This window comes from Beta vulgaris, chromosome 6 (genome assembly GCF_026745355.1).
Source record: "Beta vulgaris subsp. vulgaris cultivar EL10 chromosome 6, EL10.2, whole genome shotgun sequence".
NCBI lineage: Eukaryota > Viridiplantae > Streptophyta > Magnoliopsida > Caryophyllales > Amaranthaceae > Beta > Beta vulgaris.
Window position 1 is genome coordinate 41,903,555 of NC_079207.1, and position 72,089 is coordinate 41,975,643.

The 72,089-nt window shown below is 39.5% G+C and overlaps 2 protein-coding genes and 2 long non-coding RNA genes across 5 annotated transcripts; 1 reads left to right on the forward strand and 3 right to left on the reverse strand.

The window, feature by feature from the left end:
- Nucleotides 1-10,889: 10,889 nt before the first annotated feature.
- On the reverse strand, nt 10,890-21,007 carry LOC130591832 (uncharacterized). Its single transcript, XM_057395767.1, has 3 exons — nt 20,594-21,007; nt 11,304-11,651; nt 10,890-10,901 (listed from the first exon to the last, which is right to left on the reverse strand). The coding sequence occupies exons 1-3, from the start codon at nt 21,005-21,007 to the stop codon at nt 10,890-10,892; spliced, it is 774 nt and encodes a 257-aa protein (XP_057251750.1).
- Nucleotides 21,008-21,235: 228 nt separating this feature from the next.
- On the reverse strand, nt 21,236-23,130 carry LOC130591994 (uncharacterized). The gene is made up of 2 exons (XR_008969983.1): nt 22,759-23,130; nt 21,236-21,729 (listed from the first exon to the last, which is right to left on the reverse strand). It is a non-coding gene; the product is annotated as an uncharacterized LOC130591994 (long non-coding RNA).
- A 2,195-nt stretch (nt 23,131-25,325) lies between these two features.
- On the reverse strand, nt 25,326-29,808 carry LOC125498647 (uncharacterized). The gene is made up of 5 exons (XM_048646893.1): nt 28,523-29,808; nt 28,362-28,425; nt 28,089-28,262; nt 27,856-27,969; nt 25,326-25,772 (listed from the first exon to the last, which is right to left on the reverse strand). Exons 1-5 carry the CDS (start codon nt 29,806-29,808, stop codon nt 25,326-25,328), a joined length of 2,085 nt encoding a protein of 694 aa, XP_048502850.1.
- Nucleotides 29,809-41,959: 12,151 nt separating this feature from the next.
- LOC104896826 (uncharacterized) lies at nt 41,960-44,608 on the forward strand. 2 transcript variants are annotated; one of them, XR_790525.4, is made up of 3 exons: nt 41,960-43,229; nt 44,127-44,318; nt 44,413-44,608. It is a non-coding gene; the product is annotated as an uncharacterized LOC104896826 (long non-coding RNA). The 2 variants fall into 2 exon arrangements; XR_790526.4 differs by having other exon boundaries at nt 41,960-43,224.
- Nucleotides 44,609-72,089: the final 27,481 nt, after the last annotated feature.

The following is a 72,089-nucleotide window of genomic DNA, read 5'->3' on the forward strand; positions in this document are numbered from 1 at the left end:
TATACCTTGCCGCCTTAACACATGTTCTATGTGTGAGGTCACCGGGGGGGTTCACGCTTTGTCCTTCCAAATGCTTTATGAGAGATAGTGTTGAATCTTAGTCATAAGCAAACCTATCCAACCATCGGATTGTTCTCTTGTTCCTGACTTCAGAACTGGATTGGGTCTTACACATCACCTTCGACCCCACTAGATAAGATCGAAACTTCTCCATCGCATATACCACTGCTAACAATTCCTTCTCAGTTGTCGCATAGTTTATCTGGGCTTTAAGAGTCGTGCTTGTATAGTAGATGGCATGAAGCTTGCCATCCTGCCTCTGACCCAGGACTGCCCGCACTGCATAGTCATAAGCATCGCACATAATCTCAAAAGGGATATTCCTGTTAGGCGATTGAATTATAGGGGATGAGATGAGAGCTTCTTTTTCCCATATTGCAAATAAATTCCTAGTAATCCTACCTACTTATTCCTATAGACATATGCATACTCTTGATTTAATCAACAAATCCATCTAGATTCAAAATGACCTATCCCTAGTATGATTATGAAAGTAAGCACAATTCAATCAAGCAAGGAAATTAATCACATCTAATTGGGATTATGGGAGGGATTCATGCATTAATCATTGTTAGGGTTCAACTTAACCCTAGATTATAAAACTACTCACTCATAATGAAAATAACAAAGCAATTAATAAATAAATTAAAAGATATAATATTAATAAAGGAATAGAGGAAATTAGAAAAACTTAGTCTTTACTTGAATCGATCAAACTTGTAGAATTCAAGGTTCAATAATGGAGTTTACCCTCAAAATGTCTCTAAAAAGTAATACTCTATTTTCTAATAATACAAAACTCCTCAAAAGTACGTTTAATAAAACCTAATATCACTTACATAAACTAAAGAAAGGAAATAATTAAGTTGCAAAATTCTGACAAGTAGCAGCGTGCACGGGTAACCAGGAAACTGCACAGGCGTGCAGCATAGTGCACGGGCAAGCAGAATCCTGCTTGGGCGTGCACGCGAAACATAGTGTTTTTAGTGTTTTGGTTTACAATAGTGCACGGGCAAGCAGAATCTCCCTTGGGCGTGCGCCTTGGTGCATGGGCAAGCAAGATTCTGCTTGGGTGTGCACACGAGACAAAAGACTTTGTAGTTGTCGTTCACAAATCCGCGCGGGCAAGCGGCCATCCACTTGGGCGTGCGCCTTGGTGCATGGGAAAGTGGAATTTTGCTTGGTCTCACAAAGATAATATTCTTCAATATCATCCTTCCTTCAATTCCAAAGCACTCAAACTCATCTTCTTGCATCCGAAAACCGCCAACTAGACCATATTCAAACCATATTAGCTTGTCGTAGTCACAATCGGCCTCAATAACCTGAAAATCACATAATAGAGTAAAAAGTATCTCGAAATAACATAATGGTTCAAAAGAATGCTTACATCATGCAATTAGATCTACGATGCACTAAACACTTCATGAAAATGAGACTTAAATATATACGTACCTATATGCAACTAAAAACTGTGTTGTTTCACTATTTTGATGATGACAAATGATTATCTTTAATTTATTTAGTTTCTTTTATTTTGTGTGTTATTAGATTTATTTATTTTATTTCATGTTATTAGGTTTATTTATTTTTGTTTTATTTTACATTATAATTTAGATTTGTTATTTTCTCTTAGGTTTATTATTTTTATTATCACAAATATTATGTTTAATAACTTATAGAGAATTGATTAGGAGGTTAATCAAAATTAAGTTGTTAACTTTATTTGACTTTGTTACAAATGATTTATATTATGGACGTAAATATTGTGAAATTATATGATTCCATAATGCTCTTGGAAGTTAGTTTGTGTGCTGAAAATTAAATCTGTTATTTGATGAGAATCGTTTGAAGGCACTAACTTCCAACACCTAAAAAGGAGGGATGTTGAAGTAGTTCCTAGATTTTAGGAACTACAACAACCCACAACATCCCACCTACTAATAAGGCGTGTGATAATGGATGAAGTTTCGGAACAAACGCATAACTCTCAACTGATTCGACAACAGCTATAATGTGGAAGAAGTGTGGATGAAATTCAGCTCCCACTATGTTCGTGGAGAAGATCATGGGAAATGGAAAAAACTTTTGTTTAACATTTCCGGAAAGACCACCTATTTGTTCGTTTACCAGGTTCAGCACGAAATCATAAATAAGCTCTACCAAGGATTGCCAAACATTTGGTACTGAGTTTCCTCCTCCCTTTTTGATGTGTGTAATGAAATTTCTAGTTAAGCTTTCATAATTTTATTGTAATATTTTTAGTGAAAGTGCTTTCGGTTTATCTCTTCTTTCATTATTATACACTGTATTAGAGATTGGGTTGTGTGACAAAATCTGTAATCATTTCTAGAAAAAGAGAAAGAGAAAGAAAAAAGAGAGAAAAAAGACTTCTAGTGAAGTCAAGAGAGAAAGTCACTTGTTCAGGGGGAACAAGGTGATAGGAAACAAGTTCCTAGAGGAACAGAGAAGGTCCGAGTTTAGCTTGTACAAAAGAGAGTATTTTGGCCTAAAGTTTATTAAAGAGAATTGAGTCAAAATCCCTCTTGGTCAAGGTTTTTCTTCCTATTGGGCCTAGGAAGTTTTCCTTGTAAAAATTCTCATGTTCTTAATTCTTTCAAGTTTATGCATTTATCTATTTCTTAGATAAACATCCTTTTATTTCCACAAAAAGTTAGAAAATCTCCCCAACTACAATTCAACCCCCCTCTTGTAGTTGTTCAAGTGTTCCTACACGACTAACAAACTGACTTATCACTAACGTCACAAGCTATTGTTGGGACATCAACAACCGGATTATAATGTTTTAAAATGAATGTAAATGCAAAGGGAGTCAATGGGGAATGACACAGGGAGATGGTGATGCAGAAAAACCCCAACGAAGGTGGGTAAAAAATCGTGGGTGGATATAAGTCCACCAATCCAGTATATGCAATTGACGCTCGAAGTGAACGACAATCATTACACCCTAGGATGATAGATCTAAGTACAATGTTTAGAATGTAAATAACAATGATATTGTGGAATAATAGAAAGTGCTTAAGTAAATATTGTTGTGCTTTTAAATGCTTAAAGTATAGTGGCAGTGGTGATAACTTGTAACCCTTTCCAATTAATCTAATGAGTTTTATATAATACTCCATGCTTGACGCCATCCCTAGAATCTCATAAATAGTTAGCAACAATCGCACAATGATCTTCCTATTCTTATACCACGATGCTTGACTAGCCTTTTGATCGTTGCACTGATGAACTAAGTGACGAGTCGGTATTCCTTATTCTTCGCTGGTCTGTTAGTCCTTTGACTCAGTCCAAGAGTCATGTAAGTTGCTCATTGTGTTAGTGCCAATCTGTAAAATTCAGCAATAATAGTTTGTCCCGAATTGTTGAAACGGGGATATCATAAGAGTCATGAGACAATTGAAATGTTTGTAACAAAAACACTCTACTTAAAATATAACAATTAATAGAAACTGGATATTCTTTTTTAAAAGATAACTCAAGCGTCATACGTAAAAAATAAACACTTAAATGATGATAATCTAACTCAACAATTAATTTTTATCCGTTGCATGCCAATGATCACATCACTGGTTTAAAAAGTCGTGACGGCTCTAGTTTTCCACGCCAAATTCTCTTTCTCCAAAAATTCTTGAACACTCCATTTCTCTTGAATTCTCCGGAGAACTCGACTGTAAGCGGCTTAGCTCACCATATAAACTATGTTACTCTCAGCTTCAAAAGTCACGAATTTCTTTTATTTTTGAATCAATGCCTCCAAGCGTAGCATTAGAAACGTCATTAAGGCACATGAGAAAGAAAAAACCAAAGAAAAGTAACAGAAGTGAAAAACAAAATTGACGATGAACAATCAACTATGTCGAAGAGGATTTGATGAAATTTCTAGACTGGAAACTTACCCACCAACACGATATTGAGGAACGCTGACCCAGATGAATTCTTGGGGGACTATCCCCATGATTGGGTTCTTCTCTATGAATACCCCTTCAAAATAGGCTTTAGGCCGCCTTTTTGTTCTATAGTCATTGATCTCTTAGAGATCTACAAAGTTAGCTCGAGATAACTAATGCCCCAAGTCTGGAGAGTTCTTAGCGTCATTTATAGAGTGACCGTGTCGAGGGATGATCTCTTTACTCTCCAAGACCCTATGTGTTGTTATGAGATTAGGATCAAGTGGTACAATTAAACGATAGAGTCTAGAAGAATTGATATACCTTCGTCAAAAAATTATCTTTGGGAAATTTAGAGGTTTCTCTTGTTATTTCTTGTTATTTTTGGAATGTACAAGGTTTGCAAAATTTATTGTTATTTTTCTTAATGTCTTGTCATTAACATTGTTCTTACGTCGCTTTTTTCGCAGATCTAAATCTGAAACTGCTGGAGCGCCGAGATATTTCAGAAAAAAAGTGTGGGGAGTTTTAGAAGTGGGAGAAGAAGAACGGTCGATCAAGAAGGTCGTTGTCGCTGATCAGGGTAGTTGTTCTTTAGTGATATCAGGTACCTATCCTTTTTCGCAAACTATCAATCGTCGTTTCTAATTTCATCGTAATTTGACTTTGACATGTCAATTTTTCCTTGTGATAGTCTATTCAATCGAGATAGAGAGGGTCCATTCACCAACGATTATAACTGAAGTTTTAAGGAAGAGAAAAGGAGAAATGTCGTCTGCAACAGCGTCTGACAAACAGACGAGTCTTGATGTTGTCCATGTTGAGGATGATGAAGGGGATGCTCCTCATCCCAAGATCCGGAAACCTGAATTCACTGATCCTCCTGATAAAGAGGGCCCCTCATACACAGTGATGGTGTTATAGACACTAAAAATTATTAGTGTTTTACATTAAAGTAAATTGATTATCATTGAGTTAAAATAAATACGATTAGCCCAATTTAATTAATTTAGCCCACTTAAATATCATATCCAAATTAAATTAAACAATAATTTGGGTTCTAAAATATTTGGGCTAGTCCATATTACTAGTCCGAATAAGGTGGTCAAATGGCAAAGGTAAAAAAGACTTTCAAGTCATAAACGGGCTCTAACCCATAAACTACCAAGTCCATGAAGGGATCTTCATTCCCTATAAATAGATTATTCTCAAGAGCTCATAAATCCGTGCCGACTGTTCAGATACAATCAAACATATTCGACTGAGATGCAAGCTTTGTTAGCCCTCATTCGAATATACCCAAACAAAACTCAAACTCAGGTTGACGTCGACAAAACGTCATCCCACACTCAAACTCAGGTTGACGTTGACAACAGGTCAGTCTACATTCAATTCCACGTCGACACCAACACGTATCACTCTCAAGTTACGGAACAGAATCAGAGGACTTAATTTATTTTCATTATAAACTGTTTACAGAGATTGTACTCAATACATTTATTGAAATATAATTTCTTTGTTACTTTGTTTCTTGTCTTATATATTTTGACTTGAAATTTTGTGTATACAAATTTTGGCAGGCTCGGTGGGACTATCTCTGCCTCTCATCTCTGTTTCATCATCCACAACAAATCTGTGAAATGGCCTCAAGCAAGAACATCTTTCAATCTTATGAAAACTCTGCTAACATCCCACAAAAATCTGTAACGTTTGGTGATTTTATGGATGATATGACTCTTGGTTTTCACACCAGAGGAATGAAGAAGGCTGCTACTGCTGCCGCCGCTGCAAAATTCTGAACTGCAAACGTTCCTACTAGGCCAAGAAAGCTCTTTAAGCCTGCTGCTAATGAATCATCTGTCGTGCATGATTCATACAAGGAGCTGAAACCCCTGTGTTTGGCTCAACCGCTTTGGCTGAATGTGAGCCATCATTGATTGCTTCTCAAATATGGAAGCGACTCTTATCTGATAAGTCAGACAGGCTGACCGTCCACACTAGCCCTCTCTTTGACCCACTCAATGTGGGGAGTGACAATGAGACAAGTGATGACATTTTTGACTCATCACCTCTAAAGATTATCGAGTTAGAGGAACCTTTGCTCTTTTCTCAGTCAAACACTGCTGCTGTTATGGTGACCTCGGCTAAGACAGTTGAGGAACAACTTGTTGAAATGAATAGCCTACTCCAAAAATTAATGAAGGATGGAGAAGAAAAAGATGCTCAAATCCGACTCCAAAATGAGCAAATCGTTGCCCTCAATAAGAAACTTGAGGGAGACGACGCAGCATCAAGACTGGATGGGGGTGAAAGCGAAGGCGATAGTGGTGAAGACGCTCGTCGCCCACCTACAGCTCGACAACTTGAGTTATTGGTAGCTCACGCTATCAAAAATAAACTCGGGGAAAGTTCTCAAGGAAGTCATCGCTATGTAAAGCCTTATACCAAAAGAATCAACAAGCTGCAGATGCCACTTGGCTATCATCCTTCCAAGTTTAAGCATTTTGATGGGAAAGGAAATCCTAAGCAACACATTGCTCACTTTGTGAAAACATGCAATAATGCTGGTACCACAAATGATTTCCTGGTCAAACAATTCGTTCGTTCTCTTAAAGGCATGGCCTTTGACTGGTACACTGATTTACCCTCATAATCCATCGACAGTTGGGATCAAATGGAGGAGGAATTCCTGAATAGGTTTTATAGCACTCGACGTATTGTCAGTATGACTGAACTAACTAAGACTCACCAGTGGAAGGATGAGCCAGTCATCGATTACATCAATCGTTGGCGCGCATTGAGTCTTGAGTGTAAAGATCGCATGACTGAAGTCTCTGCTGTTGAGATGTGCATTCAAGGAATGTATTGGGACTTGCTTTATATTTTACAAGGTATAAAGCCTAGAACTTTTCAAGAGTTGGCTATGCGAGCTCATGACACGGAGCTTACCATTGCCAATAATAGAGGCAAAAGCAATACTTCTTCAGAATACAAGAAAGAGAAGAAGGATTTTAAGAAAACTGACAAGACTGTCAAAAGTTCGACTAAGGAGTCAATATCGATCACGACTACCTCCTCGCCTATCAAGATCTTTAGCAAGGCTGGTACTGAAAATAATAAGGGTTCAACGTTCCAAAGAACCTAGGAAAAATAGGCAAACCTTGAAAGAACTCCAAGCAAAGAAATATCCATTTTCAGACTCAGATTTATCAGGGATGTTAGACGATTTTCTTGAAAACAAAGTGATTGAATTGCCCAAAGCTAAGCGTCCTGCAGAGGTCGGTAGGACTTCTGATCCTAACTATTGTCGGTATCACAGGCTGATTAGTCATCCTATAGAAAAGTGTATAACACTCAAGGAGAGAATCATGCAACTTGCAAAGGATGGGAAGATTGTACTGGATTTTGATGAAGTTGTCGAAGCTAATCATGCCTCTGCGATGTTAGATTCTTATTGGGAGGCTCAAACTCTGCAGTTTGGGAGTCTGGAGCCAGTAATTGTACATGTGTTGCGACCAGTTCTTCAAGTTGATAAGGTGCCATTTATTGAGCACAATAGCCCAACTAACAACCAAGGGGATGATGAAGGGTGGACGTTGGTCACCAGAAGGAGGCCTAGATGACAGTCGAAGCCTCAACCAAAGGTTGCTTGTCGTAAGAAGAAGCACCAAAAAAGGAAAAGCTCAAGACGCTCGAAAGGAAAGAAAAAGTCAAAAAAGCATACTAAACAACAAGTATTGCCAACTGACTTACTTGAACAAGATCCACTTACTCCTGTAATCTTGGAAGAATTCTTTCCTAAAGATTACTTTACTACGGTTACTGTTAATGCTACCTCATTTGTTGAGGATAATGAATAAAAAGAAGAAGAGGGGGATCAAGAGAATGTTAGAGAAAATGAAATCTCTGTTAAAGTGACTGTTCAGCATTCCTGGTCATACAAAGATCCAAAGATATTATCTACCTTAGAAGCTCTTCCTACACGCATGGGATGGAGGCAGATCTTTCATTTGCCTCGAGAAATGTGTCGACAAGTGGCTCTTGCACTTTAGCATCCAAAACTATACCTTGACAAAGTGAAGGATGCTGGAGAGCCAATAGAAAGTTCAGCTAAATGCACGTCATGTAATTTTGCCTTGGCCTTCACTGATGAAGACTTATTGCTGGCTTCAAAACCTCACAACCGACCCTTGTTCGTTGCAGGTTATATTTTTGGCCAGAGAGTGAATCGTATCTTAGTGGATGGAGTTCAGCTGTCAACTCATGACAAAATCCACCATGACTGATTTGGGGATCACTATGGAAGATCTTTCTGATAGCCGTCTAATGATCCAGGGGTTCAATTTGAACAGTCAGCGTGCCATAGGCATAATACGTCTTAATCTTGTGATGGGAGGGTTAACATCATCTATTCTCTTCCATGTCATAGATACAAAGACGTCGTATAAAATGTTGCTGGGACGACCTTGGTTACACGAAAATGGGGTAGTAGCATCAACCCTCCATCAATGTCTGAAATTTTATTGAGGAGGAGAGAAGAAAATAAATGGAGATGTAAAGCCCTTTAGCATGACAAATTCTTACTTTGCTGAAGCTAAGGTTTTTGAAGACGACGAACCCTCGAGTGAAATGTTGCCATCTAAAATTCCTTCAACGGGGAAAAGGGGTACAAATAAAAATGGTGACATTCCATCGTCTTCAAGCTCTAGGGAGTCAACCACCACTGAGATGCAACGACAAAAATCCAAGGAAAAGGTAAAAGAAGAAGTTGTTGATCAACCCCTTAAAGCAATGAAGAATGTAGTAACGACTCCAGTTTTGTGATATATTCCTAAATCACGTCGTAAGGAAGGGGAGTCACCTTTTGCAGGGCTCAGGTCATGAAAGTAGAGCCAGAGGAAGAAAAAGGAGTTGATGAGAATACCCTTCAATGTCTAAAGCAGAAGTGGTTGTTCCTTTGCCTAGAGCCAACCACAATCAAATTGCTAAGCCTCCGACATCGGAATCTGTTGATCAATCTAGGAGAAAATGGCTTAACAAGGGTAAGTTTGACCCAAACGCTTATAAGCTCTTGGCGAACTCTGGTTATGACTTCGAAAATCCAGCGTCCATGGGAAATGTTATTGAGGTTGAGACTCATGGAATTAATGACACACAAAAGAAATTACAAGAGTATGGCATTGAGGTACGTCCGACTAAAGTTGGGTTGGGATTTGAAGCTCCAACACCCATCAAAATTTTCGCACGGCGTAGAGGGACAACGTCCTCTTCACAATACATTAATGCGGAGGAAGTCGAAGCAAATGAGAGTGAAGAAAGTGCGACCCAGCCCAAAATATCGGTCTTTGATCGAATACAATCGCCTATCGTAAAGAACCATATATCGGTTTTTGACAGACTTGGTGGAAACGAGCTAAATGAAGGTGTGAAACCAAACACCCTTACAAAATTCTCGATTCTCTAAGAATAAAGCATCTGTCTTTAAACGTCTTGGCGCATCGACCTCAATGGATAAACAACCAAGACAGTCGGCACTAAGTCGCATCACAAGAAGCACAGATAATGTTAAAGGCGAGGACGCACCTCAAAGTGTTATTCCATCTTACATGAAGCGTACACAGGTGGTAGACATCATTGAACATACACCTTTGAAAGCCAAAGGTCGTGTCATAGTTGTTTATGCTAAAATTTATCACTAACGATGAATTTGAAGTTTGTGGGATGTGTCAACCAGATAGTGTTAAAGTCGATGCGACGAAAGAATGCAAAGGGGAGTCAAAGGGGATGAACACACAAAAATGGTGACGCAGAAAACCCCAATGAAGATGGGTAAAAAACTGCGGGTGGTTGGAGATCCACCAAACTAATATTGTCTACTATCTTTCTTCGTGATTGAGTGTCGTTTACAAGAATGCTTAGTTCACCCTAGTGTCGTTCTCACAATGTTGCGTAAAAAACATGAAAATGACCTCTCCCCTGAAACCTACTAAAACACAAATGTTTTTTAGTAATATCTTTATCACACAGACCCATACCTTCGAGGGCGCTTTTGAATATGATGTTGGCTGAGCTGCCCCCATCGACCAACACTCGCTTCAACAGGCAGTTGCTGACAATCAGGGATATGACTAATCCGTCATGATGCTCCACGTCGCAGACGTCGTCGTCATCAAAGGTTATTGCCATTGCTTCGAGCTTGCGCTCCTTGGCTGACCTGCAAGATTTATATACGGCGGACGAGGGGGTACCCTCTCTTGCTAGCCTTTTGGCTGCGGAATATGTTCGTCCACATACATCAGATCCACCAGAGATGAAGTTAATTACCTTTACATGTGCGGGCGACGCGGGAGGGTCGGATTGCGCGGTATTTTTTCCAAAGGACGCTTTACCTTTGTCGCTCAGAAGGTCCTTAATATGCCCCTTATTGAGCATGAACGCAACTTCGCGTCGCAACGCAATGCACTCCTCCGTCTTATGACCATGATCATGATGGAACTGACACCATTTTGACTGATCTTTTTGCGCCTCCGGACGGTCGCTCTTCTTCGGCCAACGAACTGGCGCACCGATTCTAGCTAAGGCATTCACAATGCCTCCGACGTCAACGGAGAATCCGTCGGAATCTAAAGCAGGGAAGGTTGGCGACTCCGTCCTTGTGCTGTTACCTACACTTTCTACAATGTCAGTAACATTGTTTACCTGGTTTGAACGGCTGTAGGGGTGACTTCGCCAGTTGTTCTTCTTAGGGACAAAGGCCTTCCGATCAACGGGAGTATCCGGCGCACGTCGAGTGGATATGGTGTTGAGGATGGCGTCGTCTTCCTCCAAACCTTATCTGTGCTAATGCTCGCGACTTGACTTCCTCGAACGTTTGGCACGGGTACTTCGTCAGGCGATTGTATAGCTTCGACCGCAAGATTAGTCCTTTTCCTGAAACATTCAATAGCAGTCTTTGTATCAAGATTTTTAATGCTAATCATTTCTTTGTTAAAGCGATTATAATAATCACGAACGGATTCTTTGGGTCCCTGCACGACGCCTAAGGTCGCTCGTTTGCTTTTCCAGGCTGCGACTACCTTCAAACTTCTCATAGAACTTATTGACGAGGGTGGAGAAATTGCCAATGCTCCCTGGCTTGAGAGATCCCAACCACTTGAGAGCGGGACCGGTGAGCGTGGCTCCGAACGACTTGCACATGCATGCCTCTACCAAATGCTTGGGAATTGACGCTTGCCACATTCGTTGTTTGTATTGCGCGACGTGGTCGCCCGGATCGGTTGAACCATCGTAAGTAGCAGCAAAGGTAGGCAGGTTGAGCTTTTTGGGGAGCACGGCTCTTGAGATCCTATCAACGAACGGTGACTCTGCGTAGCCGTCGGGGTGCTCCACAATGCCTGGTGTTGGGGCTCCGGGGAGCTGGGACATGAGCTTCATCAAGCGCTTGTTCTGCTTTTCGATTTGAGTCAGACGCTTTTTCATAAGATTTGCTTCTCCTCCACCTTGGTCGTTTTCTTCATTGTTCAAGGGTTCTTCGTCCTCGGGCTCTTTGTCATTTTCAGGTTCTTCATCATCCGACTCAGAGAGATTCCCCATATAAGGGATGTCGTTCAGATTTTCTCGACGCCGGGCTTTCGAGGCCTTGGACGATGCTAACTCCTCTTGTAATTTCTGGATCCTCTCCTGCGATGTCATAAAGTCGATAGTTAGACGCTCGTTAGCTTCCCTCATTTCGAGCATCTCTGCTCTCATTTGCTGTACTGCCTTTGCATTTCCTCGAGGTTAGGTGTTTTCTCCCATTTGACAGATTTTGAATAGTAGATGGTTTGGTTATGCCCCACGGTGGGCGCCAAATTATTTATGCTAAAATTTATCACTAGCGATGAAATTGAAGTTTATGGGACGTGTCAACCAGATAGTGTTAAAGTCGATGCGACAAAAGAATACAAAGGGGAGTCAAAGGGGATGAACACACAAAAATGGTGACGCGGAAAACCCCAATGAAGATGGGTAAAAAACCGCGGGTGGTTGAGATCCACCAAACTAATATTTTCACTATCTTTCTTCGTGACTGAGTGTCGTTTACAAGAATGCTTAGTTCACCCTAGTGTCTTCTCACAATGTTGAGTAAAAAACATGAAAATGACCTCTCTCTCTCTTTTATATGCCTTCTCTTTTCTTTGGCTTTTCCCAACGAATACAATAATAAATCTACTCATTATTACATTGATTTCCATGCTTAAATCACGGCGATCTCCTTCACTTATGCGCCAACGTCTGGACTCACGCTCCTCAACGGCTGATTTTATGGCTTGTTAAACTCTTCCCTTATTTAGCTGGACCGTTACTTTTTAATGCTCTAGCTTCAAATTCCACGTTGCCTGCTACGTCTTCGGGTCTGAATTTCTTCGCCACTGTGCCATACGTCGTCATGTCATCGTGTCATCGCGTCCTTGCGTCAATGTCAACCTGTAAAAAATTCAGCCATAACAGTTTGCCCCCAATTGTTGAAATTGGGGTAATCACAAAGCCCATGAGACAATTGTAAAAAATTCCTTAAATTAACAAAGAAGCTCTGTCTAAATCATTAGGAGATCAAAAAATCATAAGCTAAATCTTTGCACTTGTCAGTTTTTAGAAAAAATTCCGAAGGGAACATAAGGAAGGAAAGGAAATCCTTTCGAGCGGTTTATCTTTGGCAGTTCAAGAGTCGCCAACTGCAAAAAGGTAGTTTTTTTGTTTAAAATGCCGTTTTAATTATAACCGTTGGTCCCATTGTCATGATTACTTTTAGTTGGCATAAATAACTAAGGCGGTTTTTTAAACAACTCAATCCTCACTTCCAATTTCATCAAATCTTTCTCTCTCTTTAAGTAAGGCAACTTCCTTAACTCTCTTTATTCTCTCCGCCGAAGAATCGATCGCTGAGACCAGGTAATTTCGCACTTTCTCGCTCATTTTTTCCTTTGATTCGCTCTATTTTCTCTTCTTCTACCGTTCTCATGGCTCCGAGTAGACGCAGCATTAGGACTTTTGTGAAAAACCAAGAAAAATCGAAAGGAAAAGAGAAAGCTGTAGAATTAAGGGTAGAAAATGAGGACGAACTGTCAACGATGTCAGAAGAGGACCTTTTAAGGTTTTTAGACTTAGGAAATTTGCCTGAGAGTACTGTCATTGGAATGCGAACCTGACGAACCCCCAGAGTCGTGTCCCCAAAAATGGGTAGTGCTTTATGAATACCCTTTCAAAATAGGTCTTAGGCTTCCCTTCACCCCCCTGGCAAGGGACTTGATGCAGATTTACCAGATCAGTCCTGGGCAAATTATGCCCCAAGTCTGGAGGATTCTTAGTGTCATCGACAGGGTGACAGCGTCATGGGAAGAGGCCTTCACCCTTCACGACCTACTGTTGCACTATGAAATTAGGGTTAAAGCAAAAAATAGGATAGCCCTACATGCAAAAGCGAGGTTAGAACCTCTGGTCGGGGAATTCAATCAAACGACAGGGGTTGGAAGAACAGGTTTGTTTTTTGTGAAGAGGTCGTCGCTAGGGGAAGCCGGGGCGTCTCTGGTTGGTGGCTGGAATACCGAAGGTGTGTTTATTTCCAGTTTTTCTAAGTTCGCGACGTGTCGTTAACACCATTCTTACATCGTTTCTACTGCAGGTCTTAATCCAAAACTATTGTCGCATCGCGACGAGTCTCAGAGTCTCTGTGACAAGTTTCTGAAGGTGTCAGAGGACGACAGGCAGTTCATAAGGGTTCTTTTTGCTTCTCAAGATAGTTGTTCATCTATGGCATCTGGTTAGTCCACCTCTCTTTTATTTTTAAGTAGGATTCTCTAAGGAAGGTCCTTGCGTTACTAACTCTGGTACTCTTGGACAGGTTCATCACAGTCGCGTCCTAGGGGGAGCTTGGACGGTCAGGCGCTAGCTGAGATGCTGCGCAAACGTAAGAGGGAATCTTCTGCTGACGCGACGTCCCTATCGTCAGCGTCAGCAAAGAAGGACACGGTGGTCGTCGTCCATTTGGACGATGAACACGACGTCGCGTCTAAGACGCGCAAAACTGATTTCCTGGCCCTCCAGACAAGAGCGGGCCTTCCTACTCTGTGACCGTCCCAAGTGACTTCATGTCGTTGGAACGGTCCATATGGCCTGAAGCAGACAGGTTCCTCTTTCCTAGCGCAATGGAAAGGATCAAGGAACATACTCTTCCTCGCATGATGTCGGATGGGTGGAACTCCTATTTCAGGTATAAACTTCCGACTTCCTTTTTCAGACATTATGCCTTCTTATGACAATAACTTGTGACTCTCTAAATGACGCGTATCATATATTTTTTTTTTGCAGTCTTCTCAACATCTCCTGATGGCTAAGAGGGAGATCTCCTCTCTGCTGAAAGGTCATCTGACCATGAAGCAGAGAATGGAGAAGGCTGAGTTGGACGCGAAGTCCAAAAGCGACGAGGTGGAGTCCTGCAAGAAGGCCATGGAAGACATGAAAAAGTCTTTGCAGAAGAATGGGGAGGAGCTAGAAGAGATAAGGCAGAGGGCGACTAGGTTGGAGGAGTCTTCTCGTCATGAGATCTCGACGCTCCAAGCGAGCGTCGACGCACAGAAGAACGAGCTGGACATGCTCGAGGCTGAGGTGACGACTAGGGTCAGGGCGAAGCTGATGTACCAGTTCCTGATGAAGAAGACAACATCATGGACGCCGCAAAAGGACATCGACCTATACATCCAATTCATGGGGTCAATGAAAGATCTTATGGATGAGGAGGACTTAGCTGCGACGGCGGATTCTTCATCAAAGGTTGATGAAAACCCCCGTCTTGTGCTGGGTTCATAGCGTCAGATGTGCCCCCTGACCCTGAGACTGAGAAGGAAGCCCCAGCCACTGTCTTGCCAGCTGAAGCGTCAGAGGAGAAGGAAGCTGAGAAGGTCCCTGACGTTTAATCTCCTAGTCCCTTATGTCATGCCTCTTATCGTTTAAACTTTTTTAATCAAACTATGTTTTAAGTCACTCAAGGGAGTGACTGTTTGTATTATACTTTTGGGTCACCTATGGGGTGACCATAACTTTTTAAATTTCTATCGTCGTACTTTTTGGGTCGCCTATGGGGGTGACCATTTACTTCGTTGCTTTTGAATTTTTAACATAGATAATCTTATGTCTCTGCTGTGTGTCACATGCATGTGTCCTGGTCGTTATTCTGACGTTTCTAGGGTTAGCCAGGCGTTCAATAGGCCATCTTTGGACGCTCGGCGTATCGTTTGGACTTAATAAGAGTCATAATTAGTCATACGGACGTATCGTTTGGACTTAATAAAAGTCGTCATTGGTCGTTCAGACGTGCCGTTTGGATTAAACGACTTTTTAGAATACACATAGGAAATACATAAAACTTACATGTGCCCGTCAGGGGATGGCTGAAATGTCACCAATGGCTATGATTTTAAAATGACTGTGCCCCTGTCGTTGCGTCGGCTGAGGCAATGGTGGAAATCGTCGGGACGTTCATGAGTTGAATGGGGACAATTTGCCTGCAACTTCAACAAGTACCCAGTGAGAGAACACTATGGTCGCTAACACCTAGCGACCCAATTATAACATTACCAACCAATCTACTTCTCTATGTATATATATGTTGTTTTTTTTTAGACTGAAAATAAAAACAAAGCTCGCCACTTGGCTTTTAAAAGTAGTATCGTTTGAGGTGCGTGGCATTCCAGCTACGAGGTACGGAGCTTCCGTCATGTCGGACCAATTGGTAGGCTCCATGGCCTACTACTTTACTGATTTGGTATGGCCCTTCCCACTTCTGGCCTAGCTTGCCAGCGTTAGCCTCTTGTGTGTTTTGGAACACTTTCCTTAGGACCCAATCTCCCTCGACGAAAGACTTGGGTTGGACGTTTTTGTTGAAGCTCCTCGCTACTATTTGCTGATGTGCTGCCATGCGCACCAGCGCTGCGTCGCGCAATTCCTTAATGGTATTAATCAGCTCGTCGCGGTTCCATCGCTCCGTCGCTAGGCTGCACCTCGCAGTCGGGACGCTCACCTTCGTTGGCAAGACAGCCTCGCAACCATAGACTAATGAGAACGGAGTTTGTCCGGTGGCGTGCGTGGTGTCGTGCGATTAGCCCATAGGATGGAAGGCAACGCCTCCGCCATTTACCTTTCTTGGCTGTGAGCCGCTTCTTCAAAGAGTCAATGATCGTTTTATTGCTGGATTCGCCTGTCCATTGGCTTGCGGGTATCTTGGCGTTGACGTTAGCAACGCTATGCCCCACTCATCGCAGAAGCGTCTTGTTTCGTTGCTAATGAACTGCGACCCGTTGTCGCATACTATCTCGGACGGGACGCCAAATCTGCAAATGATGTTAGTGTATATAAAGGAAATCACTTCCTTATCACGTACCTGTTGAAAAGAACCTGCCTCAATCCACTTAGAAAAATAGTCAGTTAGTGCCAACATAAAGACCTTCTGACCTGGGGCTGGAGGTAACTTACCAACTATGTCCATGCCCCACTTCATGAAAGGCCAAGGTGTTAGAGTAGGATGCAAAGGTTCACAAGGTTTGTGCGTCATACCTGCATGTCGTTGACAACTATCACATTTGGTGACATACCTTATTGCGTCCTTCCTCATTGTTGGCCAATAATAGCCCATGCGCAATACTCTATTAGACAAGTTGCGCCCTCCTGAATGATTCCCACAGGTGCCGTCATGCATGTCCTTCAGGACTTGCCCCCACTGCTCCTTTTCCAAACAACGTAGGTAGGGGCCTGCGGCGACCGTTTGAAGAGTACTCCCTGAATGAGGACGTATCGCGATGCCTTGAATCGAATTCTGCGTGCTTCCGCCTTATCTGTTGGGAGTACATCATTAGCAAGGAAATCATAAAATGGTTTTGTCCAACTGACACTTACTCTTCATCGTCAATGTCGCTTCCTGATGCGGGATTGTCTACATTATTGACGACCCCACGACTCTCTCGAGGCTGGTCGGTCACAATTGCGACAACGTCTCCAATACTCCTAGCGATAGCAGGGTTTGTCAAGTGAACAATAGGGACGGACGTAAACGAAACGTCCCTTAAAGAAGATCCGAGGTTGGCCAATGCATCCGCTTGTGTATTTTGATCCCTAGGTATCTGCAAAATATCAAACGAATTAAACACTTTACTTTTACTCTGAGCTATTTCCAATACATGGCCATTTTAGAGTCTTTTGCTGCGAATTCGCCTTTGACTTGGCTGACTATCAGCAGTGAATCGCTGAAGACTTTCAATGCTTTCGCTCCCATGTCTTCTGCTAACGTCATTCCGGCTATGAGCGCCTCGTACTCGGCTTCGTTATTCGTCGCTCTAAATTCACAGCAAATGGCTCGTACTATCTTGCCCCCTGTGGTGACTTTAGCACAATGCCTAGACCTGCACCACGAAAATTAGAAGATCCATCAACGAACAATATCCAATAGTCGTCGTTCACTTGGTTAATCCTTGCGACTTCGTCGTCTGCGAGCTTTTCTAGCTCTGGGCTAAAGTCTGCCACAAAATCTGCCAAAGCTTGTGACTTGACAGCAGTCCTTGGATGAAACTGGATGTCGTACGCGCTGAGTGCTATTGCCCACTTGCTCATGCGACCTGTCAATTCCGGATGTCGCAAGACAGACTTGATAGGATAATTAGTCATAACGACTACATATATCGTTTCGAAATAATGCCTAAGTTTCTTAACAGCTACGACTATGGCTAAAATGCGTTTTTCTAATGAAGAATACCTGGTCACCGCGTCTAGCAGAGACTTACTGACATAGTAAATTGGTAGCTACTGGCTCTCCGCTTCCGCGTCAGGACAGCGCTGACGGACACGTTACTTACCGCGAGATAGAGCTGCAACGTTTCCCCGATTTCGTTTGACACTCGCGCTTTGTTGTGCGTCATAGCTTGTTGCGCGTCTTCATGTTGTTGCGTCCATCAAAGCCCTTGTTCTTTCTCAGGACGTCATAAAATAGATGACACTTCTCAGATGACCGGGATATGAAACGATTTGCGCGGCCACGCGACCGGTCAACTTTTGCACTTCCTTGACGCTTCGTGGGGACTGAATGTTGATGATGGCTTTTATTTGATCTTGGCTGGCCTCAATTCCTCGTTGCGTCACGACGTACCCTAGAAATTTTCCTGCGGACACTCCAAAGGTGCACTTAGTAGGATTTATTTCATGCCATACCTTCGTAATACGTCGAAAGCCTCCGACAGTGTTGAATGTGATCGCTCGCTTGCTTGGATTTGACGAGCATATCATCATGTACACTTCCATGGTGTCACCCAGTTGATCTTTAAAATTTGATTAACTAGTCGCTGATACGTGGCACCTGCATTTTTCAAACCAAAAGGCATAACCTTGTAACAATATATACCTTTATCAGTGACAAACGCGGTCTTTTCCTGGTCGTCCGGATGCATCAATATTTGGTTGTACCCGGAATACGCGTCCATGAACGTTAAAAGCTCGTGACGGCCGTCGCGTCGACCATTGCATCTATATGAGGAAGAAATGGATCCTTAGGACATGCTTTGTTTAGGTCTGTGAAGTCGATGCAGACTCTCCACTTTCCGTTCTTTTTGCTGACCACCACGACGTTAGCTAACCAATCTGGGTATTTTACTTCGCGGATCTTTCCGGTATCGATCAATTTCTGGACCTCGTCATTGATGACTTGGTTCCTTTCAGGAGCGAACTTGCGTCTTTTCTGCTTCACAGGCTTGTGAGCGGGTCGACGTTGAGTTTATGCGTGATAACGTCAGGACTGATACCTGTCATGTCTTCATGGGACCAAGCAAAACAATCTTGGTTAGCTTTCAAAAAATCAATTAACTGACCTCGTATCTCTTGTGACAATGTCGCTCCGATTCGAACGACGCGATCGGGATGGATGGATCGAGCATCACTTCATCCACGTCCTGCTCGCTGGGCGCGTCGGGCGCTGACCCATCCTTTAATTGCTAGATAGCTGCTTTTGGGGGCTTGAGCGACGAACTATAGCATTCCCTTGCAGACTTCTGCTCGCCCTTTATTTCTTGGACCCCCTTTGGTAGGAAACTTCAGTGACTGATGATAGGTTGAAGGGACGGCCTTCATCTTATGTATCCATGGGGTACCGAGAATGAGTTGTATGCTGACGGGCAATCCACACGTTAACCTGGTTGGGAGGTTGACCCTTTGGCTAGCGTTGGCAGCGTGATCTCCCGACAGTATGTTAGCCTCTCCACTGAAACCTACTAAAACAGTAATTTTTTAGTAATATCTTTATCACACAGACCCATACCTTCGAGGCGCTTTTAATATGATGTTGGCTGAGCTGCCCCCATCGACCAACACTCGCTTCAACAGGCAGTTGCTGACAGTCAGGGATATGACTAATCCGTCATGATGCTCCACGTCGCAGACGTCATCGTCATCAAAGGTTATTGCCATTGCTTCGAGCTTGCGCTCCTCGGCTGACCTGCAAGATTTATAAACGGCGGACGAGGGGTACCTCTCTTGCTAGCCTTTTGGCTGCGGAATACGGTAGTCCACATACATCAGATCCACCAGAGATGACGTTAATTACCTTTACATGTGCGGGCGACGCAGGAGGGTCGGATTGCGCGGTATTTTTCCAAAGGACGCTTTACCTTTGTCGCTCAGAAGGTCCTTAAGATGCCCCTTATTGAGCATGAACGCAACTTCGCGTCGCAACGCAATGCACTCCTCCGTCTTATGACCATGATCATGATGGAACTGACACCATTTTGACTGATCTTTTTGCGCCTCCGGACGGTCGCTCTTCTTCGGCCAACGAACTGGCCTCCGATTCTAGCTAAGGCATTCACAACGCCTCCGACGTCAACGGAGAATCCGTTGGAATCTAAAGCAGGGAAGGTTGGCGACTCCGTCCTTGTGCTGTTACCTGCACTTTCTACAATGTCAGTAACATTGTTTACCTGGTTTGAACGGCTGTAGGGGTGACTTCGCCAGTTGTTCTTCTTAGGGACGAAGGGCTTCCGATCAACGGGAGTATCCGGCGCGCGTCGGGTGGATATGGTGTTGAGGATGGCGTCGTCTTCCTCCAACCTCATCTGTGCTAATGCTCGCGACTTGACTTCCTCGAACGTCTGGCACGGGTACTTCGTCAGGCGATTGTATAGCTTCGACCGCAAGATTAGTCCTTTCCTGAAACATTCAATAGCAGTCTTAGTATCAAGATTTTTAATGCTAATCATTTCTTTGTTAAAGCGATTATAATAATCGCGAACGGATTCTTTGGGTCCCTGCACGACGCCATATAGGTCGCTCGTTTGCTTTTCCAGGCTGCGACTGCCTTCAAACTTCTCATAGAACTTATTGACGAGGGTGGAGAAATTGTCAATGCTTCCTGGCTTGAGAGATCCCAGCCACTTGAGAGCGGGACCGGTGAGCGTGGCTCCGAACGACTTGCACATGCATGCCTCTACCAAATGCCAAGGAATTGACGCTTGCCACATCCGTTGTTTGTATTGCTCGACGTGGTCGGCCGGATCGGTTGAACCATCGTAAGTAGCAGCTAAGGTAGGCAGGTTGAGCTTTTTGGGAAGCACGGCTCTTGAGATCTTATCAACGAACGGTGACTCTGCGTAGCCGTCGGGATGCTCCACGATGCCTGGTGTTGGGGCTCGGGGAGCTGGCATGAGCTTCATCAAGCGCTTGTTCTGCTTTTCGATTTGAGTCAGACGCTTTGTCATAAGATTTGCTTCTCCTCCACCTTGGTCGTTTTCTTCATTGTTCAAGGGTTCTTCGTCCTCGGGCTCTTCGTCATTTTCAGGTTCTTCATCATCCGACTCAGAGAGATTCCCCATATAAGGGATGTCATTCAGACTTTCTCGACGCCGGGCTTTCGAGGCCTTGGACGATGCTAACTCCTCTTGTAATTTATGGATCCTCTCCTGCGATGTCGTAGAGTTGGTAGTTAGACGCTCGTTAGCTTGCCTCATTTCGAGCATCTCTGCTCTCATTTGCTCGTACTGCCTTTGCATTTCCTCGAGGTTAGGTGTTTCTCCCATTTGACAGATTTTGAATAGTAGATGGTTTGGTTATGCCCCACGGTGGGCGCCAAATTATTTATGCTAAAATTTATCACTAACGATGAAATTGAAGTTTGTGGGACGTGTCAACCAGATAGTGTTAAAGTCGATGCGACGAAAGAATACAAAGGGGAGTCAAAGGGGATGAACAAACAAAAATAGTGACGCGAAAAACCCCAATGAAGATGGGTAAAAAACCGCGGGTGGTTGGAGATCCACCAAACTAATATTGTCTACTATCTTTCTTCGTGACTGAGTGTCGTTTACAAGAATGCTTAGTTCACCCTAGTGTCGTTCTCACAATGTTGCATAAAAAACATGAAAATGACCTCTCTCTCTCTTTTATATGCCTTCTCTTTTCTTCCGCTATTTCCCAGCGAATACAATAATAAATCTACTCATTATTACATTGATTTTCATGCTTAAATCACGGCGATCTCCTTCACTTATGCGCCAACGTCTCGACTCACGCTCCTCAACGGCTGAATTTATGGCTTGTTAAACTCTTCCCTTATTAAGTCGGACCGTTACTTATTTAATGCTCTAGCTTCAAATTCCACGTTGCCTGCTACGTCTTCGGGTCTGAATTTCTTCGCCACTGTGCCATACATCGTCATGTCATCGTGTCATCGCGTCCTTGCGTCAATGTCAACCTGTAAAAAATTCAGCCATAACAATTGTGTTGACAAACTGATAGCGATTTTAAACAAGTTATAAAACCCTATTCTTGCAAGTGTACAAGACTTAGTAGTAAGTGATAAATAATAGGGTATTGTATCCACAGGGAACAGTTGAGTAATATTAAATCTAATGTCTACTAATTTTATCCTAAAAAGTGATATAATTAATGATTTGTTTGTAAATTAATTTAACTAATGTGAAATAAATAATAAACTATATAAACTTGACAATAACAAAAGTGAATCGGAGAACAGTCAATAATATGAAATCTAGGACAGTCGAATCCACCACTAATAATATGACTAATAGATTAATAGGAATGAGAATTAATAGGTTTATCAAGTACCCCTAAACTAGAAGCCGGAATACTCATAAAAATTGTATTGTGATTAACTAGGTGACATAACTTATCTAACCAAAGCATAAATTATTCAACTTTTAACCACAAATTATCAAACACGAATGCATAACATCACCCTTTGAACTACAAGAACAAAGTGTGTAAATCTAGGACAGTCGAATCCACCACTAACAGTCAATAATATGAAATCTAGGACAGTCGAATCCACCACTAATAATATGACTAATAGATTAATAGGAATGAGAATTAATAGGTTTATCAAGTACCCCTAAACTAGAAGCCGGAATACTCATAAAAATTGTATTGTGATTAACTAGGTGACATAACTTATCTAACCAAAGCATAAATTATTCAACTTTTAACCACAAATTATCAAACACGAATGCATAACATCACCCTTTGAACTACAAGAACAAAGTGTGTAAATCTAATAACAATATAAACTAATAAATCATTCTACAAGAACAACTACCAATCTATATTGCAAACAATGATAAACCCAATAATAATCTTAATAGTTATGCAATCATAGACCAAAATCAATTCTCAAACACAATTAAACTATCAAATCATATTATAAGGGATTCATCTAAGCCCTAGAATTAAGAAATTAGCTACTCATAATTGAAGAGAATATCACCCAATTATAAGCAGCCATGGTCGAAAAATCCGATTGCAGGTTCAGTACTCCGTCGTCCGGTTTCGTGCTCTGCCTTCGTCGAACCCCCCTTGCGTCTGCTGCGTCGTCGAACTACTGTCCTGCTGCGTGCTACCGTTCCCCTGTTTGCTATTCGTGCCTCCTCTTTTATTTTATGGTTCTATGTGGGTGTTTTTAATCAAAGCCCACTCCTTTGATGTCTCCCGTGGACTGATGTTGCCCTCATTTTCTTATTTTCTTTGTCTTTCTATTTTGGTGCGTGTAGTTTGACAATTGTCCAAAACCAGCATTTTCATTTGGTTCCTTAAAGTTGTTTTCTAATTCATCCATCTTGATGAGTCATGATGTGTTATGAAAATGTGCTAACACTTTTGTTTATAAGGAGGTCCACTTCATTGGTATAAATGGGCTCGTTCTCCTCTTAGTACTCTTTGGCTCGTATGATAATAACACCTGCTTACACATAACATAAACATTACTAGTGACATATAGTTATGAATAGCTAATTTGCCAGGTATAACAATAACACCCATAACTCCACGTTTCACTATAAAGCTAGGTATTATCATTTATTGATGTTATTTGGGGCTTAACAATTATATATAAAGGGGATAAAATATATAATAATACACACTTATCAACCCCCCCACACTTAGACTTTGCTAGTCCTCGAGCAAAGAAAATATCGAAGCAATATCCAATATCACTCAAGACCAACTTGGGTCGCATTACTCCATCTCTTAGAGAAGAAAGCAAACTAATGAGAGTTTAATAATAGGCTAAAAACGTTTTTGTTTTAAAAGAACTTAAAAATTAGTCATAAAAACATTTTTTATTTTTGTTAGGTTAGCAAGCTATAAATGTTATCGACTTTTATTCTCAAGCAACCTTTATAATAAAATAGTTTGATCTCATAAGTAATCTAGGTGCTCATGTGCAAATGTATTGACGTTCAAATACGAGGTACTTTAGTCAGACTTGATTATTGTTTCAGTTGATTCCCACATACTTTTTCGTACAAGAGGCACTTAATACTCGTACATGGTCGTCTCTTTCACATGGCATTGCACTTGCCACCCAATGATCTCAAAAGAGTACTTGATACTTTGTTGTTTGCTTTGCTTTTGAGGCTTTTTATATGCTTTTAAGATATTTTTCGATTTCCTTTTTGGAAATACGATATATATTTTTTATCACTCTTTTTTTTTCAATGGTTCACATTCTCACAATTTTGATAATTTGGATTACTAATCCCTTTTTTTTTTCAGAACCATGATTCCCTCTATTTTTTTAACAAAGTCAAATAATTCTCCAGTAACCAAGAGCAGTGAAAGATCACCAGGAAAAGTATAGGTACTAATTAGGTAGATTAAGGTACAAAAGTCCTTCCTCCATACCCCGCATCTTAGCCAATGAAGAAAGTGTGCTAGATTACCAATAATAATGATCATTATCAAGGTACATTAATAGGTTGCAAGAGTTAAAGCCACCACATTCATAACTTCAAAAACATTTTTTATTATATAATAAAACGGAATTTGAGTAAAACGTTGTTAGATTAGAGCCTATTATCAATTATTCTCATTAACTAGTTGCTCATCTATGAGATGACAATGAATGGTGCATAATATACCCTCAACTAGACACATCATAACATATATAAACTTAAAATTTTATAAAAATTTGGACAGCATCTCGACGTAAAATGACCAAAAAGCAATTATATGCCACATACTTAAACCTGTAAATCATTCATAAATCATTCATATGTATATTTCCAGCAGAATGAAACAGCACCAAAATGCACTAACTAAATTTTCCTCTCTCCCACACTTAAGTTCTGCATTGTCCTCAAGGCAAGAAAAATAGAAAAGAAAGCATAAAAGCAGAGGAGAAAGATAGAGCAACACAATCTGGTGAGTTAGCCTCCAAGCACGACGCAACAACAACCAAAGGAAAATAGTAACAGAATGTCGTAGACACATGCAGGACATTAGCTAGAAAAGATTTAACACTTGGAATGTTTATGCCCCTCTATTCCTTGAGCCATGTTACCAGCACATGAAAATCAATAGCAGTAACTAATTCATAGCATATATATTAAATCCCAAAAGAAAATCTAATAGCAAAAGTAATGATAAATAATTAAGATAGATGAAGAATTTGAAACACTGGACTAAGTAAGATATGACAAGGGAGGTAGATCATCAACCACTTAATTATAATTTAGTAAGTTGAATCATACCCCGTCAAAGATCGAAGAATCTTGTCATAAGATTGGCCACAAAATTCAAAATAGTGGAAGTAAGCACAAGATAAAATACATGTAATTATATGAGATACAACCCTTAATAACTTATGAAAAATATGACTATAATAAATGTTAAAAGGATAGATCTCATACTGGTGGTCGAAATGAGACAACTTGTAGAGTATAGGAACAGTAGAACATGTAAAGTCAATCAAAACCACATCAAAGTTATGCTTCTCTTCTTTGAAAACTCTAGTTGGTTTAACGTCAATCTTTTGACTCAGAAAACAATCATCAACTACCGGTGGAAAATGTAGAATTTTGGGTGACTATAAGAGGATCTAAGCTCAATAATAGGACGGAAGAGTGAAGTACTAGAATCATGAGCTAATGTAATGTTTTTAAGTGAGTTAGAAGAAGTGGGTTCTAAATCACCTATGAACTTAATAGTTTCTTCTAAATCAATGCAAGGCTTAAGCTCTTCTTGGTGTGACTCTTTGACTTTAGTGCATCTATTCTCATCATCCATAAGAAAAGTTGTTTCCCTAAAATGAGGTGAATTATCATCATCAAGTTGAGTGTTATTAAAGTTCAAAACTGAAATATCTAGTTTGTCAATGTTATTTTCCTTAATAGCCTTAGAAATAGTTAACCTCTCTTGCTCAATAGGTAAGTTAAGCTTAATATCATTCACCTTAGAGATCTTGTTTACCTCAAAATCAGTAAACACAACTAAACTAGGAACCTGTCCAATGTGAAAAAATGATCCACAGTTATAACACTCCTCATTATGTTCCTCTAAATTAGCTTCATCACTGGCAAGGAATGTTTGAAGTTCACAAAATTGCTCTGGTTCTCCTAATTGATCTATATAATATGGTGAATATGGGAGACAAGGTTCACTAGATATTTCATTAGAGGACTCTCCTGAAAAGCTTATTCCATCAGTTATACCTTGCATTCTATTACTTATCTCCTATGTTTTCTTAGTAAGATCCTCAATAGCAGATAACACCATACTAAGATCATTACCAGAATTTGAAATTTAAGCATTAGATTGATCAGCTAAAGGCGTTGATTGAATAGTAGTAGAAAATTCTGAGAAATCTTGATCACTAAAGAGGACAGTATTTTTATAATGCGAATCAAAGAGGTCAGTATGAGAGCATGAATTATTAAATTTATTTGAACCCCAATGTGTAGAGGGGTATGAAGCTAGGTTATTTGCATGAGGTTCATTGAAAGAAAAAGTCTTAGAGGTTGGTCGAGTACATAAAGGTTGAGAATATATATTAAAATGCATAGTCGACTCCCACTCATAAGTCTCTTGTACAAACCATTCAAAAAAAAATTCAAGGCCTCATCCACAATCTGAGACAAAAAAACTCCCACCAAACATAGACTCTATTGTGCCTCTAGTCTCATCATTGAGACCCTCGTAAACTATTTGGCATACTTCCCATTTTTCTAATTGATGGTTTTCCAATCGAGCAAGAAAATCTTTGAGTCTGTCAATGTACCTCCAAAATACTTCTCCCTCATATTGCGGAAAATAAACTCTCAACATAATAATAATAATAATAATAATAATAATAATAATAATAATAATAATAATAATAATAATAATAATAATAATAATAATAATAATAATAATAATAATAATAATAATAATAATAATAATAATAATAATGAAATTAAGCTATTAAAACTATAAGGATTAAAAAAGTAATAATTAAAAAAAGAAATGAGATAATTATAGTAGAGAATCTAGTATTAAAATAAAAGCAAACATAAAACAAAACGCATACTGACTAAAAAGAAAAAATATATACTAAAATCTAAAGTAGCAGACAATCAAACAATATTAATCTAAGCACCGTTCCCAAGAAACGGCGCCAAAAACTTGATAGCGATTTTAAACAAGTTATAAAACCCTATTCTTGCAAGTGTACAAGACTTAGTAGTAAGTGATAAATAATAGGGTATCGTATCCACAGGGAACAGTTGAGTAATATTAAATCTAATGTCTACCAATTTTATCCTAAAAAGTGATATAATTAGTGATTTGTTTGTAAATTAATTTAACTAATGTGAAATAAATAATAAACTATATAAACTTGACAATAACAAAAGTGAATCAGAGAACAGTCAATAATATGAAATCTAGGACAGTCGAATCCACCACTAATAATATGACTAATAGATTAATAGGAATGAGAATTAATAAGTTTATCAAGTACCCCTAAACTAGAAGCCGGAATACTCATAAAAATTGTATTGTGATTAACTAGGTGACATAACTTATCTAACCAAAGCATAAATTATTCAACTTTTAACCACAAATCATCAAATACCATTGCATAACATCACCCTTTGAACTACAAGAACAAAGTGTGTAAATCTAATAACAATATAAACTAATAAATCATTCTACAAGAACAACTACCAATCTATATTGCAAACAATGATAAACCCAATAATAATCTTATAGTTATGCAATCATAGACAAAATCAATTCTCAAACACAATTAAACTATCAATTCATATTATAAGGGTTTCATCTAAGCCCTAGAATTAAGAAATTAGCTACTCATAATTGAAGAGAATATCACCCAATTATAAGCAGCCATGGTCGAAAAATCAGATTGTAGGTTCAGTACTCCGTCATTCGATTTCGTGCTCTGCCTTCGTCGAACCCCCCTTGCGTCTGCTGCGTCGTCGAACTACTAGCCTGCTGCGTGCTACCATTCCCCTGTTTGCTTTTTTTTTTTTTTTTTTTGATAAGAGAAAAAAACCTAGATCTATCCCCTTGGATAGGACCAGCCTACAGCATCCTTTCGGATGATGGAAGAGAAAGCAATGTTAGAAGAGGAAAAACTATACACAAGCGAAGAAACCTCATGCCCACGGTGAGCCATAAAATCCGCCGCTTGATTAGCTTCCTAAAGCAATGATTTATGGAAACGACAAGAAACTTCTGGATCTCCGCAGTCGAATCCTGAATCAAGGATGAAATTTTCCACGGAATCTTCCAACACTACCGGATAGAATTAACAACAACCAAATTATCACCTTCAATAGCTAACGAAGAAATACCAAGAAAAACAGCAGCCCGGAGACCTTCCCGAAGCCCCCAAGCTTCAGCTGCGAGAATAGAGCACCCAGCCGAGAGAGGCATAGAACCCGAAAGCTGAAGCACCCCTTCATGGTTTCGAATAACAAACCCACAATAAACCTGCCAATCAGACAACTTAGACCCATCAAAATTAAGCTTAGACCAACCCTCTGGAGGAGCAGACCACGCAACTTCCTTAACAACCCCCCCCCCCCACACCTGCACACTCTGCCGAACCTTAGACCCAAGAAGCTCATCTGAAGAAAGAGCAGAGACCCAATCCCTAAAAAAACCAAACCGCAGAAATAGAAGAGGAAGGACCATCCTGAAAAATAATTTTATTACGAGAAAACCAGATAAACCTCCAAGAGATTTAACACTTCTCCACATCATCCATGCTGGAATTACGGAAAACATAAGAGATATTAATCAAAACATTATCCGAGAAAGAGCCAATAGGGAGACAAGACCACCCCATTTTCTCCCAAAGCAAGCTAAAGACATCCTGAGCAAACGGGCTCAAGAAAAACAAATGATTAGCATCCTCGGAAGGGTGGTTACAAAAACAACACTCTTGCAGAGTAAAAACATGGCTCGTTTGAAGCTGGTCTTTAGTAGGAAGACCATCTTGGCAAACTTTCCAAAGGAAGTTTTTAACTTTGGGAGGGACTCGCATCTTCCAGATCCAAGAAAAGGGAGTAGGCAAAGGGGGGCGCAGAGCTATCCCCTGAACAAGGAGAGCCCCTGTCTTAACAGAGTATTCCCCATCTGGAGAAAGACCCCAAACCAGTGAATGCATACCCTCTAGAGAAGGCAGAAAAATACTTAATATAGATTGAACAACATGGGCAGACACCAGCGTCAAGAGGCGAGTTTTATCCCACTGACGATGTTCATCTATGACATCATTGACTTTTAAATTCTCAAATGCCATAGGAGGGTCACAAATAGCAGAGATCGGGTAATGAAACACCCAGTTATCATTCCAGAATGAAACAGAATCACCCCTGTTAACAATCCATCGGAGTCCTTGCTTGAAAACAGTCCGAAGGGACATAAGCTTCCTCCACTGCCAAGAACAACTGGCCGAAGGAGAATAATTAAACAGCGAACTTCCACGCAAATATTTCTTAGAAACAAGATCAACCCAAAGATTAGCGGGAGACTTAACAATCTTCCATAAGAGCTTCATTTGGAGAGCAGCATTATTAACAGCAGCCTTCCGGAACCCCAACCCCCCAAACTTTTTCGGGGTGCAAATACGATCCCACCCAAAAAGACTAGGAGAGCGGGAATCCGGAGCTTTACTCCAGAAGAAATTACGATAAAAAGTATCAAGTTCCCCATGAATAGAAGTAGGGAGCAAAAAACTTTGCATTTGAAAATTAGCTTTAGAAGATAAGTTGGCCTGTAGTAACACCGATCTTCCTGCTTGAGAAAGTGAATTAGCTTTCCATTTGGACAACTGGAAATGGGACGATTGAACAACCTGATGAAACGTGTTTTTGGTCACACGAGACTCAATTACTGGGCACCCCAAATAATTCCCAAAGGAGAGGGAATTAGACATCTGAAGCAAAGAAGCAAAATGACTGACATCGGACTCGCAAACATTCGACGTACATTGAAACGAGGACTTATGAAAATTAACTAATTGCCCAGACATCGAGCAATACTTGTCCAAAATAGACTTAATAATAAGGAGATAAAGTATCCCCTCGTCTAATCCCCCTAGAGGGAAAAAACCGAACTCTTGGAATACCATTAACAAAGACTGAGAAAGACACAGTAGAAACACACATTTTAACCCAATGAATCCACCTTTGGTCAAATCCTAATTGTTCTAACATTGTATATATAAAATTCCATTCTACACGATCGTAAGCCTTTTCCATATCAAGTTTAATAGCTAGCCAGCCTACTTTACCAGACTTATTCTTAAACGAATGAAAAACCTCATGAGCTAACAAAATGTTGTATTGAATTAGTTGTTCTGGAACAAATGCTCCTTGCAACGGGTGAATGATCTTCCCAAGAACAACGTTTAACCGACTCGCTAGGACTTTTGCTACTATTTTATATATAGTAGAGCACAAACTAATAGGTCTAAAATGATTTCTTGCTGCTGGATTATCAATCTTAGGAATAAGGGTGATAAGCGTATGGTTAATTTCCGCCAACATATGGCCAGAATGAAAAAACACTTGCACCGCTTTAATGACTGAATTACCCACTAGAGACCAGTATTTTTGAAAAAAGAAGGGAGGGAACCCGTCAGGACCAGGGGATTTATCTGGGGCCTAATCAAAAAGGGCACTACGAACCTCATCTGCATTAACGGGGGCGCAAAGAAATAAGTTATCTTCCTCAGAGATGATCGGAGATATAAGACTAAAATCAACCTCCTTTTGAAACCCACAGGTTGGATCTGAGATAAAACGATCTTTAAATTCTCTCGAAATACAGTCGGCTATTTGAATTGGATTGTTGACAATAGATTGATATTTTGTTAAAAAAGAGGTAATGCTTGCACGATTTTTACGAATAGTAGCACATGCATGAAAGCACTTCGAGTTTGAATCACCTTTAGCAACATTATTGGCTCTCGGTCATTGAGACCAGAAAGTTTCTTGAAATTGGAATAGATTCCAGTGTTTGGCAAGAAAACGTTCTTGTAAATTTTGCAAGTGTACATTAGAATGATCTATAAAGAACTTACCTTGAATGTCTTTAAGCTTTTTGTCCACAACAGACCCTGTTTGCTCTTCTTGCCTCCTCTTTTATTTTGTGGTTCTATGTGAGTTTTTTTAATCAAAACTCACTCCTTTGATGTCTCCCGTGGACTGATGCTGCCCTCATTTTCTTATTTTCTTTGTCTTTCTATTTTGGTGCGTGTAGTTTGACAATTGTCCAAAACCAGCATTTTCATTTGGTTCCTTAAAGTTGTTTTCTAATTCATCCATCTTGATGAGTCATGATGTGTTATGAAAATGTGCTGACACTTTTGTTTATAAGGAGGTCCACTTCATTGGTATAAATGGGCTCGTTCTCCTCTTAGTACTCTTTGGCTCATATGATATAATAACACCTGCTCACACATAACATAAACATTACTAGTGACATATAGTTATGAATAACTAATTTGCTAGGTATAACAATAACACCCATAACTCCACATTTCACTATAAAGCTAGGTATTATCATCTATTGATGTTATTTAGGGCTTAACAATTAAATATAAAGGGGATAAAATATATAATAATACACACTTATCACAAACCAAAGAAGTTCGCCTAGTCAAGAAAAAGAAAAGGATGTTGAATTTATTTCTTCAAACCATATCACAGGGCACGAGGCTCCTGACAGTGATGAGGAGATGGAAACAGATGAGGCTCCGAAAATTCTTGAAGATGGGGGGCAAGCCACCGTTGATGAGTTAAAAGAGTTAAACCTTGGAACTCAAGAAGAGCCACGCCCTGTCTACGTCAGCGCTTCTCTTACCCAACAGGAAGAACAAAAATATTCCAAGTTACTCTCCGACTATAAAGACGTATTTGCATGAAGTTATAAGGAGATGTCGGGACTCGACCCAAAAGTCGTTGTCCATCGTTTAGCCATCAAAAAGGGTGTCAGTCAATAGAAGCAATCCCAAAGACGTTTCAGGCCAGAATTAATTCCTGGAATTGAGGCATAAGTAAACAAGCTCATTGATGTAGGATTTGTTCGTGAAGTCAAGTACCCTACTTGGATAGCAAATATCCCTGGACTTCCGCGATTTGAATGAGGCATGCCCAAAGGATGATCTCCCACTCCCCGTAACGAAAATCATGATTGATGCCACCACTGGTCATGAGGCTTTGTCATTTATGGATTGTGCCGCTGGATACAACCAAATCCACTTGGCTCCTGAAGATCAAGCAGCAACTGCATTTCGTACCCCTAAAGGGATATTCTGTTACAAAGTTATGCCTTTTCGGCTTGAAAAATGCCGGAGCTACGTATCGGCGTGCAATGCAGAAATTTTTTGAAGATATGTGCATCAAATTGTGGAATGCTACGTTGACGACTTGGTGGTAAAGTCTAAAAAGAAGGAGAATCATTTACATGACCGAAAGATTGCGAAAATGGCAATTAAAGATGAACCCCCTCAAGTGCGCATTTGGCGTCACCTCAGGAAAGTTTATAGGCTTCATTGTCAGGCACAGGGGCATTGAAATTGAACAAGCAAAGATTAAGGCCATCCAAGAGATGCCTGAACCTAAGAACCTCAAGGAGTTGTGTGGCCTCCAAGGGCGTCTCGCTTACATTTGAAGGTTTATTTCTAATTTGGCAGGCAGATTTCATCCTTTTAGTCATCTCATGAAAAAGGATGCCCCATTCAAATGGTATGACTCATGTAAAAAGGCCTTCGAAAGTATCAAGAACTACTTGTCTTCTCCATTCGTCTTGGGGGCACCAATAAAAGGGAAACCACCCATCCTTTCACTACTACATAAATGACATTAAGTAACACCCAAAAAGTGTTACTTAAAGTGTTCAAATTGTTACATTAGATAATAGGTAACACTTTTTGGGTGTTACATCTACTCATGTTACCTATGCTATTAGGTAACACTTTTATTTGAAAGCCTATAGTAACACGTAAACATGTGTTACTTTAAATTCTCTTATGTAACACTTTTAATATCCATCATGACACTTTTAAAGTGTTACCTAACATTTCTTATGTAACAATTTTTATAGCATTAGTAACATCTTAGAGTGTTACTATTAACCTATAGTAACACTTTAGTCAACATTATATATCACTTTTTTGCCATCTTATGTAGCATTTACTGCGTTATTATGTAACACTTTTCTATATTAGACATGTGTGTGTACGCGAGCGCATATATATATATATATGTATATATATGTATATATATATATATATATATATATATATATGTATATATATATATATATACATATATATACATATGTATATATATATACATATGTATATATGTAATTATATAATATTATATATAATATATATATATATATAATATATATAATTATCATATATATCATATGTACATGTAATATATATATATATATATATATATATATATATATGATATATATATATATATATATATATATATATATATATATACGTTACCAATGAGACTATCATGCGAAATTGATGCATAAATTGGCAATTACACTATAATAGGTATAATTTGTACACATATTAGTGTTATTTCCATAGATAAAACTAATAAGGAACAATATAATGTTCAATATTAAATCAAAATCATCCATCAAGCAACATAATCATATGATAATCTAAAACTAGACCAAATAGTCGTATATCTCTTATCCATCTTCAGTCATCTCGCCATACGCATGCATTTCCTAGCGACCTTGATATCATGAATTGCACTTCGATTCGTCATTTTGATTCTCTTGATCCTATAAAAAATATAAAAGACTGAATCCTCAGCAATTAATAATAAGCAAAGAAAGTAAATATTTTGGGAATTCAAAAAAATATCATGAAAAATTAGAGAAGTGCCAGATGAAAACCAGGAAGAGAGAGCTAGAGAGGGGAGGAAAAAGAGATAGAAAGACGCGTAAATGCTCGTTAATAATGAACTCTTTTACCACTTTTGACTAATAGAGTACTAAATTTAGATCCCATTTTCTCAATTCATTACGACACAAAAATTAAGAGCTAAATCATCAAGTACATATAATGTGAAAGTCAAAACTTACATGGACAAAACTTGCTCCTCTCTGGTTATGTAGCCAGGGATCAATCGATAAAAGATATTATTAGCCATGAGATATATCTACTACTATACAACTCTAATTTTCAGTGTAATAATCCATATTATGGAAAGACAACTCAAATATTAAGTACAGGGTTCAAATCATCGCAAACAAGCAATGAAATCATGGCTACTAAGGTCTTGTTTGCTTATTCGTTGTCATAGGAACTTAAATTTCAGGAGAATATGGGAATGTTTCATTTGCCGAAATCATAATCAAGTTACTAAGACTTGGATGGTTAGAAAATTGAAGCTTCACGTGTCCATATCACATACGAGTTACATTACCATTTCTAAAGTATATTAATTGTATGTTTAGTGGTGGTATTCTACTCTACTCTAGAAAGTATATGCACATGATTCCTATATAAACCTTACAACTTATAATATGAACATGACATAAACCAAAATCGAAATTCTGATCACTTGTCAAGCATATAGTAACTCAAGAGATTAAACATCCATAAAATGCAGAATGTACACTTCTCAAAGGAAGTTGAAGTTCCTAAAGGAAAAATGAAAGTTTACACTACCTAAAAGGGACAATATCGAATATATAACCAAAAATAATAGCTCTGTCTTCAAGTTGATAACAAAGTCTAATCTCACTCAAGTATCAACCTAATTATGAGATATATTCCTTTCTAACCCTTCTTTATTCACATTGACAAAAATTCGATGCCAATTTGCCATATATTAACATAAACTTTATGAAACTAGGGAGCAGAATCAATTTGAATACTGAATCGTACCTTAGAGTGCACCAAGAGGTTACTTCCCATCGGCAAACTTGTCCATTAAACAAACTAGACTTTACATTCTCCAATATGCTACCCAATAAGAAATTAAAAATTAACTCTACGACATCTATACAAATTCAAGCTTAATGCAATTACCCTGAAACTTTATTAGAGCATGAACCGTTGTTAGCTCTGAATTATGTCTTTTAGGACAGTCAAAATGGAAGAGGAGGGACATCTTTCTTCACCTCTATAGAACTAGCCACCAGCGATATCCATATTGGATTAGTTTTTTACATGTTATGACATTTATTCATCTATCTCATTATTGATTGAATACTGCCTATAATAATCCTCGTTTTTGCACCAAAATTTAATATGCTTACAAGTTCTACATAGCAATTTTTACACTTTAAATTACTCGTCTATCTGTACCACTTGACGAGATTAATGGTGGGGTGCGTTGCATAGCTGATTAATTAGAGAATTTGCTAGCAAATATGCAAAATGATAACTAATAGGCATAAATCACAAGTGAACTGCACATAATTGTGAATAGAGGCTTAATTTGACTGTATCGTAACACACTAAAAATTTCATATCTTCAATTTTCGTTCCACAATTATCTTTGGCATTAAATTCACGATGAGTTTTCAAGTTAAACCACATAACTGATTACACCTTTGCTACCACATGAAACATGTGACAATACATATATCCTACCAAATTAAGGGTTCAGAGACCGCAATGCTTCAAAGACTACACCATTATAGCATGAAATGAAAGACTTTATACATGAACCCTGTAAAAACTTTGGGAACATCCTACATGTGTGTGACCCTCATTATGCCATTATCAAGTGAAATTCATAAATTCAACTTTAATTCATTGATTGGAACTTTATGAAGTATATATACACCAAGTACCATCTTCGCTCAGCCCCCTTACCACTACATGCATAACATCAACATAATTAAAACAAATGGCCATAGAAAAGTTTATCTTTGCCCCAATATAGCTCCAAAAATTGACAAGAACCAAAGGCCCAACATGAAAGAACAATAGAAATTACTAAACACAAGATGAGATAAAAGGAAACAGGTTAAGAGCGAGAACATTACGAAGTTAGAAGAAACGGCAGTGGATTAGTTGATATGAGGCATGTTATGGTTGATGATGCATGATGTCTTTCTACACAAAAAATCAACGAATAACATAAAAATCAATGGATCTAATTGCCCTAAGAATATACCCACTAAAGTAAATTCGGTGATACAAAATTGCACCAAAATTTTCAGCGAAACTAATTGGATAAAAGTAATTGAACAAAAATAATTGTTGAACCTAAATTTGATGAAATTAATTGGAGACAAAGAAATTCAATCAGAACTAAAAACTCACAAATGGGAAGCCGAATGATGAGAGGGATCTCGATTCCAATAGCTTTTTCTCAATTCTTCTATAGTGAAGCCCAATTCCCAAAGAATAGATCTACAACTTCAAAGCACTGAATTATAAATTTATTCCTAAATTTCCAAGGAAAAAAAGGAATTGGCAAATCAGGAGACATAGAATCTGTAGCGAGACGACCAAGCAGTGTGAACATTCACCACAGAGCTCCGCACTTAAGGAAGATTACTCGGTGGTTCCGTTTGTGTGCGCTAATCTCAATGTTGGAATCATAGATTAGTCAGTGTAGCAGAGAGAAGACTTGGGTAGGTGAAATTGGGAATTAAGGGAGGGTGGTTTATGGCGATAGTGGCTGGGATGATGAAATTAAATTATAAAGGGAAGAGAATTAGAATGGTTCTATTAAATTTTATCCTCTAATAGTTCATGGGGGAAAAGGCGCTAATTATTAAAGATATTTGATATTACTAGTGTGTTTTCTTTTTCTAACTTTAATAACCTAAAATAAATGTTCTAAATCAAATTAAAGGAAAGCTCTAAAGTGTTAACTATTTCAAAATTATTAGTGTTACTATTTAAAAGTGTTACTTATTTAAAATTTATAGTGTTACTACTTTAAAAGTGTTACTTATCATAATATTTTTAGTGTTACTATTTAAAAAGTGTTACTAAGAAATGTTAGAGATCATAAAAGTGTTACCTTAAATGTTACAAATGGATAAAGTGTTACAAAAGTGTTACTCAAATATTTAAAAAATCTACAACATAAAAAGTGTTACCTAAATGTGTTACTTAAGGTCAATTATGTAGTAGTTTTTATATCGCAGTGCAGGAGCGATCACTGGGGGCAATGTGGGCTCAAGAGCAAGAAAATCGTAAGGAGACATCTCTTTATTATTTAAGCCGAACTTTGGTGGGTGCTGAATTGAATTACTCTCCCATCATAATTTGCCTTGCTTTGACTTTTGCAATCCAAAAATTAAGACATTAGATGCAAGCACATACAGTTCATGTCATCTCAAGGTCTGGCCCAATAAAATACATTATCTCAAGGCCCGTGTTGTCTGGCAGACTTGCAAAGTGGGCTATGCTTTTGAAACAATATGACATTGTGTATGTTCCGCAAAAGGCTGTCAAGGGACAAGCGATGGCATATTTTTTCGCAGACCACCCAGTCCCTGCAGAATGGGAGATATCAGACAATTTGCCAGGTGAAGACGTGTTTTTCAATGAAATACTTCCACCTTGGAAAATGTACTTTGACGGCGCCGCTCGTCATGACGGTGCGGGAGCTGGAGTTGTCTTCATTTCTCCAAAAATGTGTATAATGCCATACTCTTTTGTGCTAACTCAACTATGCTCCAATAATATGGCTGAGTAGCAAGCACTCATAAAAGGCCTCCAAATGGCAATCGATATGGGCCTTAGAGATTTAGATATTCACGGGGACTCCTAATTGGTCATAAAACAACTGTCACGTGAATATGAAGTCAAAAAGAATGATCTAATACTTTATCAAAGACAAGCATCACAATTTCTTGACAAACTCAATACCGTCAAGTTAGAACATGTTCCAAGGAGTGCCAACAAGATGGTTGACGCGCTCGCTGGGCTTGCAGCCACTTTGGCACTGGGGGCAGAAGAAAGAATGTCTGTACCCGTTTGCAAACAATGGGTTGTTACTCCTGATGACGATGGTATTGACGAATATGCTGAAGAAGTCGACATAATCACTGTCTATCAAATCAACAAGGAAGATTGGCGTCAACCAATTATTGATTATTCGGAACATAAAAAATTGCCAAGTGATCCAAAACATAAGATAGAGATTCGTCGTCGAGCCTCACGGTTTATATATTATAAGGGGACTCTCTATCGACGATCCTTTCATGGTCTTTGGTTAAGATGTCTTGGAGATGAAGAAGCAAAACAAACCATGGAGGAAGCTCACTCTGGAGTCTGTGGCGCTCATCAGTCAAGTCCAAAACTACATGACCGTATTAAAAGAATGTGTTACTATTGGCCAACCATGGTACAAGATAACATGGACTATGCAAAGAAATGTGAAGCTTGCCAATTTCACGCTAATTTCATTCATCAGCCTCCAGAGCCATTGCACCCCACAGTCGCATCCTGGCCATTTGAAGCATGGGGACTCGATGTTGTCGGCCCAATTACACCAAAGTCATATGCTGGACAAGCGTATATTTTGGCAGCGACTGATTATTTTTCTAAGTGAGCAGAAGCCATCCCCCTACGTGAAGTGAAAAAAGAAAATGTTGTTGACTTCGTTCGTACTCACATCATCTACAGATATGGTGTACCCCAACGAATTGTCACAGACAATGGAACACCATTTTACAATAAGTTGATGAAAAAACTTATGTGAGAAGTTTAAATTCACACAACAGAGATCATCAATGTACAATGCACCTGTGAATGGTTTAGCTGAAGCGGTCAACAAGACACTTTGTAGTTTGTTGAGCAAAGTAGTCGCCAAGTCCAAACGTGATTGGCATGAAAGAATAGGGGAAGCTTTATGGGCATACAGAACGACATATAAATCAGTATCACAATCAACCCCATACTCCTTGGTGTATGGCATTGAGGCCGTTCTCCCCTTGGAACTTTAAAGTCTATCATTGAGAATAACCATACAAGAAGGCCTGACTTCTGATGAAAATGATAAACTCCGACTTGCTGAGTTGGAGGCGCTTGATGAAAAACGACTCCAAGCACAACAAAAATCTGAGTGCTACCAAGCTCACCTGTCACGCGCTTTCAATAAGAAAGTTTGACCTCGCTCCTTTCAAGATGGAGACATGGTCCTATCAATTAAGAGACCCATCATTATTTCTCGCATGACAGGATGTAAATTTAGTTCTAAATGGGATGGTCCATACATTGTCAAAGAGGTGTACACTAATGGGGCCTATAAAATTGTTGACGCTGACGGATTCCGAGTGGGGCCTATCAACGGCAAGTTTCTGAAGCGCTACTACTCATGAGAAGTAAGAGCATTGTCAACTCCTAAGCAAGAGGATAAACTGCATATGTTTAAAGAAACATACGTGCCTTTGAACTACGTTGGCTTGATCTTGTAAAAGCAATTAGTTGATATTTTACAAGTACATAGGCTGTTAGGGTAACATAAAAAATTACTCGAGTGCAGCCACACCACACACAAAAAAAATCAAAAAACAAAAAAAATTGTAATACTCCTGGCCCGCAAGAGTATAAACTGTGAATGGCAAAGAAAAAAAATAAAATTTTAATACTCCTGGCCCGCAAGAGTATAAACTGTGAACGGCGAAACAAAAACATTAAAAAAAAATTCTATCATTGTAATACTCCTGGCCCACAAGAGTATAAACTGTGAACGGCCAAACAATAATAATAATAATAATAATAATAATAATAATAATAATAATAATAATAATAATAATAATAATAATAATAATAATAATAATAATAATAATAATAATAATAATAATAATAATAATAATAATAATAATAATAATATTATTATTATTAATAATAATAAAAAAAAGGGATGATGTGTTCATCTTACAAAAATGAAATAAAATAAAATAAAATATGTGTTCAGTCTCAATCCATCCACTCAAAGGGTTTGATTGCAGATTGTAACTCGAGAAGATTCACCCTATGTTGTTCAAGTTGAGCAGATGGAGTTGCTGCTAACTCATCCAGGGTCCGCTTCGCAGCCTTTATCTGTTCTTTATTGGACGTCAAACAGGTTTTGTTAGCTGCCAACTCATCAGATAAAGAACTTTCTCCTCACAAGGTGTAATTCAGCTTCGAGACCACTTAACCTTTTCATGACTGTTGCATCATGCTCCTCTAATAGTTTTTACTTCTCTTGCTCTTTAACAAAATCGGATTCAGCTCATTTCAGCAACTCTGACTGAACACGCATGTCATGCTCCACCTACTCTGACCGTTGGCGCCTTGCAACTTCTGCCTCTAAAAGCAAGATAAGTTTTGACTGACCAAAAAGAGGAATCAACCTGACGCTTCAGCAGACGTGGGTCACCCTTAAGGTTTTGTATGCCTTTATACACCATGCGAGATTCTGCATATTTTTCCTCAATCTTAGAAAAAGGCGATTGTTGCAACATGGTCAGATAGTCTGCTCCAATGCTTCTGATAGCATTGGTAAAGATTGTAGAAGAATTAGGCCCTGGACGAAAAGTGTTAGAAGATGCAATAGGAATATGATCACCCTTTATAATGTCATCAGGGGCGTTCACTTCGTTAGGGTGAATATCCAAAGCCCTAGAGGCAACTTCAAGAGAATTGGGACCCTGAATTCATCGTTCACTGCGAGTTGAGGAAGATAGGCAAATTGGATGAGTCTCTTTCAATTGGTCCCCATTTGTCGAATCCTTTGCGACCCTTAATTCCTTTCCTTTTCTGGTTGGAGGATGGGTATAGCCCTCTGCAACCCGATTACCATCTACAATGTCTTGAAAGCCCGCATGCAAGCCAACGTCACCGTCCTGAAAGGAAATCAATAAATAAAAGGAAGCAATCAAAGGAAAAGAAGGAAAAGAAAAGAAATCGGACTAACCAAATGAAGATCGATAGGAAGAAAAGGAGAATTCGGTATGTTATCAAAAAACTCCGCAAAGCTCGATGCACCAACTTCTTGAGCCAGGGGGGGTTGACTTCCTCTTCTTATTACGACTGTGTTTAAAATTGACATCGCACCCTGTGTTACTAGTGTCTGGGCCATTAACGAAACCATGACGATTTGCTATTTGTTTATTGCTGCGGTTATCAGGGGTGCCTCTAAGACGTAAACCATCATCTTTGGGCGGATCCAAACGTTTCCATCATTATGTCGTTGATCGTGCTTGTACTTTGATGCATCAGTTAGGACGCTTGAACAAAGCATTTCAACACTCTTCCTTAAAACTCCAATAGACACTTTAGGCCACCAGCTAGCAAATTCAGATGTCACCAAGTTTTTCCAGTCTAGTGATTGGCATAGTATAAAAACACGAGACTGGCTTCCAGTAAACAAAAGCAATGTCCAATAACACAAAGCTTCATAGTAAGACACCTGCCGTTCTTGTACATCACGACGCAGTAGACCAGTGTAATCTTGGTAATAACCAAATTGTCGTGCAAATCGATGCGGGGAGTACGGTTCAACAAGAAATTTGTCAGAGGAGCGCGAGGCGAGGTAACCGGATCGAAGAGAAACATATAACTGAATTTGACAGGGTCTAGCTGACCGTCATCATGCAAAAGGTCATGTTTGTTCTTGTTCAACATGGTGCAACGCACTACTACAAAACTAGGCTAATGCAATAATTTAGTTGCAAAACTCTTATACTCTGCTCCATTTTTTAACAAAAAAATAGAATGTTGCAACACTTCTACTTAAAACGTTGCATAATAAAAGTTGATGCAACACATCAGTTGTCTTAGGCAAAATTTTATCTAAAGTGCTGCAATTTGTCACGATTTAGCAACAATTATTTGCAACACATAATAAACGTTGCGTAGGTTTTTTTAAAAAGTAAAAAGCGGGATACTAAATTTTTTTGGTGAAAGGCGTCATTCACCCAAATTTTAGTCAAAATTTTCTTAAATTTCACACTTTACACAACTTTATTCTAGGGCTTGTTTGGTTGGCAAAGAAGATCATGCGAATTTCTATTTCATAGGATGTGTAAGATAGGTTTGTTGTTTGGTTAACAAAAAGTTTGTAAAGTGGGGGAAGAAGAACTTCCCATGAACTTTTGTAGGAAGTAGCTTACCAACTCCCCCCTAGGCAAGTGAAAATTCATGGGAATTCTACTTCCCTAACGAATAACCAAACAACATTTTTCAATTCCCATGAATTTAATGCAAGAACTTAATTCATGTGTATTTAAAATTCATGAGATTTTTTACTTCCTATGGTGAACCAAACAAGTCCCTAATGTTAGGGATAGAACCTCATTCTCTCTTTTCATTTCTCCTCGTTCTCTCTCCTCTCACCAGCCAGCTATTGTCGCCGAAGCTGCTGTCCTTCTCTTTCATTTAAGACGAATTCATGAGGTATGTTCTCACTTTTGTATTGAATTTGTTGTTCAAAATTAGGGTATAAGATTCGACCTTTTGGGGTTTTATTGGTTCTTTTTTTTTGGTTTGGGGATTTAATTGTTCGGATTTTATTTTCGATCGATGTGGGTTTAGGGCTTGATTTTTCCAGGATTGGATCTCGAATTTGTGCTTAGTTTTGGGTGATTTATGGGGTCTGATATGGGTGATTTTTGTGCTCGATTTGTTGTGGGTTTCTGTGTTCGAATTTTCTAGGATTTTTGTGGTTGATTTGTTGTTGATTTTAAGGTTAATTTTTTCACTTATTATTGCTCAACATTTGTTTGAAATTTGTTCTGATTTATGTGCTCGACTTTTTGTGGATTTTTAGTCTTATTTTGTTGCATTTTTTGTTGAATTTTGTGATGGATTTTGGTCGATTATTTGTGCTTTAATTTTAGGCATTTTTTTGTGGTTAATTTTATATCCATTGTAGGTCTGATTTCTATTTTTTTGTCTAAATTTACACTACTACAAAATATGGTTATTTCACTATCTTTTCCCCTTTTTAAATTCGATGTAAATGCAATATCTTGGCATTTGTGTTTATAAATCCATAAGTTTGAATTTTTTCGGGGTTGGATAAGACCTTGACTAGTTAAGAAAGTGTCAGTATTGTGAAAACGAAAAAACGAAAACAAGCAAATGGCAATAAGAGCAAAAACAGTTGCTTTAAGAGTTGGAACAGCCATGTTAGTTGGCAATTGTAAGGGGCTCTATTACCTTCCCCAGTTACCTTATACAGAAGCGAGGCAAATGCAATTCCTCTGTTATGCGTTCTTTTCTTGATACTCCTAATGTGGATCATTTGGCGGAAGCTGCTCGTATCTCCCTTAAGCTGCAGGAGGTAAAAAAAAATTATGATGATTCTGGCACAATCTTTTGTTTTCTACAGTTCTACCATTTTTAATGGCTCAAGTTGGTTTTTGTTTAGCTGTTGTTTGTCGTATATTTGTTGTAGGTTCAGAATTTTGGTCCTAAGATTCAATTAGTCATTGAGTGGTAAGGTAATCCTTCCCTTTGCTTATGAATATATATTGTCAACTCTGATTGGTTAATCTCTAATTTTGGAAATTGATGTTTAAGTAGTGTGTGAGTTTTTTTTTTTTTTTTTTTGTTTAGCATTTCAGCCATTAGGGATTCTTCCTTTGTAGCTTGACTAAAAGCTCTCATATCTCTCATACCCAAACTCCCTGCAGCTGCTTCCCTGGTTCTGTCTTGTTGTTGTTGTTATCCTACTACAATGGTTGTGTTCGATGGTCATAGGTGAACGTTCCAATCGAATGTTCAATATTAATCTAATCATTGCTCTTGTGGTGGTGTTGGTGGTGGGTTGTTGTTGTTTTTGTGAGCCAATCACGATTACAAGTTTATTACAAATGTTTTTTGCTCAAATTATAACTTGCCCTGTTTTTCCTTATATTAAAGCACACTTTATGGATTAAAACTCAAAGGTCATCTTGGTGAGGTGGTGGTCAGCTATTTAATCTCCATAGCTTAAAGATTTTGAATGGGATTTTTTTGCTTTAAGTGATAGGTATATATATAGTATCAATAACAAAATTCTTTTTTTGGTAAGAAATTCAATATAACCAAAGGAAACTTTTTACAACCTAGGCTCCTTAGAGGCATGCTCGTAGGCAAGAAGCCTAGAAACTCATACTTAATCGTATGATCTATGATCTACAAACTATACAACCAAACAATCTGTGCTCGTGTAGTGTTCTTACTGTGTATACCAATCATCACATGCTTTACATCATATTTAATACGTTTAGTAACAGCCTCTATACTATACAATTGATGAGTCCAATAAACATGGTTCCTAGCTTTGAGAAATTTTAATTGTCTATTCACTTACTTGTGCCATCATTTTCATTAGTGAGCATTAATTGTGAGTGCAGGAGCTGAAGCTATGTTTGCTGATTTAGGCCACTGCGTTCTCTGTAGAATCCTTCCAGACAGGTTTTCTCTCTGAGTTGCATGAAACAATTTGGTCGCTACACTGGTTAAGTAGCAGTCTGAAATTGAATCAGTATGCTTAGAAGTGTTATTAAGTGAAAGACTAGCTGTGTATACAGAATTATAAAGTTCAGGTTAAGTATTTTCCATCAATAGTTATTGCCATTAAAGCATGAGCCTTTCATTTCGACCACTTAGTTTTGTTGTTCTCTGTTGTATATACTACAGGTTTACAGTCAACCAGTGTTTGCATTTGTGGAAACATGGCTCAAATTAGCTACATGATATTTTAGATTTTCGAAGCTGTAAATAATGAGTTTTGTGCTGTAGATTGTAAGTTTAAGATATGTAACCTAGCACATTTAAGGCTATTCCATGTGATGTATTTGTACATTTTTTATGAATGAAATAATAATTTTTGGTAGTTTTTCGTTGTAACTTTTGAATTTTGCGTTAATATATATTTTCTAAGTATTATGTGAATATCATGCAATATATAGTATAAAATGGAGGTATGAATTGATATAATTGCTAAAACCGTTGCTCAAAAATTTCAAAAGTGTTGCATATAATTAAAAAAATATGTTGCAATTTGTTACATGAATATTTCAAAAGCGTTGCATGTGACTTAAAAATATATTGCAATTTGTTGCATGAATATTTGAAAAGTGTTGCATATAACTAAAAAAAATGTTGCAATTGGTTAGGTAACACTTTCAAAAGCGTTGCATATAACTAAATAAAACGTTGCAATTAGTTACTTATGAATTTCAAAAAGCGTTGCATATAACTAAATAAAACGTTGCAATTAGTTACTTATGAATTTCAAAAAGCGTTGCAATATGGGGTTAAAAGTATTGCATCAAAGAAACGTTGCATTTTTAAAATGATGCAACGCTTTCTAAAAATGTTGTAATAGCTCCAAATAAGTGTTGCAATAACCTAATGCAACAAGACTTTTTGAAATACTTTTTAAAGCGTTGCATTTAGCTTTATGCAACATTTTTAAGCCCTATAGCAACACATTTGAAGCGTTGCTATAGCCCAATTTTGTAGTAATGAACCCACGTTAATTGACACCCCCGGATGTATAAGATTGTGAGCATCCTCTCTATCAAAGAATTTCGATCCTTGTGCACCCGAATATATAACTATCCAAGGACCAGGTGGGACATGGTCGGTGTCATGGTGAGTGTTGAAATAATATGCTAGCCAACCATAAAGGTAATGTGCTGGGAAGAAGGTTTTTGAAAAAGCTGGTTTTGGAGCGCTTGCAATAGCATTCAAACCGTAATATATAATGGAAAGCACAGGAACTGCAAGACTAAAGGTATGCCCACATGCCATCAAGACAACAATCTCAAAAGCGCTCGGTCCAATCAACCTCTCTTCAGAGTCAGGCAACACAAAAGTGCATAACCAACAAGATATAAGCGCCGCAACATAAGTGTATGTACTCCTATTCACAACTTTGATCCCGAGAAGGTCAAACATATCTGATTCTGCCTTCTCCTAAACAATTGGCTGGATTTCAATGTTTACGCTAGGATTAACGGTAAATTTTGGGTGAGACCCAGAGTATCTGCGCCTCTTGGTAGGTTCCTTGTGAACTCTCTTCTATTTACACCAAAAATCAATCCAGCTTTGAGCACTCACACCTTTCCTAGAGTGGGGGTCCTTTGCTAGGGTATGATAAGCAACAAACAGTATCTCGCAAGCTTGAGATAGTAGTCGTTTTCCCTCTTTGTGTCGAGCACACATGATGTTGTAGCTAGGGACTGTCTCATCATAAATCTTTCCGACGATGGGTAACCCTCCAAACATGTACATGTCCCACAATGAAATAGACCACTCGCCAGTCATGGTATGAAGTGTATTGCTAGTAGGACACCAGCTCTCACAAAATGAGCGAATGACGTCTGGGTTCTTGTCATACAGACAAAGAGAAGCTTGGACTGCAGGGTAAATAGAACAAGAGTTAAGAATTGCCCTAAAACGTCTTCGGTCCACTCCCAATAACCAGACAAATAAATTGCCTCGCCCGAGATTCTCAAACTTTTAGAGCCCCATCACACCGAACCTGAAATGATTCTGCGACCAAACATCGATGAAGACATAGAAAGCTCAAAGTTGTCTCGAAGAGTACTTTTAAGGACATACATCGAAATTACATCGTGGCACTAGTGGAAAAATGAAGAAGGGCTGCGCTGAAAATGGCCTGTAGGGCTGCGCTTTTTGACAGCAGCCCTTTCAATAGCAGCCCTTCACAACGAAGAGCTGCGCTTTTTACTAAAAAGCGCAGCCCTTCAAGCTTAGAAGGGCTGCGCTTTTTAGTAAAAAGCACAGCCCTTCTAAGCTTGAAGGGTTATACTTTTTGAACAAGCGCAGCCCTTCTAAGCTTGAAGGGCTGCTGGCTCCAGGAGCCATGCTACTATGAAGGGCAGCGCTAGTTGAAACTAGCGCAACCCTTCACTAATTTTTTTTTTGTCCCTGCTCCTGCTCCTGCACACAGCAGCCCACCCTCCCTCTGCCACTGCCCACCCTCCCTCTGCCACTGCCCACCCTCCATTGCCCACCCTCACACCCCCACTGCCCACCCCTCCCACCCTCACACCTACCCCTGCCCACCCTGACACCCCACTACCCACCCTCCACCCTCACACCCTCCACTGCCCACTCTAACACCCTCCCAGCCCACCCCCACTGCCACACCCTCTGCCACAACCCCTGCCCACACTCACTGCACCCACCCCATTGCCCCCTCCCAGCCCCCACCCCACTACCCCCTTCCCAGCACCCACCCCCTGCCCCACTGCTCCACTGCACCCACCCCCACTGCCCCACTGACCCACCCCCACAGCCTCCAACCACACCCATGCCACAACCCAGCAGCCCCCACCACCCTACCACCACCCAAAACTTTCCTTGGACAAAAAAAAAATTGCAAATTGCAATACGATAATATATGACAAGTGGAGAAAGGAAATAATTAACTTCAAATATATTTAATAATGTAAAAAGTGTACATAGGATTGATAGAAACTAGTACATTCGAGCTAAAATGTCATCTTATGCAATCATCGGTAATGTAGAGCTTATGCATGCAAATCCCAACTTGCATGGCATACTTTTAACGCCATTTTCCACAAGGTTGCCCCAAATGATCGTACTCCAAAGTCATTAGGGTGGGTTTCCCTAGTGACTTTGTAGGTCCCCTTCCTTTCCTATTTTTCGTCTCCAAGTTCTTACTTGGCCTTTGTAAACCTTTTTCTTCACGACGAGCCTTAAACAATTGCCGCCGTTCCTTTTCGTAATCGAAACACTCATCCTCGGTAGTCTGTTCCGCACTCGTATCCGTATGCACCTCCGCCATGTCCCTGAAATTGTACAAACATTCGCATTAATAAATAAAAAAAACCCATTTAGGGCGGGAGGGGGCTGTGCAGTGGGGAGGGGGGCAGCAGGGGGAGGGGGAGGGGATGTGCAGTGGGGAGGGGCAGGGGCAGTGGGGAGGGGGCAGTAATGGGGAGGGGCAGTGGGGAAAGGGTGTGCAGGGGAGGGGGAAGCAGTGGTGAGGGTGTGCAGGGCAGTGGGGAGGGGTGTGCAGGGAGGGGGGCAGCAGCGGGAGGGGGTGTGCAGGGGAGGGGGGCAGGGTGTGCAGAGGGTGTGCAAGGAGGGAGGCAGGATGTGCAGCAAAGTGTGGGGAGGGGGGAAGCAGGCTGTGGGGAGGGGGGCAGCAGTGGGGAGGGGGGCAGGGGGTGTGCAGGGAGGGGGCAGCAGTGGGGAGGGGGCAGGGTGTGCAGCAGAGTGTGGGGAGGGGGGTAGCAGGCTGTGGGGAGGGGGTGCAGCAGGGTGTGGGGAGGGGAGGGCAGCAGTGGTGGGGGGAGGGGAGGGCAGCAGTGGGGGAGGGGAGGGGGGTATTAAAACTTAGACAAAGTAACAGTTAGCCATGTACCATAGACCATAGAATGGCATTTTCGTTCCCGAAATGCAACCAACAACAAATGCATGACTATAACTCTACACACTAGTTACATTATACCTCATATAAGCATGTTGAAAGAAAATTTGGGGTTAAATGACTCGATAAGTATGATTTGGGAGCGAAAAGGCGAAAATAGCCCCAAAATGGCCTTTTCGTTCCCGAAATGCAACCAACAACAACTGCAAGCCTAAGAATCAAAACAAGAGTTACATTATACCTCATATAATCATGTTCAAAGAGAATTTCGGGTTAAATGACTTGATAAGTACATTTTGGGAGCGAAAAGGCCAAAATAGGCCGGAAATGGCCTTTTCGTTCCCGAGATCCAACCAACAACAAATTAAAGCCTAAGAATCTACATACTAGTTATATTATGCCTCATATAATCATGTTCAAAGAAAATTTGGGGTTAAATCACGTGATAAGTACATTTTAGGAGCGAAAAGGCCAAAATTGTCCGGAAATGGCCTTTTCGTTCCCAAAATGCAACCAACAACAAATTAAATCCTAAAAATCTACATACTAGTTATATTATGCCTCATATAATCATGTACAAAGAGAATTTGGGGTTAAATCACTTACTAAGTACATTTTGGGAGCGAAAAGGGCAAAATAGGCCGGAAATGGCCTTTTCGTTCCCGAAATGCAACAAACAACAAATTAAAGCCTAAGAATCTACATACTAGTTATATTATGCCTCTTATAATCATGTTCAAAGAAAACTTGGGGTTAAATCACTTCATAAGTACATTTTGGGAGCGAAAAAGCCCAAATAGGACGGAAATGGCCTTTTCGTTCCCGAAATGCAACCAACAACAAATTAATGCCTAAGAATCTACACATAGTTATATTATGCTCATATAATCATGTTCAAAGGAATTTGGGGTTAAATGACTCAATAAGTACGATTTGGGAGCGAAAAGGCCAAAATAGTTACAAATTGGAGAAATTACACACACATGAGTTTATGTCTCATGATTTATTGAGCTTCCGCCGTTTCATAGGATCCTCAAGTACATGTATCCCTTCCGTGTGATCTACACGCATATAGTTCTCCAACATATTACATCATCTTCCACACTAATTTAGGATAGGTAAAAGGGGGAGGTCCTAAATGCAATATTATTCCTCATTTCAACATCACCAATACCGAGGATACTCCTTTTACCAGGTACAACAATTGACCACTTATGATCGCAGCGATCAGTTACAAAAAATACTTGCTTGACTTGTGATGCAATTACAAATGGCTCCGCAGTTTCACGTAGACGACTAAGGTTTAGAGGAGTGAATCCGCAAGGATCATCGTCGTTTCTTACACAACGTCGATTATCGTCAACCCACTTGCAACACAAGAGGCAAATATTAAAAGTGCAATAGTCCAGCTCCCATATTTCTTGTATTCGCCCATAATAGTTGCTTTCAGCATGTACAGGTGACTTATCTCTCGAGCTTGCATATTATGTAGACGACGCCACAAGTGAAACACCACTATTTTGTTGCGATCTTGACTTCAGATCTTGACGTTAGTCCAAAACGTATACCCATTAATATCATAACCCTCATAAGAGCGTACAGTTTCACGAGGACCAAATGCTAACCACTTGACTGTTTCAGAAACACTTTCATCCAAATCATTCAGTACTCGTTTATGAAACCAATCAATGAAAGTCTTGTTATGCATTTGCGTCAATGCCCTCACTCCTTTTCCAGGATTGCTAACACGTAATTCCTCCATATGTTCACTTAAATAAGGATGGACATCTGGTACGTGATGCATAAGTGAGCTTGTTTACGCTTTTCTACGGAAGGTGTGATCAATTTTGAACCAATTGTACCCTTGCCCTCAAGTCTGCCCTCGTGTCGGGATGTCGAAGTCCAACAGGATCAACACTAGCAAAATACTCAGCCACAAATTACTGATCTCTTCACCCACAATCCCTTGAATTATACTACCTTCTGGTTGTGCAGGATTCCGAACTTTATCCTTCAAAGTTCCCATATATCTCTCAAAAGGATAGCACCACCTCAAAAACACTGGACCACACACTTAATTTCTCGAACTAGATGGACAATGAGATGGACCATAATGTCAAAGAATGCGGGGGGAAATACATCTCAAATTTGCATAGAGTTTCAACTACTCTGGCCTGCAAGGAATCGAGGGTCGACGGGTCTAGGACTTTGCTGCATATTGATGAAAAAATGAACACAGTTCTGTAATGGTGTGCCTCACATGCTTTGGAAGTATCCCACGAATTGCAATCGGTAAGAATACTTGCATCATGACATGACAATCGTGCGATTTCATACTCGATAACTTCAACTCACCATTTAAGGTAACAAAGCGTTCATATTCGATGAGTAGCCAGTAGGGACCTTAATGCCATACAATGACTCGCAAAAAATCCGTTTCTCTGCAGTCAACATCGTGTAGCAAGCTGGTGGCAAATAATTCTTCTCCGAATCCTCCACCTTTTTACTTTTTGAGTTTCATCATCAACCCTTTCCTCCCCTCTTTTCTTCTTCCTTCCGTCCCTTTTCTGAGCCCACAACTCTGGTGAATCCCCTCTTTTTCCAAGTAAAGTCGTGATGCCTTAACATCTTTTGTCTTGCCGAATATTCATAAGTGTCGCGATAATAGCTTCACAAACATTCTTCTTATGTGCATGACATCCAAACAATGTCTGACCTTTAGATCTTTCCAATATGGGAGTTTCCAAAAAATGGACTGTTTTTTCCATAATCCTGTAGGTCGATCAACCTCACTAGCAGGTTTACCAAAGATTGTTTCAATGCCCTTCTTCTTCAACCGTCCCATCGAATGCCTTCGTCTTAAACCGATAGGGATGGTCGCGGCTGAGGAGCCTTCGTGTGCGCATATACACATGTTTGCAGCCCTTAAGGTGTGTAGATTTCATGTCATCTAAACAAATCGGGCAAGGTTGTTTTCCTTTAGTCTTATACCCAGATAAATTCCCATAAGCTGGATAATCGTTCATAGTACAAAAAAGCATGGCACGCAGAGTGAACATCTCATTAGCATACGCATCAAATACTAACACTCCTTCGTTCCACATCTTCTGTAAATCTTCAACAAGCGGCTGAAGGTATACATCTATGTCATTTCCAGGTTGTTTGGGCCCCGATATAAGAAGCGACACATCATGTACTTGCTGTTTCATGCACAACCAAGGAGGCAAGTTGTAAACCACTAAAACTACTGGCCATGTTATGCTGCGAGCTGAGATTGCCAAAAGGGTTCATGCCATCCGTACATAATCCAAGCCTCAGATTCCTATCCTCATTACCAAATGACTTATGCACCCTGTTGATAGTTTTCCACTCAGGCGAATCAGCCGGATGCTTGAGCAGACCGTCTTTCTTCCTACGATCTGCATGCCACCTCAAATTCTTCGCATCTCCTTTAATTGAGAACATGCGCTTAAATCTAGGTATTATGGGTAGATACCACAACACCTTGGCTGGTGGTCCTTCACTACCTCCAGCTCCTTCACGCTTGTACCTCGACAATCCACAACGTGGACACTCATGTAAATGCTCATACTCATTACGATAAAGCACACAATCGTTAGGACAAGCATGTATCCGCTCGTACTCTAAACCCAAAGGACACATCAGCTTCTTCGCATAATAGTACGACTTTGGCAGTTCATTTCCATCAGGGAGCATCTCAGCTAAAACTTCCAACAACGATGTGAAACTAGAGTCCGTCCAACCAGCGTTCGACTTAATGTTGAACAGTGTTACCACCGCGGAAAGTTTGGTGTACTTTGTACAACCTGGATACAACGGCTTTTCAGCAGCCTGGGACATAGACTCAAAAATACGAGGTCGTCTACACGACTGATCTTCAACCTCGTGTATCATCTCGTCTACCTGATCCCTATCGTCATCTCCAAATTCATCATCCAAATTCTCATCCCCTAACTCATCATCATCCTTCTTCTTTTTATTCACATATATCATTCTTTACTCCAGAGCTTCCCATATACCTCTCCTGCTCACCTTGCCAAACCATACTGGTATTGAGGCCTAAACCCACGGCGAAAGACATGCTCCCTAACCACATGTATACTACTAACCTTGCTCACATTTCTACAATCCAAACAAGGACAATAAAAGTCGACTGCTCCAGAGGATGTTTGATATTCTAATGCACTTCTACAGAATTCCGAGACCCCATTCACAAACTCAATCGATTCACGACTACCATACATCCAAGTACGATCCATCTCATTCAAGAAGACCACCTCTAATAATTAAAACAACATTCATTATAATGCATCAATCATTATTAAAGTACACACACTCACATATTCAAATCACACACGTATACACAAGCTAAGATAGTGACATGTTCAATTGTATGCATGCAGTCAAAGGTCCTTATCACTCCAACCTAACCCATCCTTGGACGTCTAATCTCACTAGTGAATATATGCCAACTTTTCAATTCTAAGGAAAATCCGGCAGCATTTCCCTACAGTTCTCCAAGTACACAATGTAGATAATTGCTTATCTACATATGTACCCAGAGAACAATGTAGAGAAACGATAAGCCAAGATTTTCCTCGAATTGAAAAGAAGACACACATTCACCACCTAAGTGAGATCAAACGTCCAAGAACAGTCCCAAACGGGGACTATTCAAGACTTACTCCTAATGAGTAAGTCTTGAAGGGTATCTAGGCATATGATGATGATTCAAACAACTTGTAGATTTCATATATAGCTAAATCACATTGCGTTTTCATACAATCTCATATCAATAATTTAATATACATTATAAAAAATACATATATACATCAATAAATTATCAACTTTGTCTACATGTTAAACTATTAGTTCCTCTTAACACCAACGACGAGCAATGAAGAGAAAAGAGATACTTGGACTTTATTTGCCTTCCTTAGCCTCTTCTTCCTATAACTGACAAAACCCACATTGCACATTAATCATTTAATTCAAATAAGAAAAAACAAAAATAATTTAAAAACAAAATTAATTCATACCTGATTAACCACTCAAATGGTGGAGAAGAAATGAGAAGAGAAGAGAATAGAAGAGAATGCTCGCGGTTGCACGTGGTGGAGCAATGTGGTATGCAAGGTGGTGGGCAGCAGTGGTGGAGCAATGTGGTGCGCAAATGCCAGTGGTGGAGCAGTGGTGGTGGAGCAGTGTTGGTGGAGCAGGGGTAGTGGAGTTATGTCGCGCAAATGCGATTGGTGGAGCAGTGGTGGTGGAGCAGGGGCAGTGGAGTTAGGTCGCGCAAATACCAGTGGTGGAGCAGTGGTGGTGGAGCAGTGGTGGTGGGCAACAGTGGTGGTGGTGGGCAGCAATGTTAGGGTGAAAAATTCTTCGTCGAAAAATTCTCTAAGGGAGGGAAAGAGGGAAATAAGAATTGCTCTATCTCTCGACTGTACATGCGCGCACTAATTCATACCAAAAAAATAAATTAACGAAGGGCTGCACATTTTTAAAAAAGCGCAACCCTACATTAAAGAAGGGCTGTGCTTTTTTAACAAGTGCATCCCTACTAACACAGAAGGGCTGCGCTTATTTAAAAAACGCAGCCCTTCACTTAGTAGGGCTGCGCTTGTAGAAAAGCGCAGCCCTTCTGAGTGTGAAAAGGGCTGCGCTTTTTCCACAAGCGCAACCCTTCTGTTATGTAGGGCTGCGCTTTTTAAAAAAAGCGCAATCCTTCCTTCGCAGCCCTTCCTTTTTAAAAAAAAGCGCAATCCTTTTTTTCCTTCGCAACCTGTCAGGGGTACATTTCACTCAGTAACGATCCTTTCTTAATGTGCGTATGCATGCCATCAAGACGAAGTAATGATTTATGCATAACGAAAGTAGTGCCAGTTCATAGATCATCTTCTTCATTGTCAATTAAAGAGAGATGAATGTCATCGCCTTGCTTAAATTCTTTGAAGTACACCATCCTGAAAAAAAGAAAAAAAAAATGTGTGTAAAAAGAAAACATACAAATAGCTAAGAGGAGAAGGGTCGGACGTAATAACTAAGGAGAGAGAGGTCGTCTTCGTCTTCGTATTCAAGGGACTGCCTTGAGGTGTCAGTGTCGCAGTGCTAAAGAATATGAGTAACACCCCGGACAGGCTCACAGTGCTAAAGACATGTTGCCCATCGCGACGAAATCCCCGTCTTCGTCTTCGTCTTCAAGGGACTATCTGGAGGTGTCAGTGTCGCAGTGCTAAAGACATATGAGTAACACCCCTGACAGGCTCACGGTGCTAAAGACATGTGGCCCATCACGACGAAAACCACGTCTTCGTCTTCGTCTTCAAGGGATTGTCTGGAGGTGTCAGTGTCGCAGTGCTGAAGACATATGAGTAATACCCCTGACAGGCTCACAGTGCTAAAGACATGTGGCCCATCACGACGATTCTACAACGCTTCAAAGATAGTCTAGAAGTTCAGCATCTCACAAAATATGATGTACTACAAGTCAAATAAAGTATGTTAAGACCTAATCTTGTTATAAAAAAATACACGCACTCACATAACAAACAAAAGCAAAACAAAAGAGACTTGTAGGTCTTTGTATAATATGGACATTAGCAGTACCCTAACATTGGATATTGACATTACGGTATCATACCATGACAAAAAACGTGAAAAAAACTCCATATACTACCAGTACGTTGACTCATGTCATCATAAACTCCATATTTGGAGTTATATGTTGTTGATATGGAAAAAAAAACTCATCAATTTCTCGTCTTTTCTCTCTCCTCCATTAATAGAACCTCACAAAATCTCACAAAACCTCCATTGTCTTTCTCCTCAACCATCCAAAACAAAAACAAAAAACAATTAACTTTTCTCTGTCATCAAACCAAAAAACCCCAGGCAATGGTGCCCAAACGCCGGCGAAGGAAAAACAAAAGCTTGGAAAAAGCAAACCCGGCCGAGAGGGGACCTCGCGGCCAACGCCGTCGAAAATAAACCTGGCCAAGAGGGCCGTCGCCGCCAACGCCGTCAAAAACAAACCCGGCCGTGAGGGCCGTCGAAAACAAACCCGGTCGAGAGGTTCATCGGCGCCAACGCCGTCGAAAACAATCTAGTCGATCTCGGCGCATCTTTGTCGACAGTGTTGGAGTTTATAAAGGTTTTTTAAAGAAACTCAAGAGTTACTTCAAAAGAATGTAAAAAGTCCTACACTGAAAGAATAATAGGGAGTGTAAGGGGTTTATAACCATTACACTTTCTATACACATTGAGTTGTGTAGCAAAAGGACTTTTAGTGGGCATGTGGTGAGTGGAGTTACCACACGCGCGCGCCCGCCTGGTCCGGGCCAGGGCCATGGGCCTTGGGCTTTGGGCATTGGGCCTTGGGCCTTGGGCTTTGGGCTTTGGACTTTGGGCTTTGGTTTGAATGCTAAGTATGGGACTGATGATTTTGGGACTAAGAAATATGCATGTGGTCGTTGGTTGAAGTTTTCAATGAATGATGATAAACCTGTGCTTGATCAAGTTAATGAGTATGAACATTTATGTGCTGATATTCTTGCCGAGGGTATGGCTATTCCTGATCTTTTCCAAGCCAATTGCCTACTAGAAAAATTGCCTTCTTCTTGGGAGAATTTTGTTCATTCCTTAAAACATAGGCAGAAAGATTTTACCCTTCAAGAGTTAGTGTCCCATATTAAGATTGAGGAGTAGAACCGTATCCAAATAAAAGGAAATTCAATTGATCATTCTTCTTCTTCTGCTAATCTTGTGGAAAGTAAGGCTGCTGCTGGTAAAGCACCAAAAGGTAAAGGTCACAATCAGTTTCATGGTACCAGACAGAATAACAACAACTTCAAGGGAAAAGGTAAATTTAAGGGCAACTGCTTTGTGTGTGGTAAGTATGGGCATGCTACCATGGAGTGCCGTCAAAGGAAGGAAGCTCCAATCAAAGCCAAAGACAATAAACCTCAAGCCAACCTTGCTGAAGATGATATCATTGCTGCTGTGGTGTCCGAGGTAAATCTGGTAAGCAATGTTTCTGAATGGATCGTGGATACTGGTGCAACCCGTCATATCTGTGCCAACAAGGAAGTGTTCCAGGACTACCACAAAGTTCCAGAATCAGAATGCGTCTTCATGGGAAACTCACGCACTGTGAGTGTTTTAGGCAAAGGATAGGTATTCATGAAATTAACATCCGGGAAAACCATTGCTTTGCAGAATATTCTGCATGTTCCTGACATCCGCAGAAATCTCATTTCTGGTTCACTTTTAAACAAAGCTGGGATTAAGTTATCTTTTGAATCTGATAAACTTGTATTAACCAGAAATGGTATTTTTGTGGGTAAAGGATTTTGTAATACTAGACTTTTTGTTTTGGATGTTGTTATTGATAATAAAAACTCTATTGCTTCTGTTTATATTGCTGACTCTATCTCTTTATGACATTCTAGACTAGATCATGTGAATGTTGCCTCTATTAAAAGGCTAAAACAGCTTAGTCTTATTCCCGACTGTAGCAATTGATAAATGTGAAGTGTGTGTAGAAGCTAAGCACCCTAAAAAAGCATTCAAAAAAAATGTGTCTCGTTCCTCTACTTTATTAGAGTTGGTCCATATTGACTTAGGTGACTTTAAGAATTCCATGAGTAGGGGAGGAAAGAAATATTATATTACTTTTATTAATGACTTTTCTCGTTATACTAAGGTTTATTTATTGAGTTCTAAGGATGCGGCAGAAGAGAAATTTTTAATCTATAAAGCCGAAGTAGAGACCTAATTGGACCTTAAGATTTAAAGGGTGAGATCAGATAGGGGTGGAGAATACGATTGTATTTCCCTTAAAAAAATTTGTGAGTCTAATGGGATTATTCATGAGGTTATAGCTCCTTATACCCCAGAATAGAATGGAATAGCTGAGTGGAAAAATAGAACTCTTAAAGATATGATGAATGCTATGCTTATTAGTTCAGGTATGCCTACTAATATGTGGGGTCAGGGTATCCTTTCTGCTTGTTATGTCCTTAATCGAGTTCCCCATAAGAAGTTAGATAAGACTCCCTATGAATTATGGAAAGGCTTCAAGCCGAATTCGGGATACCTCAAAGTATGGGGGTTTTTGGGGAAGATAGGACTTCCTGACTTTCAAAGGAGTAAGATTGGACCTAAGACTGTAGATGGTATTTTTATTGGTTATGCGTCTAACAGCGTTGCATATAGACTCATTCTTAAGCATGCATCTGGTTTTGGTCCTATTAGAGAGTCAAGAGATATTGAATTTTTTGAGCATGTTTTTCCTATGAAAGTTAGTTTACAATCATGTTTGCCTGCTGCATCTTCTTCTATTTTGCATCGTGACATTGCATCATCTAGTGAGACCTTATAACCTAGAAGGAGTAAGAGAGCTAGAACTGAGTCTAGTTTCGGACCTGATTTTATTACTACCTTTCTAGCTGAGAAAGAGTGCTTAAATGAGCAAGATATCAATGCTTTTGTGTTAGAAGAGAACCCGAGAACCTATGCTGAGGCCATGAGATCGGTAGACTCAAGTTTTTGGTTAGAGGCTATTAACAGTGAAATAGAGTCTATTATGAGTAATAACACTTTGATTCTGTCAGATCTTCCTAGAGGTTGTAAGGCCTCTAGCAGTAGATGGATCTTTAGAAAGAAATGCAAGCGTGATAGGTCTTTAGACAAGTATAAGGCTAGAGGGCATCGCCAAAAACAAGGGTTACGCCCAATCCCTATGAGAGTCCAAGGCTTAGGCTCTCTAGAGCATTCATGAGAATCCAGGTAAATTGTGGGGCACCTATATTATATTTGCGAGAACGTCTCTTGATTTGAAAAAGGTTGAGTGTGCAACTATGTTTTGATATCTTCGTGAAAGGTTCAAAGAGAAATCTACCTCTTACGATAGTAAGACATATTTGTATGCACTGAGTGTCAATTCAAGTCCATAAGACATTTATACTTCAAAACTCAGTATCTATTGCCCAAATCATCTGTTTTCAGCCCTGTTTCTTCCTGTTTTCTTCTTTTGAATCATGTGGGGGATTGTTGGAGTTTATAAAGGTTTTTTAAAGAAACTCAAGATTTGCTTCAAAAGAATGTGAAAAGTCCCACATTGAAAGAATAATAGGGAGTGTAAAGGGTTTATAACCATTACACTTTCTATACCCATTGAATTGTGTAGCAAAAGGACTTTTAGTGGGCATGTGGTGAGTGGAGTGACCACACGCGCGCGCCCGCCTGGTCCGGGCCAAGGCTTTGGGCTTTGGGCTTTGGGATTTCGGCTTTGGGGAATAAACTTAACTTAACTAAAGTTTTGGGTCAATATTCTTTAAGTTTTATGACCGTTTTAAGCCAGTATTAAAGTTATCGTTTTTCCCCTTATTTTGTCCCTTAATGTGCCGTTAATCGTAATTTCGTGCCATAACTGTTGCCGTTTTCTCTTTCCACTAAGTGACCGTTTGTACCCATGTTTTCAGCCCTAGGTTTAATGATAGATTAGAGACAGAAAAAAATCCGAAAACACTTTATTCTTCTCTACTGTCTTTCTATTCAAAAATTCTGGGCAATATTCAAGGTCGTTCTCAATCCGTTTTTCCATCAATACTGGAAACATAGAAACCGTGTACCATTGGAGGTTGATTGCTATGAGGCCGTGTGTTGTTACGGGGCAAATTCAACTTTAGAGCAGTGATTTCTTCACGCCACGGTTATCAGATAAGTTTATTTAATTTTGTTAGCAGTCTTCGTTCTTTCAGACATCCTGTCTCGACTTCGCTATCCGCCGCCGAGAGAGCTGCCCGCCGAGAAAGCGCCGGCCGAAAAAAAGCCCGCCGAGAAATCTCTAGTCAAAGAGGTAAAATTTACAAAAAAAAAAAAAAATCAGACCTTAACGCCTCGGGGCCTCGGGGTAGTGCAACGGTGGTAATGTGCTCGGCTTCGGTTTCAGTCCTCGTCTCCTTGGCTTAAGGTGGGCAGAAGAGGCGACGATGGAATAATAATTTTTTTTTTACTTCCCATTATGTATATATATAGTGTGGGAAGAAGTGTTTGAGTTGGATAAAATTTTTGAAAACTTATTTATCCTAAATCACAAAAAATTTGGATTAAGTTTTGAAGTAGCATTATCTCCTTCAACTTCCATGAAATCCGACCAAACGTGAGAGATGGGCATGTACATGACTTCTATCTCTTGTGTGAAAGACCTGATTTTGTGAAACTATAGGAAAAGTCAACAAAAAGAAAGTCCTCATTAGTCATTATACTTCAACTCGTATATTGTCTTAAGTGGGTTATTGTCACAAGCTACTTTAATTTGTCTCTAACAAGTAAAGCCAACACTATCTTTTATGAAGTTAGGCAAAAAATCGGGACCCGATCACTATAAACACTTAAAATCGTGTACATGATACTGTCTTGATGGGCAATTTGTAGACACTAAAAATTATTAGTGTTTTACATTAAAATAAATTGATTATTATTTAGTTAAAATCATAATATGATTAGCCCAATTTAATTAATTTAGCCCACTTAAATATCATATCCAAATTAAATTAAACAATAATTTGGGTTCTAAAATATTTTGGCTAGTCCATATTATTACTAGTCCGAATAAGGTGGTCAAATGGCAAAAGTAAAAAAGACTTTCAAGTCATAAACGGGCTCAAACCCATAAACTACGAAGTCCATGAAGGGATCTCCATTCCCTATAAATAGACCTCACATCTCTCGGGTGAAAAGGACGGAAAAATCATTATTCCCAAGAGCTCATCAAATTCTCTTAGAATTCTCTCTGCAATTAGTCAACAAGCACATCAAACCCGTGCCGACTGTTCAGATACACTCAAACATATTCGACTGAGATTCAAGCTTTGTCAGCCCTAATTCGAATATACCCAAACAAAACTCAAACTCAGGTTGACGTCGACAAAACATCATCCCACACTCAAACTCAGGTTGACGTTGACAATAGGTCATTCTACATTCAACTCCACATCGACACCAACACGTGTCACTCTCAAGTTTCGGAACAAAATCAGAGGACTTAGTTTATTTTCATGATAAACTGTTTACAGAGATTGTACTCAAGACATTTATTGAAATATAATTTCTTTGTTAGTTTGTTTCCTATCATATATATTTTGACTCGAAATTTTGTGTATACAGGTGTCTAACGTCTTTATGTCTCTAAACATATCAATTTCGCCTCAAGCTAAGAAAGTGCTTCCCCCCTATGCTGTAAGTCGCTTGCGGAATGTCCCACCGCCAGGGTTGATGTCGGACGGCACGGAATTTATATTTCAAGTATGTTTAATCAATGTTAGTCAGTTTCACAAGTCAAATTTTACCTTTTTATCAATGTTGCCACAGATGGATACTTTTGATCTTAGGCGTCCCATATTTTCCTGATGGCAAAGCATGAATTGACGTTGCTATTCAAAAGCCGTCAAAATATAAAAAGGACATGGTCACTATGGGAGAGTCATTGAAGAGAGATGGATAGGAGTTGAAGAGTCTAAGAAACAAGGCTTTAGATGTTGAAGAGGCATTTCAGAATGGGATTGAAGCGTTACAAGCATAGCTCATTACTTTGAGGAATGAGCTGGATAGAATTGAAGATGAGGTAGTGATATGGGTTCGTGAAAAACTGATGTATCAATTTATGATGGGACGCGCAGCATCATGGGAACTTAAGAAGAAAATTGACCTCTACTTGGAATGGCTTGGGTCGATGAAGGATCTGAGACGAAGAAGACATGATCAAAGTGACTATGGAGTACTCTTTGAATGTTGGTCAGCAACAAGGCGACGTTTCCACCTCCACTGCATCATTCACAGCGTCTGACGTTCTTGAAGAGAAGGAAATTGTGCCGGATGTTCTAGCATCTAAGGAGCCTACTGACGGATTAATGTTAAAATCTTTGGTCTTAGTCTTTGATGAGCGTCTGCCTTCTTAGACTTTACTAACATATGATCGATGTAGACTTTCATTGTGTGGCCAAGTTGGTCTTTTAAGATGTGGTTGAGTAACCGTTGATACGTCGCACTTGTTTTTTTTTTTAGTCGAAATGGCATAACTTCATAGCAATAAATACCAATACCGGTGACGAATGCCTATTTTTCTTCATCATCGAAATGCATGAGGATCTAATTGTAACTGGAGTATGCATCAATGAACGTCAAGAGTTCGTGCCCTGCTGTCGTGCTAACCATGGCATCTATGTAGGAGCAAGAACAAAACTTTAGGGAAGGCTTTGTTCAAATCCGTAAAGTCGATGAAAACTTTTCACTTGCTATTATTCTTACTGCCAACAACTTTAGCTAGCCAATCAGGATATATAACTTCTTGCACTTTACCTTTGTCAATCAATTTTCGAACCTTGTCGTTTATGACCTAATTGCACTCCACGGGTGAATTTGCAACATTTCTACCTGTCTAGTTTATGTTCCAGATCGACGTTCAACTTGTGAGTGATAAAGTATGGGCTTATACTTGTCGTATCTTCAGAGGATCGTGCAAAATAGTCTTGGTTAGTCCTTAAAAAATCCATTACCTGGTTTCTTAACTTAAGTGACAGGGTCGCTCTAATGCGAACAACACGACATGGGAAAGCTAGATCAAGTATCACTTCATCTTTTTATTGCTCAACGTGTTCATCTAAAACTGATTTGCCTATTAATTGCTACATTGACGCATTGAGGATTTGAACAACGAACTAGAACACTCCCAAGCTGCCTTTTGCTCTCCTTTAATTTCTGGGACACCCCATTTGGTGGGAAATTTGAGCGTCTGATGATAAGTTGACGGGACCACCATCTTATGGATCCAACGCGTGCCGAGTATGACGTTTTATGCTGATGGGCTATCAAGGATGTTGAATCTTGTTTGCAAATTGTCTCCTTTTGTGCAAGGGGCAAAGTGATATCGCCAAAGGTCTGTTGTGTTTCTCTGCTAAATTCAACTAAGAATATTGATTTCTTTAGTATGTCCCTGTCATTAAGACCCATACCTTCTAAGTGCTTTTGAATAAGATGTTGGCAGAGCTTCCACCATCGACCAACACTCGTCGCAACAAACAGTTGCTAACTGTCAAGGAAATGACCAGCCCGTCGTGATGCTCCTCGTCGCATGCATACGTTATTGTCATAGAATGTGATTGACATCGCTTCCAATTTCCTTTTGTCATCGGACCAGTAATCTTTAAGAACTTTCGACAACGGGGAACTATCTCTTGCTAGCCTTTTGGCTGCTGAATATATTAGTTCGCAAACGCCAGATCCATCCGAAATTACATTAATTACCTTAACATGCGAAGGGGATGCAGATGGATTTAGCTTCGGTGGATTTTTACCGAAAGACGCTTTCCCTTTGTTGCTAAGAAGATCTTCTAGTTGTCCTTTGTTCAACATGAAAGCGATTTGTGTCTTCTTCTTTTATTTCTTACTCCCTCCGTTTCCTAAATATTGTTCTGCATACATTAGTAACATGTTTTTACAATTGATATTTTAGATTGAAATACATGTTTTTATGAACTTTATGAGTTTTATTATGTACACTATGACTTTTCGTGAGTATGTTAAATTTATGAACGTACCATAACCATACTATTTTTTTTTTTGATCTATTTTTTTTTTTGATAGGAAACCCAAAACAGGTAACTAATTCATTAGGTCAACGCGAACCCCAGAAATAACAGACACCGGAAACTCCGAATCCCATACACGTTGCCCCACCTCCACATGTTGAAGATGAGCCAACGCATGGGCAACAAATTTACCACCACGCTTAACAAACGACCAAATAACAGACTCAAAGCTACTAGCAAGACTAACAATATCCTCTATAATTAAATGAAAAGTGTTCGCACCCCCCACTCCAGACTCAAGTGTTTACAGCTCTTAAACAGTCGCTCTCGATCACCAATTTGCGTTGTCCCATTCTTCTAGCTATCTGCAAGCTCCATCGAATTGCGAGGGCTTCCACACAACCTAGCTCGGTCTCCTCCTGCCTCCGCCATGAACCACACCACATCACCACCCCTTGCGCATCTCGACACACCACCCCCAAGCTTGAGCCCTCCCCCTCCTTTACTCCTGCATCAGCATTTATTTTGACCCAGCCCACCTCCGGCTTTTTCCACAACCCCTCTGTCATACCACCTGGGCTGCCAGCAGTCCCCTCCTTCAGCTTTCCCTCCCTAGCCTTCCTCGCATCCTGCCAAACCTTCAGCGCATAAGCGCATACCTCCTCTGGAACCTGCCATTCCGTGCCCCCCACACAGCCCAAGCCAAAGTGATAAAATTCTCCCACTCCTCGGCGCTCAGCTCACCTCTAACCCATTCCCACCAATCTATCACACAAGCAAACTCTCTTTCCACCACCTCTTCAAAGCTGCTTTGCTGCCAAATGACGGCAGCGAGCTTACACCTCTTTAAAGCATGCAATGTGTCCTCAATTTCAGCTCCACACACACCGCATCCAGCACTCATTCTCGACACGCAACGGTGCAGTACCATAACCATATTATTAGTTTATAGTTAATTTTCACTTGGACCTTGATCTATTTGTTGACCGACACTAGGAGCAGTATTAACTCTTATTATTATTTACATCACTTACTCAGTTTTCTAGCAGTACATGTTCATATTAGCGGAAATCTGATTCTTTAGCTTAAAAACACTATATTAGGATAATGGAGATTTTTCTTTATGAACTAAAATAACAGTGTGGTTTAGATTTGTTAACTAGCATGCTTTTTAGTCATTACTTTTGCTGGTAATACTGCTAAGAAGCAAGGTTTACGAACATAAATATTATTTATACCTTTTTCTTTTATGGCGACAGGTTTATATAAGAATTATTATTCCTTCAAAGAAGGATTAAGGATTTTATTAGTTATACGATCTTTTACAATCACAATTATAAAGAGGCAACGACTTATTATTTATTAGTAAGAATGGTGAGTATAATATTTTACCCATTTAACTTTTGTATAAGTTATGTGGACAAGTAGTTCCCCTCGTAATAGACTCAGTAAGGAATACTAGATTAGGGGGAGGGGGAGGGTGCACACATTAGGAAAAGTACCTAGGAAAGGAAAGGAGTTTTATCAAAGTAATATACTTTATATTCTATAAGTATTACAAGTATCCAAAGAAGGTTTTCGAAAATATTCTGAATGTTTGATAAAGCGTTTTAATATTCCATATATACATGTACAAAGTTTTTTTTTTATCCTACCACGCTTTTGTTGTGTTTTAAAGCTTTTTTCCTATGATGACCCTATTTTGGCGAGCAGAATTTATAGGTTGATATGTTGCATACTTCAAATGGGGGGGGGGGTAGTGAGGACTCGTAATTAGTCTAGGAGTTGTTATTTATCTGTTTTCATAATTTCTATTGTCATGGTTGAACAATAAATTTTATTTTATATCGATAAAGAGAAGTTATTTCAGTATTTCCGCTACATTAGTTTTTTTTTTTTTGAGAGGAAAACACGAGGTGAACTATATTAATCAGAGGACAAATTGTCCATGAGTTCCGCTACATTAGTTTAAAGTTAATTAAGTAGTTGGTATTAAAGCCTTGAACGTTATCACATGGGATAATACTCACAAGTTTCTCAATAAGTTTGATATCAAAATCTGTTTTTAGAAAGAGTGAAATTTGAAAGTGTTACCAAGTCTCTAATACTTGGTATTTTTATTAAGTAAATATTTATATTTTTAAATAGGATTTGTTTATTAAAAATACTTTTATTTACTAAAAAAAGCTTTTAAAGAGGTTTTTATAAAAGATTTTGCGTATTTAAAATAAAGTTTAGCCCAGATGAATACTGGGCCTTCGTTTAATAACTTTTCAAATCAAGTCTTTTGTTTAAAACAAAAAATTTAAACATTTTTAAAGAAATTTACAAAGTTTTACAAGAAAAAAAATAAAAAAATAGAAAATTGTGGCAGCTAATACATCACGGCAGTGGATTAAATTTAGTGAAAGTATTGGGTCACGCTGTCTGACCCAATGCATATTGTCAGATGGGCTGAGCCCAGTACTCTGAATTTGGAGAAGGTATTCAAAGTCCAAAAATCTCCACTTTCACTTCCTCCCGAACTTCACAGGTTCTACAATTGCCCTCTTTCTCTCTCCTCTATTCATCTTCACCATCTTCAAAAATTCTGCAACTACTTTCACAATTCTCGATTTCTTCCGCTGAATATTTGTATTCGTACATAAAAAAAAAACATATAAATGAACATATCAAATATAAATGAACAAGAGGAATATACAAATGAACGTATACAGTAGCAGGGAACAATAACATCCATCATCATATCATCGATCATCGATCAACAACATATCCATCATCATATCATAAATTCTTTCAGTTGAGTTACCCGCTGTTGTTGTTTGGTTTCTTTGGCATCTTCTTCACATTTATTCTTTCAGTTGGTATTTTTTATTCTTTCAGTTAGTTCTTTTTTTCTTTCAGTTGGTGTTTTTTATTCTTTCAGTTAGTTCTTTTTTTCTTTCAGTTGGTGTTTTTTATTCTTTCAGTTAGTTCTTTTTTCTTTCAGTTGGTGTTTTTTATTCTTTCAGTTAGTTCTTTTTTTCTTTCAGTTGGTTTTTTTTATTGTTCTTTTAGTTAGTTTTTTTTATTCTTTCAGTTGAAACCAACTGAAAAGAAATTGAAAGAACAAAAATTAAAACCAACTGAAAAAAATTTGAAACCAACTGAATTTTTTTTAAAACCAACTGAAAAAAAATCGAAACCAACTGAAAGTCGTCCGACCAAAGATTATGGTCAGATGGTCTGACACAATACCTTCTCTTAAATTTATCATGTCTTATGTCTTCTTCTTTTATTGCTCATCTTCTTAAATTATTTAACCTTCTAGAATTTTGTTTTGTTAGATAACTTATATTTTATCCTAATCTTAGTTGGATGATCGTGAATAGTAGTTAGATATTAGTTAAATTTAATTTGGTTATCTATTTCCTTAAACCCATCTTTTTATTTTCGAGTTCTATTCCGACTCTACCTATCCAACTAATATAGATAGGGTTCTCCATTTCTTATATTCTTCACACCAAATTTTATAAATGCATCTCTTTCCTTAAGTTTAAACTCTCTTTCCCTCCTAGCCTACCCTTTCTCTTCGATTTTAGTAGTTATTCATTTTTGAGGTGTGTGTATATGTATATCTTTAAATATTTTTCTGCATGCATAGTAACATGTTTTTACAATTGATATTTTAGAATTAAATACATGTTTTTATGAGCTTTATCAATTTTATCATGAACACTATGACTTTTCATGAGTATTTAAATTTATCAACGTACCAAAACCATATTATTAGTTTATAGTTAATTTTCACATGGACCTTGATCTATTTGTTGACCGACACAAGGAGCAGTATTAACTCTTATTATAGTTGTAACACCCCCAAAATCCATACACGTCTAATGCTACGTCGCATCGACTTTGGGAGTGTTACCGCCGCGATGGAACGCAAGGCATAATCAGAAATACGGTAACTCAAATTCATTGTCTCAAAACCAAATTGCTGCGGAATAGAAAAGTAAATACAACTCGGGAATCATAGATGACCCCTCTTTATTCAAACTCGAACCATTTAACAATGTTCTATAAAATTCAGTAATACTTAAACCAAAAGTTTAACTTCAAACTACAGACTAGCCCCCTTATGCTTGATATCATGCAGCAGCACCAGCTCACCTAGTCTGCTCCCCATTGAAAGTGTCAACGGTTCATCACAGGTCGACAAACACATAATAACACACAGATTCAGCTATGCTGAGTACGTAATGAACCATTGAAACTATATGAACATAAATGATGCATACATTACAAACTGCTATATGAAACTACGTTATCTCACATCCTTTAATCTTTCATTATTTGGCATCGAACGGGCACCGTCATCTTACTAGAATCATACGGGCTACTGAATCCTTAATAGACAACTTGGTCTATTAGATGAAATGCAAATACGGTTTTGTTCCGTCTCACACCCATCACCTTAGTATGCATACCCCCAAGATCGAACGGAACCTTCCGCCTACTTGAGTTATCAAAATATAAGGACACTACTGTCGTCACAGTAGGCCTGCGTAGGAGTGTAGGACAAGTCCCACACTCCCCCCATTGTTCTATACTTGTAGGGAATCCAACTACAAGTATTGCCATAATCTTCTTTTACTACCAACTATTCTTTTTATAACTTTAAGGAGTCATTTACATGCTCTCTTAATTACCAAACTCAATCTTATCTCTGGTAACACTCTCGTTACTCTATAGATCAGATTAATAATGCTGATGTTACACTACGATAGAACTTCGCATTTCAATGCAACATATCTCAATGCATCATATTGATTTCACGTTATAAACTTCTAACCAAACAATCACAATCAAATGTTCCCTATCATGGTACTAGGTTCCAATAACATGAACTGCAACCTAATCATGATACTAAGCTTGAAAGTAAACTGGTACGCGTACGTACCTTGTAGCGGAGAATTTTCGCTGACTTAATAGAATGAGCCGCTTATGAAATTGGGACCTAAACCGTTAAAACAACGCTTTAGTGTTACGTCCTTGATAACACTAACAACTACTACGTACTAAGACCATAACGACCTAACGATTCGAATTAAACGATAGTTAAAACCTTATTCCAGAACTTTCGTTATAATTCTAATCTAGTGAATTTAACGTCTTTTAGAAGTCAGAGTTAGTGAGTAACTAAGTTAGTTAGTAACATTAGTCCACTATTTTACCAATCCAAAAGGGTCATAAGTCCAACCTGTCTTATGTCCAGAAGTTAAGTCATATGTCCAAAAGTAAGTCATATGTCCAAAAGATAAGTTCCATGTCCAAAAGGTAAGTTCCATGTCCAAAAAGGTAAGTCATAAGTCCCAAAGTCAGGTTCCATGAAACAGGTCACCCATGAAACGATAATAACTGTAACTAATAATAGGACACACTTTTCCTACTTTCAACTTATTCCAATTACAAACCTAACCAGAATTTTAACTTAAAACAGAACAATAACTTAACTAGTTAAACAATCTAATAAATTATTACACAACTTTACTTCCTAATTATTAATTACTAATTACTAAAAATACAACGTACGTAATTATGAAAAACTGTAAATATAAAAATAATTAATAAACTGACATACTAAGTTAAGTACAAAAATAATACCGCTAGAACTCGCCGGCGAAAGAATTCCGTCCCCGTAACTCACGTACCTCTTGGAAAAGCTCAGGGTACTTCAGACGCATTGCATCTTCGGCTTCCCATGTCGCTTCCTCGGTAGTTTGATTTCTCCACAACACTTTGACAATTCTGACGTCCTTATTCCTCGTACTCCACACTTTGCGGTCTAGGATCTGGACAGGTTTCTCCTCATTAGACAAAGTTTCGTTTATCTCGACGTTTTCAGGTTCAAGGACATGTGACGCATCAGGTACGTATCTCCGGAGTTGGGATACGTGAAACACGTTATGGACCCTTTCTAAGTCGTTGGGTAAATTCAGGCGATAAGCAACTTTCCCTACCCTCGCCAATATCTCATAGGGTCCTATGAACTTAGGGCTTAGCTTCCCCTTTTTCCCGAATCGCATCACTCCTTTCATTGGGGACACCTTAAGCAACACTTTTTCCCCAACTTCGAAATTTTCATCCCTTCGCTTCTGGTCCGCATAGGATTTTTCCTGTCCTGTGCAGCCTTAATCTTTTCTTGAATGACTCGCACTTGATCCACCGTCTCCTGAATCATCTCTGGTCCTAACACTATAGTCTCACTGATGTCGTTCCAACACAAAGGGCTACGACACTTTCTCCCGTACAATGCTTCAAATGGTGCCATCTTAATACTAGCATGATAGCTGTTGTTGTATGAGAATTCTATGAGGTCCAAATGGTCCTCCCATGACCCTTGGTATTCTAAAGCACATACTCGCAACATGTCCTCTAAGGTCTGAATAGTTCGTTCGGTTTGACCATCGGTAGCTGGGTGAAAGGCTGTACTCATTAATAGCTCACTACCAAATGCTTCTTGGACCTTTTTCTAGAAATTCGACAGGAATCGAGAGTCTCGATCTGATACTATACTTGTGGGTACTCCATGCAATCGAATGACATTTTTCACATAAGCCTTGGCTAAGGCTTCCATACTCCACGTATCCTTCATAGGTATGAACCTTGCTGTCTTGGTTAGTCTATCCACTATCACCCAAATGGTATTATTGCCTCCCCGACTCCTAGGTAAGGCGACAACGAAGTCCATGGATATCGAGTCCCATTTCCATGTCGGAATGTCTAAGGGTTGAATCTTTCCCTGAGGTCTCTTGTGTTCACTTTTGACTTTCTGGCATGTTAAGCATTTTGAAACAAACTCAGCTACTGCTCTCTTCATACCAGGCCACCAAAACATCTTCTTGAGGTCCTTATACAACTTATCTCCCCCTGGGTGGACAGAATACGTCGTGTTATCACCCTCGCTCATTATCTTTTGTTTCAGCTCTTCACACTTTTGTGGCACGCACCACCTATCCTTATATCGTATGCTTCCATCCTCATGGATCGCAAACCCCTCTGCTTTGCCCTCTTTAAGCTTTGCCTTAACTCGCTCAAGCTTCACATCCCCAGGTTGACTCACTCTTATCTCGTCTAGGAAGTTGGGTTCGATCGTTAGGGCACTCAGCAATCTTTCTACCTCCCCTTCATGAACAACTTCTATCTGAAGTCTGAAGAATTCCTCACAAAGTTTGTCGGCAACGACTAATGTATTCAGGCTATGGCTAGACTTGCGACTTAACGCATCAGCAACAACGTTGGCTTTACCCTCATGGTATTGGATGTCTAAGTTATAGTCCTTTATGAGCTCTAACCATCTGCGTTGTCTCATGTTGAGGTCTTTCTGGGTGAAGATATACTTAAGGCTTTTGTGATCGGTGAAGATACGGCAGGTTACCCCATAGAGGTAGTGTCTCCAGATTTTGAGTGCAAATACTATGGCGGCCAATTCTAGGTCATGTGTTGGGTAATTGACTTCATATGGCTTCAACTGTCGGGACGCATAAGCTATAACCTTCCCGTTTTGCATCAGAACACAACCCAACCCATTTTTGGATGCATCACTATACACATCATATCCTTCGTTCCCGTTAGGCAAGGTTAGGACAGGGGCTGAGGTTAACCTGTCTTTGAGCGTTTGGAAGGCCTTCTCACTGTCCTCATTCCAGGTAAACCTACAATCCTTCTTCATCAGGTTTGTCATAGGTTTTGCTATCTTGGAGAAGTCTTTCACAAATCTCCTACAGTAACCGGCTAAACCCAAGAAACTTCGTATATCAGTGACATTCTTTGGGGTAGGCCATTCACTCACGGCTTTGATCTTCGCAGGATCTACTGATACACCCTCCTTAGAGATAAAATGACCCAAAATGACACCCTTTCCAACCAAAATTCACATTTCGAAAACTTTGCATATAGTTGGTTGTCCCTGAGTGCCTGTAAAATGACCCTCAAGTGATCCTCATGTTCCTCCTTGTTCTTAGAATAGATCAGGATATCGTCTATGAATATCCCTGAGAACATCCCCGCACCTTGATGTTGGTCCGAACAAATCATCAATCCAAGGTAATGGATACTTGTTTTTCACAGTGACATTGTTCAACTCCCGGTAGTCTATACATAACCTCAAGCTACCATCCTTCTTTTTCACAAATAAGACGGGTGCTCCCCATGGCGACATGCTAGGTCTAATATACCCTTTGTCTAGTAGTTCCTCTAACTGGTTCTTTAACTCATTCATTTCTGCCGGAGCCATCCGATAGGGGCTTTCGAAATGGGTCCAGTCCCAGGTACTAGGTCAACGGTGAACTCTACATCTCTCCTTGGAGGCATACCAGGTATTTCCTCAGGAAAGACATCCTGGAATCTCGGACTATGGGCACATCTTCAGGCCTTAACGGATCATCCTCAACTCTTCTCACTGAACACATAAATAGGGGCCAACCCTTGTCTACGTAGTTCTTAAGTTGTAACGCATTGATAACTTTAATTCCTGGTTCTCGAGGTATTCTCTTATATGACACTCTTTTCCCCGAAGGGTCCTTTAGTTCCACTTTTGCGCATCGCAATCTATCTTAGCCATGTACTTCCCAAGCCAATCCATCCCCAGAATGATATCTAGGTTATAAGTTAAACTCTATCAGATCAGAGGGAAAGTATCCCTCACCTATCTTTAATGGCACTTTTAGGAATCTTTTAGAACATTAACAGTCTCCCCAGATGGAATGACTATAGGCATAGAAATCGACTCAGACTCGACCAATGTAAATTTCTAACAGTTGCATGGGCAATAAATGACAAGGATGCTCCAGAATCAAATAAAACTTTAACAGGAGTGGAGTTGATAGAAAATGTACCCGTGACAACTCTCTACGAGCCTCTTCTTCTCTAGCCGTCATCATGTACAGCTTCCCTTTGCCCTTATCTTGGGAACTAGTTGCATTGTTACATTAGAGACTTGGTTGCTGGTGTTGGTCGCGGGCTTGGAATAGTTAGAATTCCCATTGTAATTACTTCCTTCCCCGTTTACCATTTCCGTTTCGGGGCTTGTCCCCATATTCCCCTTCCTTTGGCCATTGGGGTTTAGCTTGTTTTCGAATAGCATTCATAGGCTCTATGCCCATCTTCCCACATTCCCATTCAACCTTGTTACCCTCACAATCCTTACCAGGATGGTTGTTGGAACTTTCTACACCGATATACACGCTCAGGTCTGCGGTTATTGGTTTTGTTGTTGCGGTTGTTGTTGTTGTTGTTGTTGTTGGGATTAGGGTTATTATTGGGTCCCTTACCAAAATTTCTCTGAGGGT

Coding starts and splice junctions, on each gene's coding strand:
- LOC130591832 (XM_057395767.1), bottom strand. CDS start 21,007: ATGAGAGCAGAGATGCTCGAAATGAGGCAAGCTAACGAGCGTCTAACT. Junction 11,652..20,593: donor TTGATAAGATCTCAAGAGCC/GTGCTTCCCAAA, acceptor ATGACATCGCAG/GAGAGGATCCAGAAATTACA.
- LOC125498647 (XM_048646893.1), bottom strand. CDS start 29,808: ATGTCTGGGCAATTAGTTAATTTTCATAAGTCCTCGTTTCAATGTACG. Junction 28,426..28,522: donor AGCATGGATGATGTGGAGAA/GTGTTAAATCTC, acceptor TGGTTTTTTTAG/GGATTGGGTCTCTGCTCTTT. Junction 27,970..28,088: donor CTATTGAAGGTGATAATTTG/GTTGTTGTTAAT, acceptor TCATTGCTTTAG/GAAGCTAATCAAGCGGCGGA.